At 34.3% G+C, this 72089-nt stretch overlaps 1 protein-coding gene across 1 annotated transcript; it reads left to right on the top strand.

The window, feature by feature from the left end:
* The first annotated feature begins 40116 nt into the window (after positions 1 to 40116).
* LOC131166757 (uncharacterized) lies at positions 40117 to 69571 on the top strand. Its single transcript, XM_058125328.1, has 4 exons — positions 40117 to 40205; positions 40291 to 40488; positions 42268 to 42448; positions 69266 to 69571. The coding sequence occupies exons 1-4, from the start codon at positions 40117 to 40119 to the stop codon at positions 69569 to 69571; spliced, it is 774 nt and encodes a 257-aa protein (XP_057981311.1).
* The last annotated feature ends 2518 nt before the right edge of the window (positions 69572 to 72089 follow it).

Genomic DNA, 72089 nt, shown 5'->3' with positions numbered 1-72089 from the left:
AGGATTAATTGAAAATCCTCTCAAAATTCCTAAGCCTTATTTGTTCATTCAACTCCCACACACTCTCATATTATCATTCTCTTGCTAAACCAAACCTTGTAAGTATTTATATATCATTTTACATTACTAGAAACTCTCATTACATTTGATTGATATTTAATTTTCATATTGAGAGTTAAGCAAGGATTTTTCCACTGATTTAAATTTGATAAATCTTGTGTGGGAAAAATCCTATAGCCAAGTGGGTCTATGCATTGTTATTGCAAGACTCATCTGGGCTTGTATTTTTGTGTGTGCAAAAATATTTTTACAAGCTTATTTTTAAATATCTTCCTATGCTTTAATATTGAGAAAATATTGTTTATAGATATTTAGAATATTCTTGGTAGAAATCTTTGAAACCCTAAGTTTGTGATTGAGATATATTGATACATAGTTTCAAAGATAGTTCTAGAATACACTCTTGTGCTTGATTAGATAAAGTCATTATTCTGAGTGTTGATTGCACACATACACTGAGCTTATAGTTCCTATACTGTTGGTGTGCATTGATTTGTGATTGTGCTTAGTGGTACATATTAGCTTGTGTAAGAAGCATTTCTGTGTATGTAAATTTTATATTCGTTGTATTCTAAGCATGGACCTAAAGAGGGAGACTAGTCTTGTTGAATAGTCTCGAATTGGCTTAGACCCGGTTATGAATGTTAGGTGTACCATCTTGGTAAGGTCAGCCCCGTGAATTGACCTTGGGATAACCGGTGCCGCTCCACTCGTTAAGTGAGCACTAGTGGAAGCCTTATGTTTGCGAGCTAGAGGCAGGGACGTAGGCACAGTTAACCGAACCTCGATAACATTTCATGTATCTGTTTATATTTCCGCAATTTATCTTCATGCACGTGTATGTTATAGTGTGAATGATGCACACGATTTAAATTTTCGCATATTATATTTATCTACGTATTTGGGATTGCCTAGAAAGACCCTAGGTTGTGAAAGACTGTTAATATCTAGTCAAACTTAGAGAGAAATTTTAAATACCCAATTCACACCCCCTCCCCCCCCCCTCTTGGGAATACACCAATTCCAACAATTTCTAAGTTCATCAAGTATAGTTCTTCAACCTCATATCACTACAAAGATAAAAAAAGCTTCCAAAAAAAAAAGTGCAAACTCTTAAAGAGTTGCAAAGTCTAATAAGGTTGCTAAATTATGGAAGAAAATTTCTCAAAGATTTATCCAAGTTAGAAAAAGCCAAAAAAACTCAAAAAAAATCTCAAAAAAAAATAAAAAATATATATATATATATATATATATATATATATATATATAACTAAAAAGAATACAAGTATAAAAATTGAATGGGATGACCTTGATATAGAAAGATTAAGAGATATAAAAACTCTCTTTAAACCAGATTTAAGAGTTTATTTCACAAAAGAAAGTGATTTGTTAATTCTAGAAATCAATGCTTCTTATTTATTTTGGGGATCGGTTCTAGAGGCAATACCCAAAGTATTAGAAGGGAAATAAAAATGGGCTTCTTAAAGTTATAAAAGAACAAAAAAGTTCTAAGGAGCTAGTATGTGGTATAATTCCGAAAAATTTAATTAAATGAACAAAATTATATGATATTTGAAAAAGAACTCTTAGTCATAAAAAATGAAATTAAGAGATTTCAAATTTATTAATCACATGTAAATTTCTTAATTAGAATAGATAATAAGGTAGTGAGAGACATTCTTGAAATGAAGAAAATAAATGATAATCCCAAAAGGATAAGATAGTCTAATTATATCTCTCAATATTCATATGAATTGCACAAATTAACTCTTCTAATTAGAATGTCATTGTAGATAATCTTAGCAGACATCTTGAAGAAGAAAAGGATGGCTAACAAGTCTCCAATGTTTTTCGAAAAAATTTCTTCATGGCCAAAAAAAGGCCCAAATCATAAAAAGCAAGCAACTCAAAAGGAAAGAAAATTCAAGCAACTAAACTTGGCAAGATCTTGCAAGAAAAATGGTTACCAAAAATGCTATAAACTAGAGGGGAAAAAAAAAGCCCAAGACTAAAGTTGACCCAAATGACAAATATTGGCATATGCCAATTACTACCAAGGCAATAGCTAATCAAACTATAACCTATTCTAAAGCTAACCCGACTATGACTTCTAATGAATCTAATATTTCATATTCCTATAATCCTTAAATTAGCATAATTCTCTTTGAGCCCCTCAATAGGATATGGAAAAACCATGTTCTTAAGACAAAAAGAAAAAAAAAACTAATTTTAGATTATCAATGTCTCAATTGGCTAATGAGCTAATTAAGATTGATGTCAAAAATATTGATTTTAAAATAATAAAAAAATTTATTATTACAAAAATAGATTTTGAAAAAAGAAATCTCAAAAATGCAAAAATTGATGGAAATTCTAGAGATTAATGTTAATAACCCAAATATTGAAAGGGATAACAAAATAAACTCTATGAGGAAGAAATCTTAGCAATTTCATGTTGCCCAAGATTACTTGGAGTGTTTCCCAAGTTTTCATAAATTTTGGGGCGCAAGAAATCTTTATTTGAATTTTAAAACATTTAAAAAAATTAGCAGTTAAGAGTGTTCATTAGACTAAAGTGTCGGGTTCAATCTTCTGAAGTACCTTAAAACACTGAAAAATCTAGTCTTGATACAGGATCAGACGACTGAACTGAGGGTTCAATCTTTTGAGGGTGTACTACCTCTTCTGTATTCCTTCAGGAAAAACTTCAGCAGACTGAACTTATTCTTCAGTCTTCTAAAGAAATTCTTCAGTAGACTGAAGTTAAACTTCAGTCATCTAAGGCAATACTTTAGTCTTCTGGAATATCAGTTCAGTCTTCTAGGCAGTCACTTTTCTGGTTTTCATTTTAGTTTTCAAAAATTCTTTGCTCCCTTTTTTTTATTACATATAAAACATTTTCTAGGGTTTGAAGTAAGGTCTCTAAGTCCATAATAAACCCTAAAGCGCTTTCAACATATTTTCGTAAGATATTTAAACATGAAATACTTACAACATGGTCTTAAAGCCTAAAACTCTAATCTTCAAGTCTTCCATGGTATTTGTTTTGTGTCCCTTTTGACTTAAGCTTGAGTCAACTTTAAGCCTCCACATACTCTTTACTCATGTTGGTTTTGCTTGAGCTTTCTTTGGATCTCTTTAAATTCGTGCCTTAATATTCTTTAAGCTTTATTTGATCATCTTTCGTTGGAGTATAAGTTTTCAATGATCCTTGTGAGCACTTGACCTTCGTGAGTCCTGAAATATCATCACTTAACCAAATATGTTAAGTTCCTTTAATTTTTTATCATCAAATACCTTCGTGAGTCCTGAAATATCATCACTTAACCAAATATGTTAAGTTCCTCTAATTTGTTATCATCAAAACAAGATTTTAAGTCTTGTAAGGCCAACAATCTCTCCCTTGTTTCGATGTTAACAAATGAGAGGAACTTAACATATTTGGTTAAGTGATGATATTTCAAGACTCAAAAAGGATTTTGATGATGACAAACAAGGAGCAAAAAATTAAGTAAGCCTTAAAAATACTCCCTCTTACAAGAAGCATCAACTTAACAATATTTGCAATATCAAGATCAATTTCAATATTAATTTCAATATCATGCTCATATATAACTCCGCCTGTGATGCACTTAATGTCCTAATGTTTTCACACAGAACCGGTCCCAAGCCCAGGTTAAGGAGGAGGGTTGCGTTAGGTAGCTGACAACCAGCGTAAATTTTTCAGATCACTATGATATGAATCCTTACCGAATATTTGTTGGACGTCCCCTACGAGCGACGCGTTGCACTTGAACCACCCGGGTGTAGTGAAAAGTGGGCGAGGGTGGGCTAGGTTGTCGCCCCGAAGCGACGCGCCATGTTAGCGCTTGGGTACGGTGTCAAATATGCGAGGGTTCCTGCATCATTTTGGATGTGGGCAGGTAAAGACGTTAGTTCAGGAAACTAGGATTAGATTAGCAACTTGGAATATAGGGACACTTATGGGTAAAAGCATGGAAATTGTGGATACAATGATTAGAAGAAGAATTAATATAATTTGCCTTCAAGAAACTAAGTGGATGGGGGAGAAAGCTAAAGAAATCGATAAATCGAGATTTAAACTTTGGTACACTGAAAAAGAAAAACATAAGAATGGAGTAGGCATTATTATAGACAAAAACTTAAAAGATAGCGTTATGGATGTAACTAGAGTAAGGGATAGAATTATAAAATTCAAGATGGTATTAGAACAAGAGATAATAAATATCATTAGTGCTTATGCTCCTCAAGTTGGCTTAGCAGAAAATATTAAGAGACAATTTTGCGAAGATATTAATAGTATTATACAAGGCATAATAGGGACTGAGAAAATATTTATAGGAGGAGATCTGAATGGACACGTTGGAAGAGATAGTAAAAATTATGAGAGGACACATAGAGGATATGGATATGGAGACAAAAATGAGTCTGGAGAGATGATCTTAGACTTTGCTATATCATGTGATTTTAGTATAATGAATACTTGCTTTAAGAAAAGAGAAGAACACTTAATAACCTTTACAAGTGGACAAAATAGAAGTCAAATAGATTTCTTTTTTTAATTAGGAGGGTAGATCATTTATCATGCAATGATTGTAAAGTTATTTTAGGTGAAAGCCTAAACACACAACATAGAGTCTTAGTGTTAGATATATGTATTAAAAAATGGAAGAAAAAAGATAAAATAAACCAATGTAGGAGAATTAGATGGTGGAACCTAAAAGGAGAAAATATAATAAAATTTAAAGATAAAATGATCAAAGATGGAGACTGGACCTTAGAGGATGGGATAGATACAAATACTCTTTGGAATAGATTAGCTAGCTCTATTAAAAAGATAGTAAAAGAGATTTTAGGTGAATCAAGGGGAAGATTCTTGAATAGCAAAGAGAGTTGGTAGTGGGATAAAGATGTACAAAAAATCATAAAGAAAAAAAGAATTTGGTATAAAACGTGGCAAAAATGTAGAAACAAAGATAACTTTGAAAAATATAAGGAGGCAAGAAAAGATGCAAAAAGGGCCATTAGTGAAGCTAAATATAGATCATTTAATAGTTTGTATGATAGATTAGGTACAAAAGAAGGGGAAAGAGATATATTTAAACTTGCTAAAGCTAGAGAAAGGAAGAGCAAGGACTTAGGAAATGTAAAATGTATATAGAGTGAGGATGATATTGTCTTGGTTAAGGACAAAGATATTAAAGAAAGATGGCGAAGTCACTTTAGTAAGTTATTTAACGAAAACCAAATAGAAGGCTTAAACTTAGAATTGTCAAATGAGGAAAAGACTAAAAATATAAGATTTATTCGCAAAATTAGAGTAAACGAAGTTAAGTTTGCACTAAAAAAGATGAAAAATGGGACAGCTATGGGACTAGATAACATCCCAATTGAAGTTTGGAAATGCGTGGGTGATAATAGAATTATATGGTTGACTAATTTATTTAATACAATTTTAAAAATTAAGAAAATGTCAGATGAATGGAGGAGAAGTACTTTAATACCTATATACAAAAATAAAGAAGATATTCAAAATTGTAATAACTATCGTGGAATTAAACTTATGAGTCATACGATGAAACTATGGGAAAGGGTAGTTAAACAAAGATTAAGGTTAGAAACAAATATCTCAAAAAATCAATTTGGTTTTATGCCTAGGAGATCTACCAAAGAAGCTATTTATCTTTTAAGAAGATTAAAGAAAAAGTTTAGGGAAAAGAAGAGGGACTTGCATATGATATTTATTGACCTTGAGAAAGTGTATGATAGGATACCTAGGGACGTTCTATGGTGGGTTTTAGAAAAAAAAGGTGTATATTGTAGGTATACTGATGTCATTAAGGATATGTACGATGGAGTAATGACTAGTGTAAGGACTACAGATGGAGAAACTAGAGAATTTCCAATTGCCATAGGTGTACATCAAGGATCTGCTTTGAGTCCTTATCTTTTTTCTTTAGTGATAGACCAATTGACTATGAGTATTCAAAAGGAGGTTCCATGGTGTATGTTGTTTGCAGATGATATTGTATTAATTGACGAAACTAGGGACGAAGTAGAGGCTGAGTTAGAATTATGGAGAGAAGCTTTAGAATCTAGAGGCTTTAGGATAAGTAGAAATAAAACTGAATATATAAAATGTAATTTTAGTAATGATAGGAGGAATATTGGAGACAAAGTTAAACTTGATGATGAAGAAATAAATAGCACTTGTAGATTTCGATACCTTGGGTCTATTATGCAAGTTGAAGGAGAAATTGAAGATGATGTAATGCATAGAGTTAAAGCAGGTTGGTTAAAATGGAGAAGTGCTTCAAGTGTGCTATGTGATTGTAGAATACCCTTAAAATTGAAAGGGAAGTTTTATAAGACAACTATAAGACCAGCTATGCTATATGGATCAGAATGTTAGGCGACGAAGAAACATAATATCCAAAAAGTAAAAGTTACCGAGATGAGAATGCTTAGATTGATGAGTGGCATAACATTGAAAGATAAATTAAGGAATGAATATATTCGAGGTGTAACTCCTATAGAAGATAAGATAAGGGAGGGATGACTCAGATGGTATGGACACTTGCAACGTAGGCCTTATAGTGCACCTGTGAAGAAGAGTGACTTAGTTACTGTGGGGGGCAGTAGAAGGGGTAGGGGTAGACCTAAAATAACTTTGGAGGAGATAGTGAGTAAGGATTTAATATCCTTAAATCTATCGAAAGAAATCGTCCATGATCGCATAAATTAAAGGAAAAGGATTTATATAGCCAACCCCACTTAGTGGGACCAAGGCTTGGTTTTGTTGTTGTTTGTTGTTATGCTCATATATCAAAATCACATACAATAAGCATCAATTTCACATCATTCAAGATCAAATACTCTTATAGTTGATCCAATATACATGCTTAGGTATGCAGTATCATGCTCAATTTTTGCCCAAAATTTCTTCCTCTTTTGACATCAATCAAAAAGAGTAAGATATCAAGAAAAACGTATAAATACTAAGGCAATGAGCAACCATAAGCAAAAGTATAGATCTAGTGAAGGCTCAAAACAGAAACTTTCCATTTATCATACATAATAAGATTAACAAAAAGTCTCAAAGTAGCGTGAAAAAAGATTGTATATCATGATTTTCAATGCTTTCCATAAATCATGATATCATTATTTAACAAGTCCAACTCTCCCTAAATGAAATGTATCTTATATTCAATAAATTTATACTTTCATTTGTGAATTATAAACCATGTATTCATGAAGATACCAATTGTACTTTTAAATTTATCATGTCATGCTTCAAATATTAATTTATTTCATGTAAGTGCTCATGGACACCAATATCAAGAATAATACCAATATCATATCATGCGCTGCTCATGGATATCAAGTTTTCAACTCAAATCTCTCTCTCTCTTTGTATCAACAAGAAGATAAACCGAAATAAATATTATGCAGAGGTACTAAGGACCATAACAAATTTCACATTTAGATTGCTATACAAAGGTCCATAAGCCAGCATTTATCATAACATGTTTATCCATTAATTATGCAAGAGATATATAATGTGATCCATCATTTAGCATGTAAACTGATATGGTCAAGAATTAATCTCATGCTTATATATCAATATCATATCAAGATTCAGGCTTCATAATCATGCTCAATAATTTCATACTCAAATTTACAATGTATAGTGAGCCATAAATCATCAATATGATTCAAGTCATTATCATGTCTTCGGCAATATCAAGATATCATATATGTCAACATTTTAGCATAGTCATAACTCAGTATTTAGTTCATATTATCATATCATTAGTATCTCATTACATATGCATATCAGAGTATCAGCACTTAGCATGTAAGTATGTAGCATATCAGCATATCATATAAGCATGGAGCATATTATTATCATTTGTGCATTGTGCTACAATTTTGGTCAAATTGTTCTCATGTTACTCAAGTATCTCTCATTCTCAAATATCTCTCATTTTTCTTAAATATATTTTCTTAATCAAAATACTCATGCAATAAGCTCGATTTGCTTCAGATTTTCTTTCTTTTAATTTCATATGAATTCCCAAAATTCATATTGCTTTTCAAATCTTAATATTTTCTAAGTTAAGCCTTGTACGAATCATCCTATGATTTTGGCCAACAATGTTATTTTTATTTTTATTTGATTCAATGTTATAGTTGTCAATAAGCTCTTAAACTTTTCTTTGAAGTCAGGGTTTCAAAGTATTAAATATATAGTTCTTGTGGCCTTAGAAGACTGAAGATTTAATTCAGTCTTCTGAAGATTTTTAGAATCGGGAAACTAAACAAGCAGTAGCACCTCAGTCGTCTAAGGTCCAAGCTCAGTCGTCTGAGCCTTCAGTGCTACAATGTTCAGTTGTCTGAGCTTACAAGCTCAGTAGTCTAAAGCCTATAAATTTTCAAAAATCTTTCTATTCTTATCCTGAAACCTTCCTAAATTACTTCCCTACTATGCTTTATCAAATTATTAGGCTTCAAGCATCTTTTTAGCATTGCCTTTTGAGACATATAGCTTCCTTGTTCTTTGAAGATAAGCCATGTTCAATTAAGGTTCTCTTGATTTGAGGCTACCAATGACATTTTGTGATTTATCAATTATCTCATAAGCTTTTCTTTATTTCAACTAATTCATTATCCTTGTATTGAATTGGATTAAGTGACTTTCTTAATTTCTAAAAGGGAATGACTAATCGTAATATCTTTGGAGTCCTTAGTTTGTGAACTAGGCTTTTTATCTAGGCACCCGTACTTTCTTGGGTCCGGATGGTTTAGAAGAAGTTGATTCTTTTATTCTCCAAACTTGTCTAATTTTCGCATCTTTCCTCTTTAATGGACATTAGAACTTAATGTGTCCTTTCTTCTTACATAGATACATGTAGTGTGGGTATAAGCATTAAAGGAGGTGCTAACATAGTCTTTGGAGGCTTTCGTAAAGTACCCCATATAGAGGTTCTTTTTCCTTGTATTTTCAACTTCATTGAACCCTATGCCTTCTTTATTCAAAGACATTCTTTGTGCACCAATCATTCTATCAAAGTTCTCTTTTCCTTTAGTAAAATCATAAATTATTTTAGCTTGATCCTCATTTTTCTTCTTAAGATCACTAATTTCTAAGTCTTGAGTGTTTTTACCCTTTTCTTGCAGCTTTTCTTGGTTTTGAGACATCTTGGTAATTTTATTTTCTAGTTTAGAAATATATAAGTCTTTTTCTTTATCCATAGAAGTTTTGGACTTTAGATCTTCTAGTTCTTTTATCACCTTCTCATTCTTGCTTTATAGTCTATAGATTTTTAATTCTTTTCTCTTTTAGCAAGTCTTAGAGATTCCAACTCTTTCATTACACTTTCATTCTTATTTTTCAATGATGTATATCTTTTAGTCACATTAACTAATATTTTATGCACCTTGAATAGTTCATTTTGAAGTTCTTCATAAGATGGTATACTTTCATCATTGGATTCGTCAAATGAATAATTGCAAGAATCATTAATTGATTTGGATGAATAGCTTGCCTCATCGTCCCATGCCATATAGCAAGCAACCTCTTGGTCACTTGATTCATTATCTGATTCACTTGAGCTGGTATCATCCCAAGTAGCTTTCATCGCCTTCTTTTTCTTCTTTTTGGCATCCTTTTTAAGCTGTGGACAATCGATTTTAATATGTCCAACCTTTTTACAATTGTAACAAGTAGGGGGTTCTTTTTTATTTTCCTTTTTACTAGTTTCTCCTTTTTCAGGTTTTGACACTTTAAACTTTCTAGAAAACTTTTTGTTTCTTTTAAAGAATTTTCCAAACCTCTTAGTAATGAATGCTAGTTCTTCATCATCTAAGTCACTTGTATCTTCCTCTTCTTCACTAGAGCTTTCTTTTGCTGCCTTAAGGGCTATAGATTTTTAATTTTTGTTTTCAGCATTTCTTTCATTCATAGCTATCTCATAGGTGAGAAGATATCCAATAATTTCATCTAGTGAGGTATTCTTAAGGTTCTTCCTTCCGTAATAGATGTGGCTTTAGATTCCCAAATGGGTGGAATCTAAGGATTTTACGAATCATTTCATAATTTGAGTAATTATTTCCTAAGGCATTAAGGGAGTTTATGATGTGAGTGAACCTAGTGTACATATTAGTGATGGTTTCATCCGGGTTCATCTTAAAAGCCCCATACTCGCTTGTAAGCATATCGATTCTACTATCTCTAACATCTATAGTTCCTTCATAGGTTACTTCTAGCTTGTCCCAAAATTCTTTGGCTGACTTACATGTCATGACCCTATTAAACTCATTATCATCTAAGGCACAATATAAGGCATTAATAACACTAGAGTTTACTTGTAACATCTTGTGATCAATTTTAGTCATGTCTTTTTCTTCCTTACGTACTTCTTTTCCATCTACTAGTTTTGTAGGAAATAAGTCACCATGTGTGACAACCTTCCATGCTTTTCAATCCACGGTTTGAAGGTAGATCCTCATTCTTTGTTTCCAAAATATATAGTTGAGTCCACAAAAGATGGGTGGTCTAGTTGAGGATTGACCCTTTCCAAAGGGAGCTACTCCTAGGTGTGCCATATAGATCTTTATGTAGCTACTAGTTAGGATTTGCTACAACCCCACTTTGATACCAAATGAAAGTTAAGGAGTTGCCCCAAGAGGGGAGGAGTTGTCCCAAGAGGGGCGGTGAATTGGGTTATTAAAATTTTAGTTCTTTTTATGAATTCTTTAACCTTTTGTTGATTTATCAAACACACGGAAAAAGCTTAGTTAATTATTCAATCCACAAACCAACACTTCAACACAACACAAGTAAACCAAAACTTAAACAATCAAACAACCAGTCAACAACTAATGTAATCAATCACAAAATACCCAACCAAAATATAATCTGCAGCACTTTAGCAATTTTCTACTCAAGGTATTTGGTTGTAGCCCTTTGAATATATGTAAGCCCTGTGGTTAATGAAATTTGTTTGCACTCTCTTAAATAAGATTTCTACAAACGATTAAACAACGTTCTCCCTTGTGGGTTTCCGCAAAAGTTTAATCAAAACGTACTTTCTTAAGTTTAAGAGTCTTCTTATTAATCTTGGATTTTATTTTTCTAGCAACCTACACTCATACACATCACACAATATGTATATTTATATACTGGATGTAAAAGAGTAGAGTAAGAGAGGTTTGGCTTATCCCCAGCCTACGTCCTCACCTTAGGCCAATACCACCTAAGGATTCCACTATTGCGCTCCTTTCCGAGTGGAACAAACTGTTACAAGCGATACCCCATGCTCAGTCACTCCTTCAATAAGCTAGAGCAACACCTCTCCAAGCGATACCCCATGCTCGGTACAATGATCCAATAACCTGGAATCGTCAATCACTACAAGGAAACAAGAAACAATCCTTGTGTACAATAACACTCTCATAAGAGCAGATTAGTACAACTTAAAAAACTATATACTTCAATATTCAAATATAAAATTAAAATAAGATTGAAGCTCAAGAATGAATTCACCAATTTTCTTCTCTTGATGAGAATCAGCAATAGAACTCAATGATTTAGAATTCAGAGAAGATCAGCCCTTCAGAAATTCATCAAATCAGTATTACAAGAAGTTGAGCAAGAGAGAGTAGCAAGACTTTCAGTTTATGAACAGATTTTGAATTTCTTGGTAAGTTTAATTTGCTAAAACCATTTATTTATAGGCTTTCAAAAGTAATTTCATGTTGCCCAAGATTACTTGGTTTATTTCCCAAGTTTTCATAAATTTTAGGGCACAAGAAACTTTTATTTGAATTTTTAAATATTTTAAAAAAATAGTCATTAACAATGTTCAGTAGACTGAAGTGTCGGGTTCAGTCTTCTGAAGTACCTTAAAACACTAAAAATTTAGTTTGGATATAGGGTCAGACGACTGAACTAAGGGTTCAGTCTTCTGAGGGTGTACTGCCTCTTCTGTATTCCTTCAGGAAAAACTTCAACAGATTGAAATTATTCTTCAGTCTTCTGAAGAAATTCTTTCGTAGACTGAAGTTAAACTTCAGTTGTCTGAAGCAATACTTCAGTCTTCTAGAATATCAATTCAGTCTTCTAGGCGATCACTTTTCTGGTTTTTCATTTTAGTTTTCAAAAATTCTTTGCTCCCTTTTTTTTATTACATATAAAACATTTTCTAGGGTTTGAAATAAGGTCTCTAAGTCCATAATAAACCCTAAAGCGCTTTCAACATATTTTCGTAAGATATTTAAACATGAAATACTTACAACATGGTCTTAAAGCCTAAAACTCTAATCTTCAAGTCTTCCATGGTATTTGTTTTGTGTCACTTTTGACTTAAGCTTGAGTCAACTTTAAGCCTCCACATACTCTTTACTCATGTTGGTTTTGCTTGAGCTTTCTTTGGATCTCTTTAAATTCGTGCCTTAATATTCTTTAAGCTTTATTTGATCATCTTTCGTTGGAGTATAAGTTTTCAATGATCCTTGTGAGCACTTGACCTTCGTGAGTCCTGAAATATCATCACTTAACCAAATATGTTAAGTTCCTTTAATTTTTTATCATCAAATACCTTCGTGAGTCCTGAAATATCATCACTTAACCAAATATGTTAAGTTCCTCTAATTTGTTATCATCAAAACAAGATTTTAATTCTTGTAAGGCCAACATCTATGTTGAGGAAATACGTCCCAAATCTGTCTCATATAATAATTTATAAGGCACTAGAGATTGGTGAGACCTTATCTTACGATGAAGTGCCTGTTCAGATCTTGGATCATAAATAGTAGGAATTACGCACCAGTAAAATCCCATTGGTGAAAGTACTATAAAGGAATCACGCCGTTGAGGAAGAGAAAATGCGTCAGAAGTACCCATATTTATTTAGTGGGATCCAGCATTAGCTAGGGAAAGGTAATGGTTTAGGTGAGAAATCATGTGTGTAAATAGATTTTGTGTAGGTTAATTAGTTGAATGTAATAGTTTTTTTTGTTTTGGTTGGTTTTAGGAGAGTTTTGATTTAGCTATTCTAATCTCCTAGAACCGTATATGTAACCTCGATATTCCTCCACTACAAGCGAGGGTAATTAATAAAATTTCAGCTTTTATCTTTAAAGTTGGTGCAAATGAAAGATGACAACTTTCGAGGATAAAATTTTTATAAGGAGAGGAGAATGTAGCGACCCAAAAAATAGGAATAATGAGAAAAACAAAGGAAAAGAGAAATTTGGTTTGGTATAGACCAAACCGTTTATGGTTTGGTAGGGGAGTAGAAAACCGTCAATGGTTTTATTATTACCGCAGCAGGGTAAAGGTAAAATAGTAGAAAACGGCCTGCTTAAAAGACCAAACCGTCAACGGTTCCAAGGAAACCATCGATGATTTCCCTTGCGCCAGCAAACCTATATAAATGGTTTAAATCATTTTATTTGATTTAAAAATGAAATGAGGAATAACTTCCCAAGAGGGGGGTGAATTGTATTCTTTTTAAATTTTAATGATTTTTAAGCTATTGATTTTAATTACCCAAAAAACAAGATATATAAACGATAACTACACTTAAAAATACTGAAATTTAAATTCACAAGTCAATTAATGAAATCAACGTAATTCAATCACTCAACCCAAAATATTATAGCTTTAGTTAATTTTTTTGTAAACTCTTAGTATGCACTTTATTTGATCAAGATTTCCGCAGATTAACCAACGTACTCCCTTTTTGGGTTTCCGCAAATGATTAATCAAAACGTACTTTCTAAATATCAAGTACCTTTGTTTCTTTCTCACTTAAGAATCTGCAACCTACACATTTAAATCATACCACAATAGCAAGTAAATAATATAAATTAAAGTAGAGAGAAAGACACAAGATTTTTATGAGGTTCGGTTTCAACACAACCTACGTCCTCGCCTTTGGCAAAATACCAAAGGATTTCACTATATCAGTTCTATTACCTGGTGGAACAATACCAATTTACAACCACTCCTTCAACCAGGCTAGAGCCCGCCTCTCCAAACAATAACCCCTTGTTTGGTCCAACGATTCAACAACTTTGAATCGTTTAAGAATGATGATAAAGAAATTTATGTATGAAAGAGAACTCTCATAATAGAGTAGATTAGTACAATGATCAGCTCACTTATACTACAAAGTAATTCAAATATAAGAAATTTGAAGCTCAACGCTTAGTATGAATTACCAAATGATTTTTTAAGGAAAATGAAAGATTCTGATTTTTTAAAGCTTTGCTTCAAAAATATAAATCAATATCAGATCAGAAAGTTTAAGCACAAGAAAATTTTAGATCCTTTGAGAAATTTGAATATTTGAAAATCACTTGATCTAAAAACTTTTGAAAAGTAGCTTGATCTAAAAACCTTGAAGGTTGTTTGATCTTAAACTTTGAAGATTGCTGAATCTGAAACTTTGAAGATTTCTGGATCGAAAACTTTTGAAGATTTCTGGATCTGAAACTTTTGAAGATTTATGGATCTGAAACTTTTGAGAATTGCTTAATTTCAAAAACCTTTCAATATTGCCTCTATGATCATTATTTTAAACCTTTGAAGCTTTTGACTATTAATAGATGTTTTTAGAAGCTATCCATTGCTCCCAAAAATTCCTAAAATTCATTTCCAAATATTTTGAAATAAATATGTTTAAACACATGGTGTAAAAAATCTTCTCTTCTTAAGCCCTTTTTATTTATAAAAAAAAAAAAAAAAATACTTTTTAGAGTATATATGTTTTAAAAAATATTTTTTATTTTCTATGAGCTTCAAACCACTTTATATTTGAGTTTAACTTTTGAAGTACTTACATTAAGAACATCCTAAAATATAGTTCTTTAATCTTCAATCTTGTTCTTCCATCATCTTTGTTGTTTCAATCTTTTATTTGAGCTTTTCACTAGTATAATTTTATTCCTCATGCTCTTTGTAATCCATAAGCTTTTCTTTATGTTCTTCAAGGATTCTTTGTAATCCATAAACTATACTTGTGTTCTTCAATAATTCTTTGTAATCCATAGGCTTCTTTATGCACTTGGGCTTTGTCACTTTCGTGAAAAAATTTTACTTGAAACATATTAAACATATCATTGATTTGTTATCATCAAAATAAGAATTGTAAGTCTTATTAGACCAACAATCTCCCCCTTTTTGATGATGACAAATCGAGAGCAAAAATAATAAGATTTTAATATTCATGACTCCCCCTATCAATAAGCATGATACAATTCATGTATGTAAGTCCAAAAGATAATCCATGAATAAACCATACATACACGTAAAAGATTCATCCATCCATTTAAAAGGTATTTAAAAAGTTTTACAAACCATTTTATATCATATTTTTGCACTCACTTCTCTTAAACATTTTCTCCCCCTTTGGACATCAATCAAAAAGGAAAAAGAGAGACAAAAACAAAGAAATGCTGCTAGTCAAAGTACTAGTTTTAGAAAACCAAAGATAGTCTAGCCGATAAAACTTGAATTACATAAAAACACATAAAAGTGATACGTAAAGGCACATCAGTCAGAGGCTTCCATATTTTCACTTTCATCATCTTCTTCTTCTTGTTCTTCAGATTTATGATTCCCTTCCTCTTGTTCACTGTCATCTTCTCCTTTTTCTCGTTCACTTTTATCTTCTCCTTCTTCTTGTTCTCCAGATTCATCCTCACTAGATGTAGCAGAACTGATACTCATAGGAGATTTTCCTTTAGAGGAACTAGCCAACTGTTGCTCAATCTTTTCAACTCGCTTATCAATTTGTGAACAATAAGTTTCTATGGATTTAACCTTCTCTTGCAAAGTACTGAGGCCAAATTTCATACCATCACTAAATGTCATGTAATGGTTAAAAAATGGAACAAACCATGACGGAGTATCTGGATCAGGCTGAACTAAAGGTGTGTGGATAGATGATGAAGAAGGTGGTGGTGCAGATGAGACATTCCTATATCCTTTATGGAACCACCCTTGAGGAGAATTTTTATAGCCCATCCGTTTTAGAACAGTGTCAAAAAAGATATCACAGTACGTCTTACTAGTAAAGTTGAATGATGGAGTTAAAACATTAAAATGAGCGAAAACCATATTCAACATTCCCGCATATGGTAGGACAACACAAGGAGCATCAACTTTCATGATAATCCACTGAATGATCAAACTTGGAAGATCCATCTTCTTCCTTTTGAGGATGCACCACATTACAAAACAATCTAGAAACGAAATGTGATCATGAGAACCAGATCTTGGTAAAATGTTGTTTGTAATAAGCTTGTGTAAAATTAGGGCTTTCAAACTAAGTTGCTTATAAAGTGGAGGATGACCAAAGTTTACTGGAGTGTCAGTCATAACTAGTGGCAAAAACTCTTGTGGTGTAAAACCTTGAGCCATAATTCATTGCTTCTCAATACTATGAATCTCAAAATCCCCTAGCTTAATTCGAAGAATCTTACCCAAAGATATGGGATTTAGATGGATGTCTTTTCCAAGAAAATTTGTTTTGATTCCATTATCACATCGCTCCATGTTTGCATAAAAAAAACGCACAACATTAGGATAATAGCCTTTAGCTTGGTAGGTGATAAATTTATCCCATCAAATGTTCTTGAAAAGTTCCAAGATTTCGGGAAAATCAAAATTGAAGAATGTTACGTCGAGTACCTTACCTAATATCGTTTCAGCTGAAGCAATTTGATTTTGGTAAAGGTGCTTGGTGTGTGGAGTGACCAACCATTTCTCCATCTCATCGTTATTTATTCTTGTGGAAGAGGAAGATCCTTTAACACCAACGGATTTTGATCTAGGCATGTTTGGATGAAGAAGAAAATCAAAGAAACTCTAAGTTATGCTCGGTGTTTGTGTGGAGGAAGGATTTGATACTAGGTTGCAAGATGTTTTAATCAAGATTTGTGTATGGAAAGTGATGGAGACGAAGGGTTTCAGAGAGAAAAAATCAATGGTCAGGTGCCTGGTGGGTTTTAAAATGACTTAAAATAGGGTTTTAAACTCTACCCGTCGTGAGGCAGTCGCTTGCTTCAATGTGGCAGGTGCCTGTCTTTGTGGAATTTTGAAAGACAGTAGCCAGGCAGTTGCCGAGTACCCTGGTGGCAGTCGCCTACCAACCAGAACAATTTCTAAATTACTTCACGACTGTGAAGCATGCCCAATTCTCTTCTTATAAATATGTATCTTTCTTCTGACAAAGGTTTTGTAAAAATATCTGCTAATTGATCATGTGTATTTACAAATTCTAGTACTATATCTTCATTTTGTACATGATCTCTCGAGAAATGATGTCTTATATCGATGTGTTTTGTTTTTGAGTGAGATACTGGATTTTTTGAAATATTAATAGCGCTTGTGTTATCACATTTGATAGGGATAGTTTGATATTGTATTTGAAAATATTTTCACTGTTGTTTCATATACAATGTTTGAGCACAACAACTTCCTGCAGCAATGTATTTTGCTTCTGTTGTGGATAATGTTACAGAATTTTGTTTCTTTGAAGACCATGAAACTAGAGAATGTCCTAGAAAATGACATGTTCCACTTGTGCCTTTTCTATCTATTTTACATCCAACAAAGTCTGCGTCTGAATAACTAATCATTTCAAATCCAGATTCCTTTGGATACCATAAACCTAGTTCAAGTGTACCTAGGAAATACCTAAGAATTCTTTTGACTGCTGTTTGATGTGATTCCTTTGGGGCTAACTGAAATCTTGCACACATACATACATTAAACATAATATCTGGCCTACTTGCTGTTAAATAGAGTAGGCTTCCTATCATTCCTTGATAATGCTTAGTATCAACTTGTTTCCCTTTTTCATCTTTGTCAAGACTAGTTGAAGTACTAATAGGAGTTCCTGTGGGTTTACTTTCTTCCATATCAAACTTTTTTAACATGTCTTTAATGTATTTAGTTTGATTTATAAAGATTCCATTTTTTGCTTGTTTGATTTGTAATCCAAGAAAGTAATTTAATTCTCCCATCATACTCATCTCAAACTCTTTTTGCATACATGTGGCAAATTCTTTACATAGATCTTTATTTGTAGCTCCAAATATAATATCATCCACATATATTTGAACTAATAACAAATCTTTGTTTTTAGTTTTAATGAATAAGGTACTATCAACTTTTCCTTTTGTAAATTCATTTTTAGGTAAGAATTTACTTAATCTCTCATACCAAGCTCTTAGAGCTTGTTTCAAACCATAAAGAGCTTTTGTCAATTTGAATACATGGTTTGGATTTTTAGAATTATCAAACCCTGGTGGTTGTTTGACATATATATCTTCGTTTATATATCCATTCAAAAATGCACTCTTCACATCCATTTGATATAATTTAAAATCTTTATGGGCTGCATAGGCTAAAAGCATCCTAATGGCTTCCATTCTTGCCACAGGTGCAAAAGTTTCATCGTAATCAATTCCCTCTTCTTGATTATATCCTTATGCCACTAACCTAGCTTTATTTCTCACAACAACTCCATTTTCATCCTTCTTATTTCTAAACACCCATTTTGTTCCTATAATCGATTTATCTTTGGGTTTTGGTATTAGTTCCCATACTTGACTTCTTTCGAATTGATTTAATTCCTCTTGCATAACTATAATCCAAGAGTCATCATTTAAGGCATCTTCAATATTTTTTGGTTCATGTTGGGATAAGAAAGCATAATGATTGCAAATATTTTTTAGTGAGGCTCTAGTAGTTATTGCTTTTGATGTTTCACCAAGAATTTGTTCTTTTGAGTGATTTTTGTCATATTTCCACTCTTTAGGAAGTTTTAGTTTCTCTAAAAGGTTTTCATTTAATGCATCATTATCCTTTTCTTCTTTTATTTCGAGAACTTCTTTCTTTTATGGAGTGACTTCGTTTTCATCATTCATATTTTTTATGTTATAATAATTTGATTCATCAAATGTTATATGAATTGATTCCATAATTGTAGAAGTTCTTTTATTATAAATCCTATAAGCTTTACTATTTGTAGAATAACCTAAGAAAATACCTTCATCTGACTTTGCATCAAATTTTCCTAGATCATCTTTAGTATTTAATATAAAGCATTTACAACCGAATACATGAAAGTAGGATATATTTGGTTTTCTATCTTTCCAAAGTTCATATGGTGTTTTATCTATTTTTTATCTTATTGGTACCCTATTTACAATGTAACATGCTGCATTTACAGCTTCTACCCAAAAATATTTAGGTAAACTATTTTCACTGAGCATTGTTCTTGCCATTTCTTGTAACGTTCTATTCTTCCTTTCAACAACTCCATTTTGCTGTGGAGTTCTATGTGCTGAAAAATTGTGAGTTATTCCATATTCATTACAAAATTTATCAACTTCCTTATTTTTAAACTCTCTTCCTTGGTCACTTCTAAAGCTTGTTACATTATAACCTTTCTCATTTTGTAGTTTCTTGCATAAGGTTATTAATTGATTACAAGCTTCATCTTTGTTTACTAAAAAGATTACCCAAGTAAATCTTGAAAAATCATCTACTATTACAAAAGCATATTGTTTTCCACCCAAGCTTAAGGTTCTTGTTGGACCAAACAAGTCTAAGTGTAGGAGTTCTAGGGATCTTTTGGTGGATATGAATTTTTTCTTTTTAAAACTTGTTTTTACTTGTTTTCCTTTTTGACAAGCATCACATATCTTGTCTTTTACATACTTAATATTTGGTAATCCTTTTATAAGATTTTTCTTAGATAATTTAGATAGTAGGTCCATGCTAGCATGTCCTAATTTCCTATGCCATAACCAACTTGTTTCATTCATTATTAAACAAGTTATGTTTTGATTTGTTATTTTCTCAAGATTTATACAGTAAACATTATTTATTCTATGAGCCATAAACAAGGTTTCTTTATTTTTGGGATTCTGGATGACACATTTTTCTTTCATGAACATTACTTCGAACCCTTTATCACTTAATTGACTGATACTTAAAAGATTATGTTTTAATCCTTCTACTAATAGCACATTATCTATAGTGAGTGAAGGTTCTTTACCAATTTTACCTATACCGACAATTTTACCTTTGGCATTGTCGCCGAAGGTGACGTATCCCCCATCTTTTTTTTTTTTTAAGGTAGTGAACTTGTTCTTGTCACCGGTCATATGTCTTGAGCATCCGCTATCCAAGTACCATTTTTCTGTTGTCGTTGTTGTCCTAAGGCAAACCTATAATGAGGGACACTATGTGTTAGTTTTTGGAACCCAAATTCTTTTGACTTTCATTGTTTTACTGTTAGTTCCATTATTTTTTTTCCATTCTCCTTGGACTTTAACATATTTTTTCTTTAATGGGCAATTGAACATTATATGACCTTTAGTCTTGCACATATAGCAAGTGGTGTGTTCATGTTTGTTATTTGATGAAGTGCTAGCATAAAACCTAGCTTCCTTCTTAAAGTATCCCATGTATAGCTGTTTATTCTTTTTATTTGTTTTACCGTTGTAGCCTATTCCTTCTTTGTTTCCATGAAGCTTTTGCTATCCAATCATCTTTTCAAAGTTCTCTTTACCTTTAGTAAAGTTATAGATAATCTTTTCCTTATCCTTAACTATCTTTTTGAGTTCATTTATTTCTAAATCTTTCTTATTCAAACCATCTATATGAGTTTTATCTAATTCTTGTTTTATTTCTTCTTCCAACTTCTTAATATAAGTATTTCTTTCTTCTTCAATAACTTTGAATGATTCTAGTTGCTTTACTAGTTCTTGATTCTGATCTTTCACAGTTATATTTCTTTTATACACTTTTACAAATCTATTATGTAGTGAAAATAATTCAGTTTGTAATTCCTTGTAAGAAGGCAAACTGTCACATGACTCATCACAAGACACATTTTGAGATTCTGTTGAAGAGTAATAAGAATTTACCTCTTCATCATTTGCCATGAAGCATATATTTGCCATCTCTTGTTCACTTGATTCAGTTTCAGTTTCGCTGGAGCTTGAATCGTCCCAAGTAGCTTTCATTGCTTCCTTCTTTTTCTTCTTGTCCTTCTTGAACAATGGACACTCCGGTTTAATATGTCCTGGCTTTTTGCAGTGATAACAAATTGGTAATTCATTCTTACCTTTATTTTCTTTCCTACTTGTATCTCCTTTTTCAGTTTTCTTTTTGTAGAATTTTTTAGGAAACCTTTTATTTCTTCTATAGAATTTTCCTAGTCTCTTAGTAATGAATGCCAATTCATCTTGATCTAGGTCACTTGTTTCGCTTTCTTCTTCACTAGAGCTATGGCTAGATGCCTTTAGAGCTATGGATTTTTTATGCTTTGGTTCAGGGTTTCTTTCTTTCAGTGTCATTTCATATGTAAGAAGTGAACCTATAAGTTCATCCAAAGATGTAGTCTTAAGGTTTCTACCTTCCGTGATAGCTGTGGCCTTTGGTTCCCAAATAGAGGATAGGCCTCTTAGAATTTTCCTAATCACTTCATATGTAGTATAGGTTTTTCCTACGGCACTTAAAGAGTTTATTATGTGGGTAAATATGGTGTACATGCTTGATATTGTTTCTTCAGAATCATTTTGAAGGCTTCGTATTCACTTGTTAGCATATCTATCCTATTGTCTCTAACATCGACAGTTCCTTCATAAGTTACTTTTAACTTATCCCAAATTTCCTTAGCTGTTTTGCAAGTCATGACTCGATTAAACTCATTAGCATCTAATGCACAATATAACGCATTTATGATACTTGCATTTATCTGAAGCATTTTATAGTCTAAGTCTGTCATGTCTTTCTTTTCTTTTGGAATTTGTTTTCCATCAACTAACTTAGTGGGAATAAGATTTCCATCCATAACAACTTCCCAAGCTTTCCAATCCATGTGTTGGAGATATATTTCCATTCTCTTTTTCCAAAAAGTGTAATTGTGTCCACAAAAAATTGGTGGACGAGTCGAGGATTGTCCTTCACCAAAGGGTGCTACTCCAATGTTTGCCATTAGATCTTTTTATAGTTTTTTGTTAGGAATTTCTATAACTAGGCTCTGATACCAATTGAAATGAGGAATAGCTTCCCAAGAGGGGGGTGAATTGGATTCTTTTAAAATTTTAATGATTTTTAAGCTATTGATTTTAATTACCCAGAAAACAAGATATATAAACGATAACTACACTTAAAAATACTGAAATTTAAATTCACAAGTCAATTAATGAAATCAACGTAATTCAATTACTCAACCAAAAATATTAGAACTTTAGTTGATTTTTCTGTAAACTCTTAGTATGCACTTTACTTGATCAATATTTCCGTAGATTAACCAACATACTTCCTTTTTGGGTTTCCGCAAATGATTAATCAAAACGTACTTTCTAAATATCAAGTACCTTTGTTTCTTTCTCACTTAAGAATCTGCAACCTGCACATTTAAATCATACCACAATAGCAAGTAAATAATATAAAGTAAAGTAGAGAGAAAGACACAAGATTTTTACGAGGTTCGGCTTCAACACAGCCTACGTCCTCGCCTTTGGCAAAACACCAAAGGATTTCACTATATCAGTTCTGTTACCTGGTGGAACAATACCAATTTACAACCACTCCTTCTGTCAGGCTAAAGTCCGCCTCTCCAAACAATAACCCCTTGTTTGGTCCAACGATTCAACAACTCTGAATCGTTTAAGAATGATGATAAAGAAATTTGCGTACGAAAGAGAACTCTCACAATAGAGTAGATTAGTACAATGATCAGCTCACTTATACTCCAAAGTAATTCAAATATAAGAAATTTGAAGCTCAACGCTTAGTATGAATTACCAAATGATTTTTCAAAGAAAATGAAAGATTCTGATTTTTTATAGCTTTGCTTCAAAAATATAAATCAATATCAGATCAAAAAGTTTAAGCACAAGAAAATTTTAGATCCTTTGAGAAATTTGAATATTTGAAAATCACTTGATCTAAAAACTTTTGAAAAGTAGCTTGATCTAAAAACCTTGAAAGTTGCTTGATCTTAAACTTTGAAGATTGCTAGATTTGAAACTTTGAAGATTTCTGAATCGAAAACTTTTGAAGATTTTTGGATTTGAAACTTTTGAAGATTTTTGAATCTGAAACTTTTGAGAATTGCTTAATTTCAAAAACCTTTCAATATTTCCTCTATGATCATTATTTTAAACCTTTGAAACTTTTGACTATTTATAGATGTTTTTAGAAGCTATCTGTTACTCCCAAAGATTCCTAAAATTCATTTCCAAATATTTTGAAATAAATATGTTTAAAAACATGGTTTAAAAAATCTTCTCTTCTTAAGCCCCTTTTATTTATAAAAAAAAAAAAAAATACTTTTTAGAGTATATATGTTTAAAAAAGTATTTTTGATTTTCTATGAGCTTCAAACCACTTTATATTTGAGTTTAACCTTTGAAGTACTTCCATTAAGAACATCCTAAAATATAATTCTTTAATCTTCAATCTTGTTCTTCCATCATCTTTGTTGTTTCAATCTTTTATTTGAGCTTTTCACCAGTATAATTTTATTCCTTATGCTCTTTGTATTCCATAAGCTTTTCTTTGTGTTCTTCAAGGATTTTTTATAATCCATAAACTATACTTGTGTTCTTCAAGAATTCTTTGTAATCCATAGGCTTCTTTATGCACTTGGGTTTTGTCACTTTCCTGAAAAAATTTTGCTTGAAACATATTAAACATATCATTGATTTGTTATCATCAAAATAATAATTGTAAGCCTTATTAGGCCAACAAAAAATCAAACTCTCTCTCTCTCTCTCTCCTCTTAGGGCTACAGCCAGCTCTCTCTCCTCTTAGGGCTACAACCAACTCTCTTTCTCTCTCTCTCTCTCTCTCTCTCTCTCTCTCTCTCTCTCTCTCTCTCTCTCTCTCTCTCAAACTTCATTTTCTCGCTTGATTTAATCCCGGATCGAAGAAGGGACGTCATTTCGAGATCCTAGCGATGTTCTCTTTAATTTAAATAGAGCGGTTTCATAATTCAGGCATTTCAAGCACCACTCCAAAACTAGGGTAGGGGATTTGTTTTTAAGATTAACTAGTTATTTGATTTGTGTGGACTTGGGAATGTTAGGATGTTAGGCATTCTGGGGTTGAACTGATAAAGTTAGGATTTATGGAACACACGGTTTCTTGCGACCATCGCAAGTGCTGATTTGGGATCCCTACGAGTGTTCCCTTAGGAAGTCAGGTAAAGGGAATAAGTTATGCCAAATAATTTTAGTAATTTTACCGATTAGTATAGTATCAGATTATGAGATATCAGTATAGGATTTTCTCTTTAATTTTTCAGAAATTTTGGTTGCATAAAAAACCCTATAGATGATATACTATTTTCATACACCGGGAGATATAATTTTTCTCATATTGTAATAAAATACAGTTTTCTCATACAGAATATAGTTGTTAGCCTTAGTGGCTACACTATCATTGTTTAATGTGTTTCAATGATATTAACCTATATGTTGTTCCTAGTGTTTTCCTATCTTTGCAGATAATGTTTACTATAGGTACTCGTACATGAATTATTGGATCGAAGGCAAAGATCGGATTGAGTAGACATCAAAAAGGAAAGATCAAATGGACACGTACTCAGAATGACCCAAGCACAACCAAAGGAAGCTTAATTGTAAAATTATTTGTAATAAGGGTTGTGTGAGGTAATATGTTTTGTAACTCTTGTGAGTGTGTTTCTTGCATGATTTCTAAGCAAGAGTTAAGCAAAGCACATGCATACGAGGACACATGAGTTTATAGGATTGCACTAAAGAAATAAACACAAACTCACCTTTCATGGCTTTCTAAGTTAAAACAAGAGTTTGTCAAATGAATCCTAAAACTCAAATATGTTTTCAAAGGGACAAGTTTTTAACATCCTAGTTTTAAGAACATTTTTATACTTAGTACCGATTTTGTTAAAACAAGTTTAATGTCCTAAAGTTTCAAAGAAAGTCAAGTATATTTACAAAAGGACATACTAAGCATATAAGATATCAAAATGGGTTTTCAAACGTGTTTTATTAATTAAAATATCCTATATTCAAAATGAAACTCTTTTGGACTAGTTTTAATCTTCATTAGACTTAATATATTTCATATACTTTTATCCAAGAATGTTTTGAGTCATTAAAACACTTTTTGACAAGGAAAAACAAAGCAATCGTCACTACCGTAGTGCAGCCTCAAGTCCTAAATACCTTGTGGTATTTTGGACATAACTTTTTCTATAAAAGTCCAAATGGGACGATCTTGGTGTCCCTGGAAATCTAAGAAAAAATTCCACAATTTTCATTTTATTACTTTTTCTAATTCAGAGACCACATCGACGAACACAGGGGATTCGTCGACGAGTCCAACGGGCAGAATGATGCTAACGGGGGGAAAACGGCTAGTTTGCCAAATAAAATATCTTTTCTTCCCCCCAACGGCTAGTTAATGGCTCCTAAGGCTCTTGGCTATAAAGACAAGCTATTAGACTTGTATTAACATGGTTTTGAAGGCTTTTGATCATTCTTAGTGAAAAATATTTTTTACACCAAAACCTAAGCACCTAACACTTTGCATTGTTGTTCTTCATTCACAAGTGCTCATTCTCTCTTGCTCTTTAATTGTGTTTGATTCATTACTTGAGAGATAGTGTGAGGTTTGTTTTGTATTTAATATTTTCTCATTTGAGGAGCATCATATTATATTTTTATCATCTTCTTGTAAAGTTCTTTGTGGACCATTTCGTGAACGTTCTTTGTGAACCGAAGAGGCTCTTGGTGAGCGGGTAGGAATTTGTTCCCGACTTATAAGGCTTCTCTGCTGGTGAAGCAAATTGTATAGTGGAATCCTTGAGTTGGTCTCAAGGCGTGGATGTAGGCTTGGTGCCGAACCACGTAAAAATATCGGTCTTGATTTTCTCTTCCTATACTCTTTATTATTTGTCTTGTGTATGATTTAAATTTCATATATTGTGATATAATTACTTGCATCTTGTCAAGTGTTTTATTTTGTAGAAAAAAATTTTTAATTCCACAAAAAAGTCCATTCACCCCCCCCCTTTGGACTATATACTCCCGAACTAGGACGTCTAACAATAGTATTATGAGCATTACTCAAATTGTGTGGCATGAGAAATACTAGAATTAGTCCATAATTTTGTTACAAAATTTTATATAGCTTTTACAGAACCATGATATTATAGTTATTACAGAACCATGATATTACAATTATTATTGAACAATGATATTATAGTTATTACAAAACCATGATATTACAATTATTACAGAATCATGGTATTTCATTTTATATAGAATCATGGTAAAACAGTAATATATAGAAATAGTATTATATAGTATCAGAACCCTGATGAACCAGAACAGAACACAGAGCACGGTACCGTAGCTAATAGAGTATAGATAGTGCAACCACACATCTCAGATGGAGTGTGGCAATGACAGTTAATTGTGCCTCAGTAGAGTGTAGAGGAGCTCCATAGAAGTCTAAACCAGGTTGAGCAGGCCAGTCATACTACAGAAAAGTTATAGTTTGACTTAACCTGGTAGGCCAGCCATGGTTTTGTCCAGCCCACGGGCCGCACAACCTGATCATGCAGGGTTAATTCATGATTACAGTTGTTCATCCAGGGAAATGGGTTAATTCATGATTACAGTTATCCATTTAGGGAAATTTTCACAGTTATATTTATATTTATAGATTTACAATAGCAAAAACTATGAAATTACATGTAGAAGTACATTCAAATAGAAAATGTGTATTTTAAATGGTATGGGTGTGAGTTATGATACGTATATACATTAAATTACTATCTTAGTTATAGTTTAAATTAACAGTTTTGTTATTTGTGTAGAACTCATCTGCCACATACTGGTATAACTTACTCCATCTTATTTAGAGGTGTCTCACCCTAGGAATCTTAAACATTTTAGGTAATTTAGGTAGCCACACGGAGTGAGCTCCGAGATAGTGGAGGTGTAGCTTTAGGAAGAAAGGGTATGTGTTTATTTTCAGGTCTAGAGTTATGTTCGAAAATCCTTGGGATTTCTGGTGAATTTTTGGGAAGTTTGTATAGATATTTTAGAGACTCTAGCACTCTAGTATTGTATATAAAGTTTAGAAGTGTTATGTTTTCCGCTGCATAGTTAGGATGTGAATATGGACAAGAGTATCACTGGTACCTCAATTTGAGCCTTGGTTGACTTTAGTATCGTTATTGCCACTGTATCAAAGATATAGAGTTAAAAATATGGAAATATATATATATATATAATAAAATATAGCCATAATTTTTGGGGTGTTACAGGAGTCCTCCTTTACAACACTCTTTCAATAGGATGGAGCCCTCCTCTCCAAGCGATACCCCACACTTGGTCTGGTTCTGTACCCGAACCATAAACCACTCCTTATAGGGTAGAGTCCCCCTCTTCAAGTGATGTACCCTCACTTGGCATGGTTCACAGCCCGAACCGCGAAGAGCTTGCTTGAAAAAGTTTTCGTAGAATCAAAGAGTTTATGTGTTCAATTTGAAAAACTATATACACTCTCAAATGATATTAAAAATGAAGCTTGGTAGAGTATATGATTATCCTCTCAAAGATATTTTCCAAGTAAAAGTGAGAGTTGGGAAAATGATTTTCCTCAAGTGATTGATCTTTGTAAAACCAAAAAAGAGTATCCTTTCAAGCAATAATATATGAGTGAATATATTGCTCAAAGTTTTCTTGATTTACTCAAAGATTTTTTCCACAAACAATATTCACGATGAAGTGTATAGGAGAATTTGATCTTTGAGAATAACACAAGATAAAAGAAAAGGCTCTCAAGCTAGATATATGAAATGAACATAAGCTCAAACCTTTTTCAAGAACCCTCAAAAAGTTTTCTCCAAGAAAGTATTTTCAAAATGAAAGTTGAAGAAATAACAATTTGATCTTTGAAATCTCAAGAGCAATAAGCTTCTCAAACAAGATATATAACTTGAATAAATGCTCAAAGCTTACTTGTATAACCCCAAGATTTTCCCAAAATGATTTTTCAAAAGAAAGTGTTGGAGAAAATGAATTTGATATTTGAAATAGGGTATAAAAGATGAGAAAGGATCAAAGAATAATCAATAAAGTTTTTAATATGTTTCTCTAACATTTTCGAAGTGTTTGGGCCATGTGTTTATAGGCATTTTCAAAATATGGCCATTAGGTGACCATTGGGAAATAAAATAATATTATATTTTGAATTTTTTCCATTTTAGCGAGAAACGACATGTTGGGCACTATGATCCGGTTCACTGGGCTTCATACATTTAAAGGTTGGTCGACTCAGCTTCATATGTTTTAAAGTGGCCAGTCTTCCTGGCCATTGATAATTGCATTTGTGGCCTTTTGCACACGCTGGTCGACCAGCCCAAATAGACTTATGGGAGGCTAGTTGAGTGGGCCCTCTATAAATTGCCCAAGTGGTCAATTCGGTCAACTGGGCTTGAACGGCCAGTCGACTAGGCCTTTGTAAAAACCTCATTTTTAGCCTTAAGAGCACTCCGGTCGACTGGGCTTTAGAGGTTGGTCGACTCGCTTTAACAAAAATGAGTTTTTGGCCTTATCTTTTGAGAGGAATGGTGTAATCCCAAAGGGGGGGGGGGGGGAGCGAATTGGAGATTTTAAAATTCTTCCTAAGTTAAATCAGATAACAACAGTATTACTCAGCCTAGAGTTTTTCTAATCAATTATTAATTCAGCAGATATATGAAAGCTTAAATAATTTTGCACAAGTATAACAGTTCCAGTATTTCCCAATCAAACACAAATGAAGGTTCAAGCAATAATATTAACAAGTTGATATAAACATGCAAATAATTGAATGCAAAGGGTGTAAGGGAAAGAGTGACAGAGGATATGTATTTGAGGTTCGGCAACCGTGCCTACATCCCCGCCTCATGCAAAACCTACTTAGAGGATTCACTACCTTTGCTCACTTACCGAGGGGAGCGACACCGTTTAAACCCTCTCCTTATAGGGCGAGGAATACCCCGGCTCAATTAACCTGGGCTGAGTTCAACCAATACAACCTCTCCTTATGGGGTAAGGAATACCCCAGCTCACATTACAGGGCTGAGCCCAACCTATAGAACCACACCTTACAGGACGATGCTCCTAGTTCTTCTAATCGGGTGTCTGAACCAATCCGGTGCACCTTATAGGTACTGCCTTCCTATTTCGATGGTGTACAGATAAAGTGCTTCTACATTAAGCAAACGTGTACAACAATGAAGCTCAAATGCACTCTATATGATAGGAAATAAAGCTCAATAGAGATTTTGCAGATTATATGTCAACTCTTAAAAATATGTGTTTGTGTGTGTGTGTGTGTGTGTGTGTGTGTGTGCGTGTGTGTGTGTGAGAGAGAGAGTAAGATCTTTGATTCGTAGTAAAATAATCACTAAATGTATTATCAAAAGATCTTTAAGACCCTAAACAAATATCTCAAAAGTTGTTCTTCAAATATGAAGTGAAGGAGATATTAGGGTTTTATCTTGCCCAAAATATTTTTCAATAAACACAATACAAGCCTTTGAATATTGCAATGAAGATACAAAGATTCACAAGCTATAGAGAGTCTTCCCAAAAATATCTATGAATGAAATACAATTGGAAGAACTCAAGCTTACTCTCTAAAAATCAATTTTCAACAATGCAAGAATAAAGAGAGTATAAGCTTTGAAATTAAAAATGTAATGCTCACAATAATGAATACTCAACCTAGTTTCAAGTAGCAATCAATGTGCAAATGAAGAAGATGAGTATTATGCTCTCTTTAAACAAAAATATGTAAACAAATAAATGTGTGAAAGAGAGTGAAATATAAGCTTGTATGTGATTGTATACCAAGAATAGCACAAAATGTTTTGAGAGAATTTTTCTTGCTAATCAAGGTGCTGATCAAGACTTATGATGGGATATATATAGAATTCCCAAAAATTATGACTGTTAGGGACATGGTGGGAATTTCCTAATTTGTTAATTAAAAATTAACCCCTTTTAAATGTTGAAATATTACCAAACTCGAGAGGTTTGGTCGTCTAGTGCCACCTCACATAGAAAATTTGAATTTCTCTATGGGTTTGATCGGTTGTGTTAGGTGTCGGTCAACTAAGACAAAGGCAATTTTCGAACCTTCGTAGGATCTGTAGGCTAGAGCTGAAATCTGGTCTACCGGTCTTGGTGATCGGTCGGCTAAGGACCTTTTGTGCTTAGTTGGTCAGTCGGCCAAGCATTGAAGAATAGGCAGAATAGGATAAGTCGGTTGGCTAGGCATTTTAGTTCATTTTAGGGTCGATCGGTTGAGCTTGACCAAAATTACAATATTGTCATCAAGGCATGGTTTGTTGGCTGAGGTGTTTAAAACGTGAATAGGTCAGTCAACCAAGGTCAATAAAAATCCAAGTTTTTGCCCTAATTTTGACCTTAAAATATTCACCCCTATATGTATGAATATGGTCATTTTAGTTAGGGAATTTTTCATAAAAAAAGATTTGGGACCTAAGGTCAGTCTATGGTCTTGAGTTTGAGCTTTTAATTCCCATCATGCATGAATGCATTATTACAGACCAAAAATTGAATAAAATACAATTACAAATAAATATCATGTCTTCTTTCTTCTTTGCTCTTCAGTTCTTCATGGAGAATGCCAAAATAAGGTGGTCACTAAGTCCCTTATGGCTTCGATTCCCCTTATCCTTATGTGTGAGCTAGAGTATGAACTTGATCACATGCTGAGTACACACATAAGAGACTTATGCTTTGTCAGCATCAAGACAGGGATCGAACTCAAAAATTCAACATCTTTGATTTCAAAAATATTTCAAACCTTTTGTAGAAGTTAATCTTTAAGTATAAAAGGTTTTCATTACTTTCTTGGGTCCCTAAGGTCAATCTAGGATAAGGTTGAGCTTCAATTAAAATCATATGAGCATGCATGTACAAATAAACCCTATTTACTATTACAACTCAAAAATCAAAGTTTTCAAGTTCTACTCCCCTGATGTTCATGGAATATGATATTTTAGGTGCTTTTCAAGGCTTCCATATTGCAACATCATATGTGCTTCTAGAAAGGTAAACTTGCCTGTTCATTCACTTAGCACATAGATGAGATGTTGTGTTTTGTCATAATCAAAATAGGGATCGGACTCAAAAAGTCAACAATCTTCTCCTTTTTTATGACGAAAAATACAGGAGTGAAATTTGATTTAGCTTGAAAAGACTCCCCCTAAGAATATGCATAATTTAAAAAATATTCAATAAAGTTCAAGCATATGCACATTGAAGACTTTAGAATTTTTAAGTTTAGCATTTAAGTTCAATTTGGTTTAAATGTGCAGTTTCATAAAGTTACATGTTACAAAAATGGTTTTATTTTAGCAAAAATATCATGTCTGTCATTTCCCCAATTGTGAAAAGCAAGAGGCAGCCACTCATTAATTTCAAGAACTATTGCCGCTGCTATCTACTCAAAAACCTTCTCCCCCTTTTGCAAGAAAAGAGTTAAAGAATTTGTTAGAGAATTTTTCTCAAAACCCTTCTCCCCCTTTATCATCAGCAAAAGGGCTAAAAAAAATTTTTTTCCTAGTTTAAGAAGATCATTTAAAACAATTAGAGCCCTTAAATTTTAGAAATATCATGACAATGAATTTTAAATACCAAATAGCGCATATCATGAGTGCATTTTAAAAAGATATCCCTTTTTGATATTATCAGTAAAAATACTGGGAACTAAGTTTGCTAAAAATGAAACTTTAAAAAAATATTCAAGCAAACTTAAATCTTTTCTGGTGAATATTTAAATATTTCATACTTCAACCAAAAAAGCCAACCACTTAAGATTTACTGTGAGCAACAAGAATTTTTACTTTAAACAGGTATGCCACAGCAACCTTCTAAGCTAAGCTAAAATGTGGGTGAGCGTATAAATGGAACTTAACTTTAAAAGGCTCCCCCTTTTAATTTGAGTACTAGCTTAAATGCATTTTAGTGCTAAAATGTGTCAACCAGTGCATATAACCGGTTTTGAATTTTTAATCTAATTTTATTGGATAATATGAAGGCATTTTATCCAACTAATAAAAATATTTGCATGGAACACAGATGCACTATAAAATTTATAGTAAATTCCTACAAGGTGTTCACAAATCCCAAGAACAATCCATATCAAATTAAATTCAATAAAACATGATATGATCAAAACAGCTTTAGGACTCAAAAACAAAAATAATAAACATACGATGCATATAAGTCCATAAGAATGATTAGATGAAGCTCAGCTCCCCTATTTATGCTCATGCACATACAAATGTGTTTTAAGGATGAAGTTCAATCTTCATTTATCATTCAGTCATCCTTTCAAAAAATATTTTAGCATGCATCATATCATTTAGGCACATGATTGATGGACTTTGATCATTTTAGGAAAAATCAATTCTAACAAAATTTTGACAACATGCCATTAGTAAATAGAGCATTTTTCTATCTTACAGATCACTAAAGCATGCATCAAATAGCCTAGTAGTTTCTACAGCATGCATTTCACAATACTGCATCAATCATGCAGTTGGCACTCAGATTAAATAGCATGCAATCCATCAGTTCTTATTATAAACAAAAATAAACCATCCATCAAATATAAACAGTAAGTAAAAAAGGATAGTTTGTGTAGTGTTGTGCTTCAACAAACAAAGGATAAAAATATAAACAAGAAAAGAAATATCCAGTGTTTAAAAATACAAATCAAGTATAAACGTGTTTAAACAGCCCAAAAATTTAAAACATGTCCAGCAAATATCAGAAATTGCTCCCCCCTGGGAGGTAGCCTAGGCCTCTCCATCGTGTGCTCCACCATGTGATCCTGCCTCATCGCCGCTAATGTCCATATGATGCTTTCCATCCTCATCATCACTGTCATCCAATTCATTGAAGTTGTCATTGATCTCAGTGAAGTTTTCCTGCATGATGTTCTCTAGTTCAATGTAGTTATTCTGAATATCAATGAACCCGTTTTCTGAAGAAACTATAAGCTCCTTAACTTCTCTCTACAAGGAGGTGAGGTGAGAACCTATAGACTCTAAGGATTTAGCTATGGATTCCATAAACCTCACTAAGGACTCTATGAACTCACTGAAGGACATGGAGAGTCTCTCAATAGCAGCCATGATTTCTGTATTCTTTGGCTGTGGAGGCTGATCCTAAGGAGCTCCTAACTGATTCTTGTTCTCCTAGGAGCCTGGGATAACCACATATTACCAACTAGCTCATACCCCATTTGCTTGAATGTGGTAGAGGATAATTGGTCTATGTTCTTCCTCTTCTTAAGCAGTGAATAATTAGTCTTTGTGACCCCCAATCTCAAAAAAAACCTTGTTAAGTATGCCTTCATACGGCATGATTATCCTATTCCCCATGGTCTTTATGAGCATTCCTTTTATGATCAAACTGGATGGGTCTACCTTCTTCCTCGTGAAGAGACGCTGCATAATGAAGCAGTCTAGGAATGATACATACACCCTAGACCCACTCTTTGGAAAAATATTATATAAGATCAAGTGGTGTACAACTTTCGCTTCTAGGGTGAAGGAGTTGTAGGCCGGGTTGAGGTTTTGGTTGACTATTGGGTGTACCATGACCAGGTTAACAAAAGCTTCAATAGATAAATCTTGTTCATTTATCCAAGTGCTTCTAGGGTCAAGACAGGTAAATTCTCCCTGCTAAATCTCAAAAGTTTCGGCTAGGTAGTTGGCATCAAATTTGATAGGCATTTCCAGGACCCTAGAATAATATCCCCTATCATCACGTCCTAGGTTTGAGTAGAAAAGCCTGACAAGGGTGGGGTACACTCCTCTAGACTGATAGGCTATGAATGGGTACCACCCTTGGTACCTGAACATCTCTAAAACATTTTCAAAATGTTGCTCCATAAAAGAGATGTCAAGTATCTTACCCATAATTGCTTCTTTGGGTCGGAAGTCCCTCTCATATTTTATCTTCTCATTCCTGGAAATGAACCAACTCCCCGAGGTATCTCCAATTTCTTGGACATCTTTGCATTTATCAACCCTTGACATGATGATTGAAGGATTGGGTGATGAATTTTAGAGCTAAAACACAAAAATGGAGGAGGGAGGATTTTTTTCTTTTAGAATGGAAATGAAAAATAAGGCTCTTGGCGCTAAAATATATATATATATATATATATATATAGCATGGAGGTTCGGTCGACTGGGGAATGTCCTGGTCGACTAACGAGCATTAAAACATGTCATTTTTATCTCTAGTCAGTTGACTGGGCACAGGGACCAGTCGACTAGGGCTCAAATAGAAACATCGGGTTTCTAGTTCGGTCGACTATGGGGAAACTAGAGGGGTCCAGTTGATTGGGCAGTTGACTAGGGTTGTAATATAACTGGCCCTGGGAAAGTCGGGTCAACTGGCCTATATGGACTGGTCGACTAGGGCTTACCAAATTTTAAATTTTAGCCTCTTTTCACCCCTTATCGCATATAACTCTTTATGCCAAGAGATTTAGATCTTCAATAAGTAAAAAATGGCTTTTTATGTTTAGACCATATCAACCAAAATATTTAAATAAAATCCCTTCAATAAAATAAATTTATTTTCATTATGTGAAGGGTTCGATTGAGTTCTTAAACCTAAGATTTAAGGTGGGAACAATGGGACTTGCTTTGGTACCCATTTCTCTATGAGTTTTGGCGGGTTAGAACCAGACGATTCTTTGACTCTCCACATTTGTTTAGGTTTTACACCCTTTCTTTTAAATAGGCAATCAAATTTGATATGACCCTTATTTTTACACAAGAAGCAAGTGGTGTGAGCATATGGACCGGAGGAGGTGCTAGCATAGTATTTAGATGCTCTTACAAAGTACCCCATTTATAGGTTATTTTTCTTCCTATTTTCAATGCCATTAAAACCTATACCTTTCTTATCTAAGGTCATCTTTTCAAAACCTAAGAGCTCATCAAAATTTTCTTTACCCCTAGTAAATGTGTTAATAATCTTAGCTTGGTCCTCTATTTTTATTTCTTGGTCTTGAATTTTAAAATCCTTTAAGCCCTTACAAACAACTTATAATTTTACAATTTCTTTGGTCATCTTGTTTGCTTTACACTCAAGTTTAGAAATTTGAAGATCATTTTCATTTTCAATGGAAATCTAGGATCTTAAATCTTTCAACACTTTTTCCAACATTACATTTTTGTTATCTAATCTTATGATTTTCAAATCCTTTTCTTTTACAACAAGAATTTGTTATTCTAATTCTTTTAGAGATGCCTTATTCTTGTTTTTCAAAGCAATATATCGTTTTTTTTTTTAACCTGAGACTTATGAGTTCTAATATATTCTATTTGTAATTCCTCATAAGAAAGCATGTTATCATCTTCAGATTCAGTACATGATTCACTAACAAATAGATTACAAGATATAGCACATGAATCAATACATGAATCAGCAATTGATATAGAAGGTGAGGAATGTATCTCTTCATCGATTAAAACGATTAAACATTGATCTACTCCTTTTTGAACATTTGAGCTCGAAGCATGTGGAGTAGTGGACTCCTTTTTCTTGGTCTCTCCATATCTCTTTTCAAGTTCCTCCCAAATATCCTTAGCATTTTGAGAAGCTATGATTTCTTTAAAAACATCAAAATCTAAAGCACAATAGAGCATGTTCATAGCACTAGAATTAATTTGCAATAAATTATAATCATGCTTATTCATTTTGCTTTCTATCTTGGGAAACTCTACATTTTGAATAACTTTCATTAGGATATAATCCCCTTGATCGATTACTTTCCAAGCCCTCCAATCAATAGTTTGAATAAAAATAGTTATTTTTTGTTTCCAAACATTGTAATTTTTACCACAAGACATTGGAGGCCTTGAACAAGATCGACCCTTACTAAACATAGATACACCATTCTGAGCAATCGCGATCTTTATGCAAATGCGGTTAAAATTAATGCAATCGGGCTTCAATACCAATTGAAGGGAATGGTGAGATCCCAAGAGGGGGATGAATTAGAATTTTAAAAACTTTCACTGAATAATTAATTCGACTTACCAAGCAACATCCCAATCAAAATTATATGTGTGTATGTAAGGCAATCACAATAGTAAATAATTAAACATGCGCTTGCGGATATTAAATGAAATAAAAAGAGAGAGAGAGAGAGAGAGAGAGAGAGAGAGAGAGAGAGAGAGAGAGAGAGAGAATATGACACAGAGATTTTTAACGAGGTTCGGAAAATCCCGCCTACGTCCTCACCTTGGGCAAACCCCTCAAGGATTTCACTAACTTGCTCCCTTAACTAGGCGGAGCAAAACCATTACACACTCCTTATAGGATGGAGCCCTCCTTTACAACACTCTTCAGTAGGATGGAGCCCTCCTCTCCAAGCGATACCCCACGCTTGGTCTGGTTCTGTGCCTGAACCATAAACGACTCCTTACAAGGTAGAGTCCCCCTCTTCAAGTGATGTACCCTCACTTGGCACGGCTCACAGCTAGAACCGAGAAGGGCTTGTTTGAAAAAAATTTTGAACAATCAAAGAGTTGATGTGTACAATTTGAAAAACTATATGCACTCTCAAATGATATTAAAAATGAAGCTTGGTAGAGCATATGATTATCCTCTCAAAGATATGTTCCCAGTAAAAGTGAGAGTTGGGAAAAAGATTTCCCTCAAGTGATTGACCTTTGCAAAATCAAAAGAGAGTATCTTTTCAAGCAAGAATATATGAGTGAATATATTGCTCAAGGCTCTCTTGATTTACTTAAATATTTTCTCCACAAACAATATTCATGATGAAGTGTATAGGAGAATTTGATCTTTGAGAATAACACAAGATAATAATAAAAAAAAAAAAAAAAACGGCTCTCAAGCTAGATATATGAAATGAATATAAGCTCAAACCTTTTTCAAGAACCTTTAAAAAGTTTTCTGCAAGAAAGTATTTTCAAGATGAAAGTTGGAGAAATAACAATTTGATCTTTGAAATCTCAAGAAGAAGAAGCTTCTCAAGCAAGATATATAACTTGAATAAATGCTCAAAGCTTACTTGTATAACCCTATGATTTTCCCAAAAAGATTTTTCAAAAGAAAGAGTACGAGAAAATGAATTTGATCTTTGAAATAGGATATAAAAGATGAGAAAGAATCAAAGAATAATCAATAAAGGTTTCAATATGTTTCTCTAATATTTTAAAAGTGTTTAGGCCAAGTATTTATATTCATTTTCAAAATATGGCTATTAGGTGACCGTTGGACTATAAAATAATATTATATTTTAAATTTCCTGACCGTTGGAGCTCAATCTATTCTAAACCTGAGAGGTCTGGTTGACTGGCCTTGTAAAGACTCAAAAATTTTAAATAATAAGAAAAAAAAATGGAAGATTGTTTGGTGTAGACCAAACCGTCGATGGTTTGGTGGGAGATTAGAAAACTGTCAACGATTTTGTGTAATCATAGCCCAGTAACGGTAAAACAGTGAAAAATGGAAGGGTTAATGTCCCAAACCATCGACAATTTGGAAAAACTATTGACGGTTTCGTTTGGCAGTTCTGAATAAAAGGAAATCCTACAGCCTTGTTTTAATTTAAACAAAAATAGATCTCTATCTCTCTTTCTCTAAACCTACGGAAACCCTCTCCCTTCTCTCTTCAATTTCTCTCCGATTTTAGCCTAATTCGACAATCAGACATCACTACGGGGTCTTAGGAGCGACCCTTAGCAAGTTAATCGGAGCAGTTTTATGTTTTGGAGATTCCAAGCACCACTCCAAAGTTGAGGTAAGGATGATGAATGTGTTAACTATTTAGAATTTAACTTATTAAATGGAGTGTATGGGCCTAGGGATGTTTAAATGATTATTAGTCTGGGATTAAAGCAATGTTTGTGAATACAGGGGTTGTGTGAACGCCGCGGGCGTCAATCTAGGATACTTGTAGGCACACTCTCAGTAAACGTGTAAGGGGAATAAGTTATACCAGTTAGTTTTAGAATTTTTTTTCAGGTTAAAGTATAGTATAAGATTATGAAATATCAGTATATGATTTTCTAGATATTATAGGATATGAAATTATGGGCATGGAAATTTATGATTTTTCAAATGATATGCATATTCAAGAAAATTCAGAAATTTGGGTTGCATGAAAAACCCTATAGATGATATATTATTTTCATACAGTAGAAAATATAATTTTCCTATACAGTAGTAAAATACAGTTTTCCCATACAAAATATAGTATTATGAGCACTACTCAAATTGTGTGCCATGAGAAATACTAGTTTTAGTATAGAAATTTGATACAGAATTTTACATAGCTTTTACAGAACCATGACATTAAAGCTTTTATAGAACCATGATAACAAAGCTTTACAGAACCATGATATTACAGATATTACATAACCATGATATTTCATTTATTACAAAATCATGACATTACAGTTATTATAGAATCATGGTATTACAGTTATTACACAATCATGGTATTACAGTTATTACAAAATTATGGTAAAAAAGTAATATATAGAAATAGTATTATACAGTATCAAAACCCTGATGGACCAGAACAGAACACAGAGCACGGTACCGTAGCTAATACAGTATAGATAGTGCAACCACACATCTCAAATAGAGTCTGGTAATGGCAGTCAATTGTGCCTCAGTGAAAAGTAGAGGAGCTCTCTGATAGTTCGGACCAGGTTGAGCAGGCCAATCATACTACAGACGAGTTATAGTTTGACTTAACCTGGTAGGCCAATCATGGTTAAGTCCGGCCCACGGACCGCACAACACGATTATGCGGGGTTAATTCATGATTACAGTTATCCATCCAAGGAAATTTTCACAGTTATATACAAATACGTAGATTTATAGAAATAAAAACTATGACTTACAACTAGAAGTACATTCAAATAGAAAACGTGTATTCTAAATGGTATAAGCGTGAGTTATGATAACTGTTATCTTAGTTACAATTTTAATTAACAGTTATGTTATTTATGTAAAACTCATCTGCCACACACCAGTGTCAACTTATTCCACACCCCAAGAATCTTAAACATTTCAGGAAATCAGGACAGACAAGCATAAAGAGCTCTGAGATAGTAGAGTTGAAACTTCAGGATTACAGGGTGTGTGTTTTTACTGGGAGACTGGGGTTAAGTTTTTTTAATGCTGGGGATTTTTGATGGATTTTTGGGAAGTATGTATGTATATTTTGGAGACTCTGGCACTCTGGTATTGTATATAAAGTTTAGGTGTGTTATGTTTTCCGCTGCATAGATAAAATGTGAATATGAACAGGAGTATCCCTAGTACTTCACCTTGGGTCCGGGTTAACTTTATTATTATTTTTTTTTTATTTTTTTTTATTTTTTTTATTTTTATTTTTATTTTTATTATTTTTATTATTATTATTATTATTATTATTATTATTATTATTATAATTATGGTATCAGAGATATATTAAAAAAAATGGTAGAAATTTTTTGTTCGTTACAAGTTTGGTATCAGAGCCTAGGTTACTAGGTTCTGCAGACTTTAGCGGAATACAATATCAAGGTATAAGAATGAATCTTGATGAGAATAGGAGATGGGTAGACGAGGACATAAGTCAGTCATTCTTGGAGGATAAGATTGAAATTTAGGGTTCTGTCTTGCAGCTTGGAGGTAGGAAATTTCGTGATAGTTTCTGTGATTTTTCTGAGGTGATGATTTTAGGAAAGCCATGGTAAACTGTTTCCGGTTCTTGCTTCTAAGTTGTAAGACTAAATCTTAAATTGGGAAATATGAGGACGTTAAGATGAATGGATATAGGAGAATATCTTATGGTTCTTAGTCTGATGAGTGTATTAGTTGTGTTATGATGATAGAATTCTAAGACTGTTTTGTTCTATTTTCACGATGGACCTTGGAAATAACTATGCTCATGCTAGAGGTAGTGATGATGCAGAGCCTTCTAATATGGGCAGCAGAAATTTTGATACAGTCTTGTTGCATAGTGTTGCTTAGTGGGTGATGGCAAAAATAGCCTGGAATTCTAAAGCTATTACCAGCTAATCAGGGTTGTTTGATCAGACAGCTTACCCATATGAATCCTCCAACCCTTTCAGGAAGTGCAGATCCGATTAAGGCAGAAAACTGGCTGCAGGAAATTAAGAAAATCTTGACAGTACTGCATTGCATCGACGAACAGAGAGTGTTGTATGCCACTTTCAAGTTGACAGGGGTGGAAAAATGGTGGTGGTCAGTGGTGAAGCTCTTGGAGGAGCAGAGGTCAGCACTAGTAGCACTGTCTTGGGGGAGGTTTAAGGAGTTCTTTTACGACTGCTATTTTCCCACCTTTGTTAGAGATGCCAAGATAGAGGAATTCTTAAATTTGACTCAGGGTCAATTGGCAATGCCACAATACGCTATAAAATTTATAGAGCTGTCTTGTTTTGCTCCCTTCATGATCCCAGACGAGTTTAGGAAGGTATAAAGATTTGAGAGGGGGCTGATACAAGAGGTGTATGAGTAGGTGGTGGTTCTGCAGATACGACATTTTTCTGAGTTGGTGGATAAAGCCACCGTAGCCGAGACCACTCGATAGAGAGGCATAAAGGGGCAGAGTCAAAGGAAGAATCCTATGCCTATTGGGTTTCAGGAGGGATCTAGTCAAGGTCCGAGAAGGAGGAACAGTGGGGGACAGAGATAGGAGATAGGAAGGCGGGTGTATCAGGGGACTCAGACCTACCCGATTTGTCCCAGATGTAATAGGAGGCACGTGGGGAATGTCGTGTGGGAGAGAATGTTTTTTATCATTACGGGAGACCCAAACATATTGTTAGATATTGCTGAGCACAGCCAGTTAATCCACCAGCTCCTAGATATTCTGGGGAAACAATCAAACACCCAGAGGAAATCAGTAGAGGAACACCGCCCCAGCACGGGTCTATGCTCTGACACCAGGAGACACTGAGGCAGCGGGTAATGTCGTGACATGTATTATCCCTATTTTTTCGTATAAAACTATTGTTTTATTTGATTCAGGGGCGACTCTCTCCTTCATAACCTAGGAATTCATCAAGATATGTGATTTAGAAACTCGGCCACTAGATGTTAGTTTATCAGTGGCTACACCGACCGGGACCATAGTGTTGTGTAGGAAGGTACTCAAAAACTGTCCAATTAGTATTCAAGGGAGGTCGTTGCCTGCTAATTTGGTAGTCTTAGATATATATGGTTTTGAGATAATTCTGGGAATGGACTGGCTAGCTGCCCACAATGCCAACATTGACTACTATCAGAAAGAGGTAGTATTCAGACCTCTAGGAGAGTAGGAGTACAGATTTGTGGGGACATGTGTGCGCACCCCACCACATATATTATCAGCCATTCAGGAAAGGAAGTTGCTATTGGAGGGATGTCAGGGGAACCTAGCCTGTGTGAAAGAAGTGCTAGAAGGGGAATTAAAGTTGAAAGATATCCCAATAGTGAGCGATTTTCCTTATGTGTTTTCATAGGATTTGTCGGGACTACCTCCTAATCGTGAGATAGAGTTTGCTATTGATTTGTCTCCGGGATCAATGCCGATTTCTAAAGCGACGTAAAGAATGGCATTGGCAGAATTAAAAGAGTTGAAGGAACAACTACAAGAATTGTTAGACAAGGGGTTTATCAGACCAAGCATGTCACCCAAGGGAGCGTCGGTATTGTTTGTAAAAAGAAATATAGGTTGATGAGAATATGCATCGACTACATAGAAATCAATAAAGTGGCCATTAATAATAAATACCCGCTTCCCCATATTAATGACTTATTTGACCAACTTCAAGAGACACAAACTTTCTCCAAGATTAATCTTAGATCCGGGTACCATCAAGTGAAGGTCAGGGTGGAGGATATTCCAAAGATAGCGTTTCGGACTTGGTATGGCCATTATGAGTTCCTGGTTATACCGTTTGAACTGACGAATGCTCCTACTGTATTTATGGATCTGATGAATAGGGTGTTCCATCAATACCTATATCAGTTTTTTGTAGTCTTTATTGATGACATTTTGGTATATTCAAGGAGCTCCGAGGAGCATGAGGATCATCTGAAGACAGTTCTACAGATACTAAGAGAAAGAAAGTTGTATGAAAAATTCAAGAAGTGCAAATTCTGGTTGAAGCAAGTCACTTTCCTTGGACATGTGGTATCTAGGGGTGGCATCACTGTGGATCCGAGTAAGATTGAGACGGTAGTAGACTGGGTATGTAACGCCTCAAACTTGAAACCAGGGCCCATAGTGTTATTTGAAAAACACCTCTAATACCACCTTGTGACACCTCAAACCCGTCAAGTGGGGCTCGGGTGCCACATGTTCATTTCATATGTATCTGATAACATAATCGCAATCACACGGCAAAAATAACAACAATTCTTAAAAAATATACCAGAGTTTCTAGATCTATATACAATCTCAAAAGGTATCCTCCAAACGACTAGTATTCATAAACATATATGCATCTCTGAAAACATAAACAAACCCAAAAATAATATACACATCCAAAAGTTTATACCCTCTATCTTAAAACACTACAACAGCCCCGAGCTCTCTAAGTACGATCCCGCGGAGGTCTTGAAAAGATGAAATTCAACTATTGGGTGAGACACATCTCAGTAAGGATGGAATACATTAAATCAGTGTGTGACAATCATGAGATTTAAGTACAATATATATATATATATATATATATATATTCATTAATTTTAAATGAAACCACAATTATGAAATCATTCTCTGTTCCTACTCAAACACATGTAAAGTATTTTACCAAACAGAGTTCCCAAGGATAGGGGTGATTCCCCGCCCATACAAGTAGCACCCCTCTGCTCTAAAACCTTGAGCAACCTACGGTCACAACTGAAGCATATCAGGGCACTTACCTTACTCAATAAGTCCTCAAGTGGTTAGTTTATCTCGTACACACACATTCACACAAAGGTAACTGGTAGAAGTTCTCAAGAATAGGTAATATTACCCGCCCATACAAGTAGCTTCCCTCTGCTCTAATACGTTATGCAGCCTAATATAGCTACATCTGATACCTATCAGGGCACTCACCTTTCTCAGCAAACCCTTAGGCAGAGTGTATACTTCACCTCTGTTGACCCTATGGGTCATACCCTATTTTGATTATGACAAATACTCAGGTATTTAATGACTGCCGAGTTGATGTGCAGGATTATCTTGGTAGTATCCTATGATGGCACTCAGAGACTCGGAGGAAAATGAAGACTTTGAAGACCCTAAATATAATTTATTTGTTGTAATTTATATTCGGGTCTGTAATATTTAAGTCGGAAAGGTCTGTAATAGTAAATAAGGATTGGTTTGTAATAAGCTCACACATCACATGTATGATTTATTACGTAAGCTCAAACAAACTGTGAATGAAAAATGACCTTAAAAAGACCTTAGGGTTTACCCTTCGGTTAACCGACGCCAAACTTTTCCGGTGTCTTCGAATTGGACTCCAAGTGATCCCTAGGACACACTCATTTACACATTTGTTTGTTAGGTACTTGAATAGGACTTGTATGTTTCGAAATGGGACCAAAATGCACACATGGTGCACTTTCGGTCGACCAGCCAAATTAGTTCAAAAAGCCCTGGTCGACCGAAACCTCCCTGGGTCAAAAGTTTGACCATCTGGTCGACCGAACCAGGTAGTTCAAAAGGCCCTGGTCGACCGAAACCTCCCTAGGTCAAAGTTTGACCATCTGGTCGACCGAACCAGGTAGTTCAAAAGGCCCTGGTCGACCGAAACCTCCCTGGGTCAAAAGTTTGACCACCTGGTCGATCGAAAGAGGTTGTTCAAAGAGACCTAGTAGACCGAAACCCTCCATGGTCAACATTTGACCATCTGGTCGACCGAAAACTTTTGTTCTCCAACTACCTGGTCGACCGGAGGGTCCTCAAGAGAATTCCCAGCAGTCTGGTCGACCAAACCAGCCAGTTCAAAATGGCCTGGTCGACCGAACCTCAAAAAATTGGGAAATCTCCTTCTCCTGGTCAACCGAGACCTCAGTTCAAAAGTTCCCTGGTCGACCAAACCATATGAGACTTAGTCGACCGAACCTATTCTGGTCGACCGGACCTCTCGGGTTGCCCTGATTTTTTACTGCAGTTAATATTTTTTAAACAGGGTTAAAATGCTTTAAACATCATTAAACTTTCCTAAGAATACCCAATAGGTCCCCAACGGTCATATTTTCTCTCATGCCTATATATATGAGTTCATTTGAGAAAATTAATAAGGGATTAGCAATCTTTGATTAGGAGAAATTCTCTAAAAATTCCAAAGCTTATAATACTCATCCTCCAACACTTACTCTTACCAAATCTTCTACTCAAACATTTTTGTAAGTGTGATTTAAGTGTTGTTGCCTTCTAGGGTTGCTCTCCCATGTGTGGTAATTGTTTTTGACAATTTTAATTGAGAGCTAACCCAAGTATTCTTAGGGGACTTGTTAATAAGTCTCTCCTAAGAATACTTATATTAAACTTCCAAGTATTGCACATTTATTGCAACACCTTGTGAAGTTTGTATTTGGTGTGGATTGCAAAAACCATCTCAAAATACTTTCAAATATCGAGTGTGCTTTGTCTTGATAAATCTTTAAAGAGATATTGTTTTTGTGAGCAAAATCTTTGTTGCAATATTCATTGATTTATATCTATAGTTGAATACAAAGATTAAACTCTTTTTGCAAACCAAACTTATACATTGCTAGAGCTTTATATACATATATGTATTGAGAAAACTTGTTGATTGAAATATATGAAGTGTGGCTAATATCTTTGCTTGAGCATTTATATTGAATATCTAGTGATACAAAGATCATATAGGTTTGCACTCTCACGCATGAATTACATCAATAGTAAATCTATTTGAGAGTAGACATCTTAAGACCACATTGAGCTTACTTATTATATCATTTGTGGTGTATGTGATTGCGCGTAACTGGGTACATATCTGCTTTACTTGAAAGAATTTTCATTGTACCATTTCATTGTATTTCAAATACTGTTGTGTATCCAGGCACGGGCCTGAAGAGGGATACTAGCCCTGGAATAGTCCCGGATTGGTTAAGACCAGGTTAGGAAAGCTAGGTGCGTCATCCTATTAAGGGGTGTAGGTTGAGGTCAGCCCTGTGTTAATTTGACCTGGTTAAGGTTAAGGTCAGTCCTGTGTTAATTTGACCTAGTTGTAAACGGTACCGCTCCACCCTTAAGTGAGCTATTAGTGGAATCCTCTGGCTTGCAAGTTAGAGGCGGGGATGTAAGCACAGTTGGCCAAACCTCGATAACATATCGTGTGCCTTGTTTATATTTCGACACTTTATATTTACCGCACATGTATGTTATGGTGTGAATGATGCGTATGATTTAAATTTTCCCCATATTATATTTATTGGCGCATTTGGAACTGCATAGGAAGACCCTAGGTTGTATTATACGGCTATCTCATTTAACCTAGGAGATAAAAGTTTAAAATTCCAATTCACCCCCCCCCTCTTGGGAATACACAAATTATAACAACCTCAAATACATTCTATAATACAATATATAATACATTTCTTTCTTTACTCTGTATCAATTATCTCTGTATTATTCATATTTCACTTTTCACATTCATATTCTACATTTCTCATTCGTATATTCATGCATGCTTTCACATATTCTGTTTTCATATCATTCTCGTCTGCTGTTCTTGTATCCATTGTTCCCATATCTGCTATTCCATGTCTATTGTTCTCATATTATCCATGGTTAAAATAACAATTATGCATTTAGAACTCTCTATACCGGTGAAAAATCATAGTTATGCTTCCGCCCCATGATGGGTTGTGTAGCCGGAAGGTTGGACCTAATCCTGGTTGGCCCTCTAGAGTTAAATCAACCACATTCTACAGTTTGTAGGTCCGATTGGCTATTCCCATACTGGTCTAGACTCCAGGGGGGACACTACCCTTCCCAGCACAATCAATAATCTCGTCTCCACACTCTCTAAGACGTGTGGGTGCACCAGTGCTTCCATATATATCCGCAACAGTATTGTGCCCTTTTATGGTCCACCAGAGTTCTCAAACCATACATTTTAATTTAACATTATCAAAACACATGTAGAATAAATCATATCACATTTAATTCTCAATGCATTTCCAATATTTCCTGCATCTCACACATATATCATAGTTTAACACAAAACTTCATTTTACTCATGCCACACAATTTTACAACATATTTCATACGTTTCCTGTAAAATAATCCAACCCACAATCATCATTCATATACTGAAAATATACATTTAATTCCTTACACAATTATCCAGAAAATCTATCGTTTTAACTTTCTATTTTCACAAATAATATCTAGTAGCACAACCCTAGGCTTAGAAATTCATAATTCAATGGTTGGCATTTCGGAACTCACCAGAAAATCATATACATATATACATAAAATTTTCATTTTTCACTAATTATTTCCTCAAAAATCCTGATTTAATATATTCCCCTTACCTGATTTCTTGAACTACGCCAGTAGAAACCCCAAAATGATGCCTACGGCGCTCACCCGAACCTTGATTCAAAAACCCTAGTTTAATCAAATAAACCTTAAATAACCTACTATTTCAACATTTTCTCAATCCATAAACCTCAAATACGCATTTAAAACCCCAAAAACTAGGAATCCTAACCCTTACCTCAACTTTGGAGCGATGCTTAGAAAGCCTAGTTTAGAAATCTACTTTGCTAGATGTGTAGAGAATCTCCTCTAAAACACCATAGCAGTTTCCATTTGTTGATTCAAGCTGAATCCAGGCTAGAATCTTAGAGAGAAGGCAGACAGAGGCATTTTTAGAGAGAGAGAAAACGAAGATTTTGAGTTTGCTTAATGAATAAGAAATGAAAATTTCAATTTATACTCGGTGACTCTCGTCAATGAGATGACGTCTTCATCGACGAGCCACTGAAGCACATTCGTCGACAAAATAAGGACTTCATCGACGAACCCAAATTCTGAAGTTTCCGTCGTTCGGGATCTCTTCGTCGACAAGGGACTAAACTTCATCAACGATCTCTAGAGAGACACTCGTCGACGAAGACAGAAGATTCATCAACAAGGTCTGCTGTCTTTTCCTTTAAAATCTTCCCTTTTCCATATTATTTATTTATCTATTCTATTTATTATCTTTCCTAATAGTTATTATTTTCTTAGTCTCTACAGGGTATGACCGAAAAATGTGTAAGAGATCAAGAGTTTCTTGGGAGTAGCAGGATACTATAGCCGGTTTGTAGAGGGATTCTCTAAATTGTCAGACCCTTTGACCAAATTTACCAAGAAGAATGTAAGGTTTGAATGGATAGATGAGTACGAACCGAGCTTTCAGGAATTAAAGCAGTGACTCATCACTGCACTGGTTCTAACAATTCCTTCGGGAGAAGAGGGTTTTGTAATTTACAGCGATGCATCACACAAAGGGCTCGGGTGTGTTTTGATGCAGCGGGGGAGAGTTATAGCTTATGCTTCATGGAAACTCAAAGAATATAAAAACATTACCCTACCCATGAGCTAGAGTTAGCAGTGGTGGTTTATGCCTTAAAAATTTGGAGACATTATTTGTATGGGGTTAGGTGTGAGATTTTCACAGACCACAAAAGTTTGAAGTATTTCTTCACACAAAAAGAATTAAATATGAGATAGAGAAGGTGACTAGAGCTGATTAAAGATTATTACTACACCATCAATTACCACCCACGAAAAGCTAATGTGGTAGTTGATGCTTTGAGTAGGAAATCAGAGGGTTCATCAGTATCAACAATGATGACTCAGCATCCGATCCAAATGGATTTAGAAAGGCTTGGTGTAGAGTTAGTAAAGGGAATTCGTCAGACCCTCATTGTTATTCTGGTATTTCACCCCCACCTTACAAGAAAGAATTAAAGATGCCTAAATGAAATATATGAAATCATTAACGATTATGGATAAAGTGCAAAATAGTCAGGGAGCATAGTTTAATATCTCTAAGAATGGAGCTTTCAGGTTCCGTACCAGACTTTGCATACCTGTTGATGCTGAGATCAGGAGAATTATTCTGGAGGAAACAAATCAATCCCTTTATACAGTGCACCCGGGAAGTACTAAGATGTACAGCTGGTGGAGTAATATGAAGAAAAAAATCTTTGCATTTGTAGAGTAGTGTTTGACATGTTAGAAGGTAAAAATTGAGCATCAAATACTGGCGGGAACGTTGCAGCCACTCCACATTCTCGAATGGAAGTGAGAACACATTTCGATGGACTTTGTCACAAGGTTACTGCCGGCATTGCATGGACAGGACGCCAAATGGGTAGTCATTGACCGATTAATGAAGACTGCCCATTTCCTTCCAATCAGAGTTAACAACTCCATAAGTAGATTGACATAATTGTATATACGGGAGATAGTTAGATTGCATGGCATACCAATGTCCATAGTATCATATCAAGAACCACGGTTCACATCTCGTTTCTAAAGGAGTTTGCAAGGAGCCATGGGTTCTCAATTGACATTACGCACAACATTTCATCCTCAGACTAATGGACAAACAAAGAGGACCATACAGATACTGGAGGATATGTTACGAGCTTGTGTGCTAGACTTCAGAGGTAGTTGGATACGATTTTTTCCATTGGTTGAATTTTCTTATATTAATAGCTACCAGGCCAGTATCGGGATGGCACCATATGAAGCATTGTATGGTTGGAGGTGCCGATCTCCATTATATTGGGATGAAATTGGTAAAATACAAGTATTGGGGCCAGATATTGTTCAACAAACCTCCAAGAAAGTTAGACTTATCCGAGACAGGATCAAAACAGCTCAGAGTTAACATAAAAGTTATGCTGACACCCGTCGACGAGAGTTGGAGTTTAGTGCGGAGGATCATGTATTCTTGAAAGTTGCATCAATGAAATGAGTTATGAGGTTTGGGAAAAAGGGTAAGCTGAGCCCTAGGTTTATTATACCATTTAAGATATTGGAAAGAGTGGGTCTAGTTGCCTACTAGTTAGTGTTACCACCGGTGTTGTCCAAAATCCATGATGTATTCCATGTATCTATGTTGAGGAAGTACGTCCCAAATCCTTCACACATAATCAGTTATGAGGCACCAGAGCTTAGAGATATCCTGTCATACGCAGAAGTATAAGTGCAGATTTTGGATTGGAAGGAGCAGGAACTACGCACTAAAAAATCGCACTAGTAAAAGTACTTTGGCTTAATCACACAATTGAAGAAGCTTCATGGGAATTGGAGGATAAGATGTGCCAGAGCTATCCACGCCTATTCAGGGGAGCCCAGGGTAGAGCTAGTAAAAGTAAAAGTAAATGACAATGTATGTTTATTGACTTGTATAGTGTAGAATAGTTAGTATTTTAAGTTTTGGTTATGAATGGTTTTGGGAGAGTTTTCTTATTATGTGAATGATTGTAATCTCGTAGAACCCTCCCTTGTAATCACGGTATTCCTCCACCATAAGTGAGGGTAATTAATAAGATTTTGGAGCTTTTCCTTAAGGTTGGTAAATGTGATAAATAGCAAATTTTGAGGACGAAAATTGTAAGAAAGGGAGGATGTAGAGACCTAGAAAATTTAAATAATAAGAAAAACAAAGAAAATATGGAAGTTGGTTTGGTGTAAACCAAATTGTCGACGGTTTGGTAGGAGGTCTAAAAAATTATCGATGATTTTGTGTAACCGCGGCCCAGTAATAGTTAAACAGTGAAAAACAGAAGGGTTAAAATCCCAAACCATCGACAGTTTCGTCTAACAGTGCTGAATAAAAGGGAATCTTGCAGCCTTGTTTTAGTTTAAACAAAAATAAATCTCTCTCTCTCTCTCTCTCTCTCTCTCTCTCTCTCTCTCTCTCTCTCTCTCTCTCTCTCTCTCTCTCTCTCTCTCTCTCTCTCTCTCTCTCTCTCTCTCTAAACCTACGAAAACCCTCTCCCTTCTCTCTTCGATTTCTCTCCGATTTCAACCTGATTCAACATTCAAACATTACTACGAGGTCCTAGGAGTCACCCTTAGCAAGTTAATTGAAGCAATTTTATGTTTTGGGGTTTCCAAGTACCACTCCAAAGTTGAGGTCAGGATGATGAATGTGTTAACTATTTAGAATTTAACTAATTGAATGGAGTGTATGGGCTTGGGGATGTTTAAATGATTATTATTCTAGGGTTGAACTAATTAAGGTAGGGTTTGTTAATACATGGATTGTGCGAACGCCGCAAGCGTCGGTCTAGGATACTTGTAGGCATGCTCTCAGTAAACATGTACAGGGAATAAGTTATATCAGTTATTTTTAGAATTTTTTTCAAGTTAAAGTATAGTATAAGATTATGAAATATCAGTATATGATTTTCTGGATATTACAAGATATGAAATTATGGGCATGAAAATTTATGATTTTTCAAATGATATGCATATTTGGGAAAATTCAAAAATTTGGGTTGCATGAAAAACCCTATAGATGATATATTATTTTCATACAATAAAAAATATATTTTTTTCCATATAGTAGTAAAATACAGTTTTCCCATACAGAATATAGTATTATGAGCATTACTCAAATTGTGTGCCATGAGAAATACTAGTTTTAGTACAGAAATTTGATACAGAATTTTACATAGTTTTTACAGAATCATAATATTAAAGCTTTTACAGAACCATGATATTATAGATATTATAGAACCATGATATTTTAGTTATCACAAAATCATGGTATTACAATTATTATAGAATCATGGTATTATAGTTATTACAGAATCATGGTAAAACAGTAATATATTGGAATAGTATTATACAGTATCAGAACTCTGATGGACCAGAATAGAACACAGAGCACAATGTCGTAGCTAATATATTATAGATAGTGCAACCACATATCTCAGATAGAGTGTGGTAATGGCAGTCGATTGTGCCTCAGTGAAGAGTAGAGGAGCTCCTTGGCAGGCTGGACTAGGTTGAGCAGGCCAATCGTACTACAGATGAATTATAGTTTGTCTTAACCTAGTAGGCCAGCCATGGTTAAGTCCGACCCATGGGCCGCACAACCCGATCATGCGGGGTTAATTCATGATTACAATTATCCATCCAAGGAAATTTTCACAATTATATACATATACGTAGATTTACAGAAATAGAAACTATGACTTATAGCTAGAAGTACATTCAAGTAGAAAACGTGTATTCTAAATGGTATAGGCATGAGTTATGATATGTATTTACATTTAAATGCTATCTTAGTTATTGTTTAAATTAACAGTTATGTTATTTGTGTAAAACTCATCTGTCATACACTGATGTTAACTTATTCCGTCTTACTGAGGGGTGTCTCACCGCAAGAATCTTAAATATTTCAGGAAATCAAGACAGCCAAGCAGAGAGAGCTCCAAGATAGTAGAGTTGTAGCTTCAGGATTACAAGGTATGTGTTTTTGTTGGGAGACTGGGGTTATGTTTTGTTTTCCACTGCATAGATAGAATGTGAATATGAACAGGAGTATCCTCGATACTCCACCTTAGGTACGGGTTGACTTTATTATTATTATTATTATTATTATTATTATTATTATTATTATTATTATTATTATTATTATTATTATTATTATTATCATGGTATCAGAGATATATATAGAAAAAAAATGGTAGAAATTTTTGGGTCGTTACAAGCCTTAGGGCGATTTCCATTTTCGCGAAAACAACATGTTGGGCACTATGATCCAGTTGATTGAGCTTCATATGTTTTAAAACGGCTGGTCTACCGGGGCATTGATAATTGCATTTGTGGCCTTTTGCACACGTCGGTTGCTTGCCCAAATCGACTTGTGGGAGGCCGGTCGACTAGGCCCTTTGTAAACTGCCTAAGTGGTCAGTCTGGTCGACTGGGCTTGAACAACCAGTCGAGTGGGCCTTTGTAAAAACCTTATTTTTAGCCTTAAGAGCACTCTAGTCGACTAGGCCTTAGAGGTTGGTTGACTGGCCTTAACGAAAATGCATTTTTGACCTTATCTTTAATTAAAAAAATATTTCAAACCTTTTATAGAAATTAATATTTAAGTATAGAAGATTTTCATTACTTTCTTGGGTTCCTAAGGTATATCTAAGTCAAGGTTGAGCTTCAATTAAAAACATATGAGCATGCATGCACAAATAAACCCTAATGACTATTACAACTCAAAAATCAAAGTCTTCAAACTCTACTACCCCTGATGTTCATGGAATACGTCATGGAATATGATCTTTTAGGTGGCTTCCATATTGCAGCATCATTTGTGCTTCTAGAAAGGTAAACATATCCATTCACTCAACACACAGATGAGATAATGTGGTTTGTCCTAATCAAAATAGGGATCAGATTCAAAAAGTCAACACGTACCATACTCCTAGATGGGTTCTAGGGATAGGAAGGATAGGTTCTTCCTAGGAAATTAAATGGGGGACCTCACTCTCGGCGTATCCATGTGCCTATTTTTTAAATTCTAAGTATACTAAAAATAGGTCTCTCTCTTTATATATCTAATATTAATGAATGTAGCACAAATTCCTCATATGTTTAACATCTGAAAAAAGTGCCTGGACATGTAGAGGGAGAGATCCCTTGTATAATCTTTAGTTCTCCCCCTATGTTTGCCTAACTTGGCTTACAAGAACTAAATTGAAATTTGATTATGTCCTTTTTATTATTATTTTTATTTATTTAATTCAACTAAAAATGGATGCAGGTTTTGTCCAGATTTATATTCTAATCAATGATAACAAAAACATGTCAATGGATTGGTTCGAATCGAGTTAGGTTAGAGCTAATCCATTTATAAATGGATGACTAAAACATAAATTCAAATTCACCTAATTAATTAACAAGTTATAAATGAATAGGCATTAATAAATATAATGAATTTATTTCAAATTTTCTCTTAATATTTCAAAAAATATGAGTAATTTTTTTAAAGTATCTATTTATTGCTTTTTCTCTTTCTTATATAAATAACTATGAGTTAATTTTTTTAAAAAAAAATAGTATTTATCTTGACTGTGCATTATTTTTCTCTTTGATATTTCAACAAGTAGGAATTTTTTAAAAAAATACACTTGTGAGGTATGGATTATGGTCTATAGTTGTGCATCATATTCATAAGAGTAAAATATAACAACACCCACTGAGTTTTTTAAATATGACACTCAATCCCACGAGTTTCTAAAAACCATCATAAAACACCTTGAAATTTAATTTATGAATAAAATAAGAAACTTCCATTAATCAATCGTTAGTCGATAGTTAAACACATCAGAAAAAAATGTTATCCTTAATAAAATGATAATTTTACCCTTTTGTTCAATTGTGATAAGGTAAATTAGGAAAAATGAAATCATTTAATAAATTAAGCTGAGAAAATTGGTCACTTAAGTACAATATTTTGAAAATTATTTGTGAAATATGAAAATTAATCCCTAATCAGGAAAGCAAGCCGGATCTCAGTTTGACTTCAAACTTACCAATCCAGCCAAACCTATTTATAATATGACTACCACATGTGTTATTCATTTGACCTACATTTGATTTACATTTTTAGGAGTTAAAAGTGCATTTTTTTTATTGTAAAATTGTGTAATACCACTCATTTGATTGGTTAAAAAATTTCTTAGAAAATTTCAATTTGAGCATAAATCCATGAATTAATATCTAATGATATCAATAAATAATATATAGATGCATATCTAAATTGTCCATAAAATAGTAATTAAAGTTTCATAATTTTTATGCATATAACTATCGTACTGAAATGATCATATAATTAAAGTTTCTTTTCAGCTTGAGTTGAACACTATATTTAACAATAAAGCAAAGAATAAAATCAGGAAAAATCAATAAATTGGCTCTAGCAAAGGTTAAATAGTTATTGTAAATTTGAGTTAATTTTTGTTTATTTACCATTCATATTTTACACATAGAAGAGTCAACATTCAACTTGATAATTTTAATATATGAAATATAGAATTTGAACTTTTAGTTTACGCTTTCTAACTTTATGATCTATTTAAAAATATCCAACTATACTATGTTTTTTATTTTATGATGTATTTAGTCATTTAATTTATATAAAAATTGCATATAGCAAACATTTTATAGTATTGTAATTATACTAGGCATTTGAATGATTTATTAGTATTTTTTTTTTTTAAGTAAAAGACACTAACATCCCTCAAAGTTTGACAAAAAAACATGAACCTCTTTTGAGATTTCAAAAATCCTAGACCTTCCTTAAGATCTCAAAATTTTCACAGATTCTTCCTAAGATTTGCCACAAAGACACAGATCTCCCTTTATATTTGACAAAAAGACTTGCTTTTAAGGCATTAGTACCCCAAAAATTAAATATCAGGATAGGTTGGGAGATTTTTTAAATCTTAGGGAAGATTTTTGGGATTTTTGAAATCTTAGGGGTAGTCCTCGTCTTTTTGTCAAACCTCAAGGGAGGTTAATGTCTTTTGTCCTAATTAATCTTTTATATATTTTTGGACAACATACATTCACCTCTCATGAGGCTTAAAAGAAAAGACAAAGACCTCCCCTCAAGTTTGAATCTATGGACATCCACACCCCCTCATGTCAACTTTATATTAATACTCAAATTTAAGTTAAGGAAATAAATTATTTTTTCAATTATGCCCTCAATCCTCAGCACTTGCTAGTTTCCTACACATGAATTTATTTTCCAATTATACCCTCAACCCATATCTATTATTTGAAATATAGTTTACATATTTTGTTTTGATCATAGGGAAAATAGTAGGAAATTTGATGAGAGTTGTAAATATTAAAGCAATGAGAATAAAAAATTTACTATTTTTGTTTCATTTTGATATGGATGTAAAATTGAAAGTTGATTTCCATTTGATAGAAATGTTTAGAGTATATAATTAAGGGTAAAATAAAGAAAAAATTACTTTTAAAAGAACTCTGTAAATAAGAGCAAAAAATAAAAAAAAAACTTCAGTCACATCACATGTAGGAAGCTAGTAGCTCTTGAGCTATAAGGGCATAATTGAAAATAAAATTATTTTTTAAACTTTCGTTTGAATGTTAACAGAAAGTTGACATGAAGAGATATGAGTATCCCTAGATTCAAACTTGAGGAGAGGTTTGTGGAATTTTAAAAACCTCAGAGAAGGTGAATGTCTGTTGTCCTATATTATACAATTTTTTTTAAAAAAATAATTTGAAATAATAATAGAACTATACTATTATGTTGATGTCAATTGGTTGATCCAAACTTATCAAATTGGTCTGACCAATAAACCTAAGAACTGATTGGATTTTCAATTTGCTTATTCGATTTTTAATACATTATGCTTGATTAACTTTTTTTTTTAATTTAATTTATTAAATTAATGTCATTCTCCTATCATAATTGATTGAAAGGGTTAAAAAAATTATTTTATTAAAAATAAAAATTTAGTTATTTTCACAGACTTAACGGTTGACTAATGATTTACTAATATAAGCTTCATTTTATCAACAATACTTCAAGTAAAACAATTGTTTGTAACTGGAATGTGATACATTAAAATAACCCTTGGTCTAGATCGGACGGTCCAAATCTATAGACTTGTTGTTGGGTTGGGTCCAGCGGCTTTGTAAAATTAGGATACTAAACTAAGCCATATTTGGGTTGTATCAAGATATTGAATTGGGTCCTTTTTTAGTTTAAATTAAATTAAATTAGTTTTAACCTTGGAGGGATGATAAAGCTATCGTGTGACCTATAGTTTACAAATTTAAGGCATAAAAATATTCTTTTACGAAAAAATAAAGTAAGGGCATGTCTATAGATCCACTGTGGGCCACCCTTTTCCTCGACCCCCCTCCCCCGCGCATACATAAAAGTTTTGTACACCAAACTATTTTTTTTTAAATAATAATAATAATAATTTTGAAACTATATTTTCAATCTCAAAATCAAATCAACTAAAATGGTCACTCTAAAATTCAAAAATAATTTTCAATCGGAACAAGTTCTATAGCAAATGTTAAACTTAAAGTAAATCAATCAATTTGAAAATTTAGAGCCTAAATGACAAGTTCAAATTTATTTGAAAAACAATCTCAATACCATAAGTAAATTGGGATCATAAAAAAATATAGCAATTTGATTAGCTTTGATATTGAAATTGATTTTTAAAACAATTATTTAAGTGATCTAAAAATTAAACACAAACTGCAAATCTTTCATTCAAATTTATTTGGATAAACAACTGTCAATTTTTAGCCAAAAATTATTTAGAAATTTTATATAACCAAATCACAAGCATGAAAGGAAGAGAGATCTTGCATAAGATAAACACGCTGGTTAAGTTAAGCGGCGTCTATTACTTTTTTATTTAAGAATACACAAATGGATCATCATGCTTTTCACTTTCTTCTTTTACTTTTTTGGATTACGCATCGGGTTTCCACGTATCCATTTTACGATCCACGTAACTAATCCCGCGCCCCTTGAAACTGACCCCACAACTCCAAAAGGAGGTAAATTCAGGAATTCATAGACGAAAATGAATCCGGGAGGATTTGAACATCTGACTTCGTGAGAGGCACTCCCGCAGCCCGCACTACCACCTGAACCACACCCTGGGGGTAACTTTCTTCTTCTACTCGTAGTACTAGAGGGTGGTCATATCTCTAGTAGGAGTGATAGAAGACGGTGGGTATTGGATTCTTAGGGAGATTATTGATGCAAGCCCTTTTTATCATCTGGTTAAAGCTTATGTGCTTTTTCCTCTTCAGAGATGTATAATGCTGAAGTCCCCTCTAAGACAAAGGCATCCGCTTGGTGGACCTTAATAAATTGAAAGCCAACAATCTGCTGCTGAGGAAGATAGATGCCTTCTTAGTTCTGTCTCTAAATATGTGCTTTGGTGTATGAGTAGATCGAAGAATGCTCCCCACTTCTTTCTACAATCTTTATTTTCTTGGGGTTTGTGGAATAGATTATTCGGTGTTTTAGGTGAAATCTGGATTTACAGAGTTGATGTAGGACAGGAGGAGCTTTTAAATATTTCTTTTGTTGACTTTGGGAATGGTGAGGATGCTCCAAGCTTAATGTTGTTTGTGGCTCTATACTTGGTTTTTATAAGCAAAGAAAGTAGAGGAAAAAATATGAATGGACAGCACAGCAGAGCTTGTCGACGAAAGCTTTGTATTCGTTGATGAGTGGACAGCAATGAGTCATCGACGAAGGTTCTGAAATCGTCGACAAGAAAGTACCGAAAGCAGGAAATTTCAGAGTTTTGGATTCATTGATGAAAGCCTGTTCTTGTCGACGAACTGTCTTCTATGGATCGTCGATGAAGCCTTGTACTCGTCGACAAAAGGCGCCTGGGCTGCGAGCAGTTTTTCTGAATTTTGAATTTTTGAACGTTAGGTGGTTGGGTAAACAGAGTTAAACCTCCAAGGAACTTATATATATGTTATTTTGGACATATATTGAAGAGAGAGTGATTGTTTTGAGAAGTGTATTGTGTATATTGTGATTTCCATAGTAAAATTTGTGTGTCATTACTTCCGTGGACGTAGGCTTTGCCGAACCACGTAAATTTTTGTGTTGTTCTTGTTCTAGTTGTGTGCTATTTACTTGTTATTTATTTGGCTGTGCATCTTCATTATTCGATCCATATCACAACACTTACGGAGGTGTGCTCTTTTGCTGTTGGAATTCAGTAACAATATTTAGTTCTTTGAATATGAATATCCACCCTTAGAGTTTTTGAAAATTATCAAAACCTCGAAAGATTTAGTTTTATTCACTTTAGTTAACCGCTAGTCAACCGTTAAGTACATATAAATTTTACCCATAATAAAGTGATATTTTAAAACAACGACAATTCAATAAATTAAATTGAGAAAATTGGTTAACATAATCTCTTGAAAACTGACTAAATGAATTGAAAACCTAACCAATTTTCGAATTGATCGGTCTAGTTAGTTCAACAACTTTCGTTCAACTAATTAACATTAGCATAACTAAAAAAATTCTATAACTATTTCAAAGTTCTAAGAAATATATATATATGAAAAAAGATAAAATGTACTAATAAATCATAAAAAAAATACCTAGCAATTATAACAATACAAAATGTATGTTAGATGTAATTCTTGTAAAAATTTAATAACTGAACATACAAACAAAACATAGTTTAATATTTCTAAATTTTAGTAACCTATCAAACAAGGTGTAAAAAAAAAATAAAATAAAATAAAATTTCAAATCATACTTAATAAATTAAAATTATTAAATTGAATTCAATTATTCCATGTGTAAAATATGAATACTAAATTGATTTTAAAAATTCAAATTTATATTAATTGATTGACTTTTGTTCAAGAAAATTTACTAATTTTTCTTGATTTTAATTTAAGTTGTTATGTTACTAAATATAGTATTCAATCAGACCTAGAAACAAGCCACAATTTAGTCAATCTGTCTATTCGAGCTGATTTTTAAACTATTTTTTTTTTTTTGGATTATGCACCGGGTATCCACGCATCCGTTTTACAATTCATGTGACTAATCCTGCGCCCCTTGAAGTTGACCCTACAACTCCAAAGGGAGGGTAAATTCAGGAGTCCAGGGGCGGAAACGAGTCCGGGAGGGTTTGAACACCTGACCTCGTGAGAGGCACTCCCGCAGCCCGCACTACCACCTGAACCACACCCTGGGGGTGATTTTTAAACTATATTGAACATAGTTATTAAGCCTAAGGTTTCATTAATCTAATTTTAATGATAACAAACTATTTTGGACTAACGACTTTTGTGTTTAAGGTAGTAATTCAACATATTCAAGCCATTAAGAATTGAAAAGTTGATAGAATTTGAAGTTGTTATTTCTTAATTACTCAAATTTCTCTTATGAATGTGATGTGTTTTATATTGTATACTGTAAGAATATTCAAGTCATGCTACTTAAGGACTAAAAATTAAAAATTGCTAACAAAATAGGAAACTATTTTTGTGATATCCTATGGAAGAAAGGCTTAAAAAAGATTTGATGTTACTATCCATATCAATAAGGTGTATCTTTCTTTTCGAAAGTCTTCCCACAAAAACTCCACGGTTAAGCGTGCTTGGATTGGAGTAATCTTGAGATGGGTGACCTTCAGGGAAGTTTTCTTAGGAAGTGTATGAGTGAGGACAAAACACACTAAAAAGGACATGTGTTGGTCTATGAGGTCAATCATTAGTCTGATAAGGATCGCCCCCTGTTGTATGGTCCACGTGGAGGAGGAAAGACGCAATGTTCCCTGACAGATTCAGGTTGGGGTGTTACAATTTTGGGTTGCTACAATGGTGGTCCTAGGTGGTCAACCATCCCATGGTGGCAGGTCAACCATCCTAGACAGAAAGCTCGAACGGTCAACCAATCCAAGTGAACAATTGATCGATTCAATTTTTCAAAGGCTCTAACTATTAATTTTGTACTCTAACAACTAGTTCTTGGTTAACCAAGTTTGAGAGAAGTTGACCATTCTAAGCCAAAAAATTATTCTAATTAATATAAAATAACTAATTTGTTCCAAACTCTATAAATATGCCCTATTAAGCCCAAAAAGTATAAGAGAGCATTTCTATATTGTTTTATCAAGTGTCAGACTCTCTTGTCTCTCTTAAATAACTCTTGTAATCAAACTTACTCATCTTAAGAGAACTCTACAAACTCTTATGTCAATCTTTCGAATATTCCCTAAGAGTTAGTTTTGTGCTTCAAAATTGTTAATCTTACCTTGAGAGGATTTCTCTATTGTAATTCAAAATCTCATTATAATTGGTGACCTTATGTTAGCTTTACCGTGAACCCAAGAGGGGGGTGAATTGGTATTTTCAAAAACTAATGTCCTAAGTTAATCTCCTAACAACAGTATTACACAACCTTATGGTCAATCTAATGCAGATAAATTAAATCAATTTAAATATGCAGGGGAAATTAAATTGTACAATAAAATTAACCAAGTATGCACCAGAAAGCGGTAAATAAAAGATGACACCCAGAAATGTTATCGAGATTCGGCAAAGTACCTACGTCCCCGCCTTGACTAACAAGTACAAGGATTACCAATATAAAGCTTACTTAACAGGTGGAGCAGCACCTAAACAACCAAGTCAATTAGCACAGGACTAACATCAACCTTTACAACCAATCTTTACCGAACTAGATTACCGCCCCCTTAAGCCACGCTTGGAATACAACAGTATTTTCACAATATAACCGGTACAGTGATTATGCTTCTTAGTAAAGCATATATGTACCAAATGTAATCAATCACATGCACATCAACAGTATAAAATATATAAGCTCAGTGATGTGAATATTTGTGCAAACAACACTCAACAAGATGTGATCACTATAATGTTCAAAAGTGTTCTAAACAAACAATATCTTTGAAACAAGTTATATCAAATCTCAAAAACAAATCAAGGTTTCAAAGATGCTAATCAGATAATCAAACTATCTCAAAAGATTTCCTTTAATGAAATGAGCACAAGAGTAGTTTGAAAATATTGTAGCTTGTAAAAAATATTTTGCACAACAAAATCAAGCTATAAGAATCTTGCAATGATAATACAAAATCCTCAAGCCTATGAGTTTATCCCAACACAAGATTTAATATATTCAAATCTGTGGAATAAACTTGGCTAAACTCCCCAAAATAATATCAAACAATCAAGCCAAGCAAATGGAAGTATAAGCAATCTATACTAATCAATAAACTCACACAAAGTTAAGATATATCAAGAGAATGAAGATTTAAGAGTGTTTTGAAGTAAAATGGGGAAATAGAGAGGATTTTTCCTAATGATTTTTACTAATCTCTTTCTAATCCTCACAAATGAGCTCATATATATAGAAAAATGCCTAATTATGACCGTTTAGGACATGTAGGACATTATTAGATTTGTTTTAAATCAATTTGGAAAAATTAACCATGTTTAACCCTTTTAAACATGGTAAAATATTAAGTAACCCGAGATGATTCGGGTGGCTGAACTATGGTTCGGTAGCCCGAATAGACTCAACTCTAAAAGGCATTTTAAAAGGTTTGGTAGCCCGAGTCTAGGTTCAGGTGGCTGAACAAAAGTTAGAAACTTTGTGTTAGAGGTTCGGGTGCCCGAAGCTAAGTTTGGTTAATTGAACTCAAGTGTTCGGTCGCCCAGGGCCTATTTTGAACTAAAATCTTTGGTGGCCCGAGTTAGTGAAAAGATCCCTTTTAGGGGTTCGGTTGCCTGTGGATGGTAGGTTTACTTCTGATTTGGTAGCCTGAATGCAGGTCAAACCGCTGACTTCCCAGTAGTTCGGGCGCCCGAGGTGTTTTGAACACCTGGGGTTCAGTCGCCCGATCTCTTACAAATATTGCCTATTCTATTCAATTTCATTTCAAGTTGATCCCCTGATTGTGAATGTGAATGGGGACTTATTTGTGCACAAGTGTTGAGTCATAAGGTCTCACTAAGTTCTTACTGAGCTTACCATATATCATATATGCATGATATGCAGATAATTATTACAGACCTTTTCTCCTAATTACTATTACAGACCCTTATTGAATTAAAATGAATTACAATCATGAAAGTAGTCTTCAAGGTCTTCATGTTTTGCTTCAAGTGTCATTTCTTGATATGCTAATAAAAGCCTGCACATACACTTGATAGCCATCAAATACTAGAGTATTTGTCATTATTGAAACCGAGTGCGACCTATAAGGTCAACATTCTCCCCCTTTTTTATGATAACAAATACATCGTGCAAAAAATGGGTATAGTCTTAGAAGGCTCCCCCTAACAATATGCATAATGTAAAAATTTATCAATGCAAATAATTTTTCATTTAAGTTCAATTCAACTCAATTTTTACCCTCTCTTATGCATCTCCCCCTTTTGGCAATAGGTAAAAGGGCTATGAAATTAATAGCCTTAGGCATTGGGTATAGAACATTAGTACACAAGAGAAGTTTGGGAATTTTAAAAATTTCAATAGCATGTCATTTGAAAATAAGACATTTCCCAAAAATTCCTGTATAAAAATTACATGTTTTGAGTTTTAAGATCTAACAGTTTATCCACAACTACTCAACTTAAACAGTTCTAGTATGATCAAGACATAAAATATAAATAGAATCATTATCATGCAATAGATATGAGAATTGTGCATTGCAAAACATAACCAATTTTATAAAGTCAAAGCCAATGAAAGATACCAACTGTTATATTAATTTTTAGACTTTGAACTTATTAGACAGCTCCCCCTAAGTTTAAGCAAACTATGAAATATCTAGGAAGCATCTCCACTATGCATGAGACCTAGTTCACGTCTAATTTGTATGAACCTATCTTCTGGAAGTGGCTTAGTGAAAATGTCAGTCCATTGTTTATTTGTGCATACAAACTCAAGTGCCACATCCCCTTTCTGCACATGATCACGAAGGAAATGATGTCTAATCTCAATGTGTTTAGTTCGTGAATGTGAGATAGGATTCTTTGAAGTGTTGATTGCATTAGTATTGTCACATTTAATCGGTATTGTATCGTAGTGCAACTCAAAATGCATAAGTTGTTGTTTCATATAAAGAGTGTGAGCACAACAACTTCCAACAGCGATATATTCTGCTTCAGCTATAGATAGAGCAACTGAGTTTTGTTTCTTAGAGAACCAAGAAATGAGAGATTGTCTTAAATAGTGACAAGTGCTGCTAGTACTCTTCTTATCAACCTTACTATCAGCAAAGTCAGCATCAGTATAACTAACAATCTCAAAGGTCGTATGCTTAGGATACCATAATCCTAACTCTATAGTTCCAACTAGATACCTAAGGATTCATTTTACTGCCAATAGATGAGATTCCTTAGGAGCGGCCTGAAACTTAACACACATGCACACACTAAACATAATATCAAGCCTACTAGCTGTAAGATATAAAAGACTCCCAATCATGCCACAATACAATTTCACATCAACAAGGATTCTTTACTTATCTTTATCAAGTTTGATGGAAGAACTCATAGGAGTACCAACAATTTTACTATCTTCCATATTAAATTTCTTTAGCAAGTCCCTGACATATTTAGATTGGCATATAAAATTTCCATATTTAACTTGTGTAATTTGCAGCCCTAAAAAAAAATTAAGTTCACCCATCCTACTCATTTCAAATTCACTTTGCATGCATTTGACAAACTCAGTACACAATTCATCATTAGTGGCTCCAAAAATGATATCATCAACATAAATTTGAACGATAAGCATATCATAATTTTTGGATTTGATGAAAATTGTAGTGTCAATCTTGCCACGTGTAAACCCATTTTCTAGTAGAAACCCACTAAGCCTCTCATACCAAGCTCTAGGAGCTTGCTTCAATCCATACAAGGCTTTAGACAACCGGTATACATGATCTGGACATTTATGATTTTAAAAATCAGGTGGTTGTTCTACATACACTTTTTCATTAATATAGCCATTAAGAAAAGTGTTTTTAACATCCATTTGAAACAATTTAGAATTTTTAAAAACGGCATAAGCAAGTAGCATATGAATAGATTCCATCCTAGCAACAGGAGCATAGGTTTCATCACAATCAATTTCCTCTTCCTAATTATAACCCTAGGCAACTAGTCTAGCCTTATTCCTAGTTACTACCTCATTCTCATCTTTCTTATTTCTATACACCCATTTGGTTCCAATAATTGTATGATCACTTGGCCTAGGAACTAGGGTCCACACTTTGCTTCTTTCAAATTGATTAAGTTCTTCTTGCATGGACATCACCCAAGACTCGTCCCCTATAGTTCCTTTAATATTTTTAGGTTCTTCTTGGGACAAAAAGGCGGAATGACTCACTAGGTTTTTCAAGGAGAATCTTGTGGCTACACCACAGGAAGGTTCACCTATGATTTGATCTAGAGGATGATTTCTAATAAATTTCCAATCTCTAGGAAACTCCTGAACTTCATTTTCATCATCATTATCTTCAGATGATTTATCATTTGTTTCTAAATTTTCACTTGCATTGTTTTCAACAGACAACTTCTCTAAGCATTTTCTAATGTCAATGTCATCTTCATCATCTTTCTTAGAAAATGGATTAGATTCATCAAATACAATATGGATATATTCAATGACAGTCAATGTTCTTTTATTGAAAACTCTATATGTTTTACTATTAAGAGCATAACCTAAGAAAATGCCTTCATCAGATTTAGAATCAAATTTTCCTAAATGCTCATTATCCCTAAGTACAAAGCATTTACAACCAAAAACATGAAAATAAGAAATATTAGGTTTATGGTTGTTCCATAATTCATAAGAGGTTTTATTAAGTGACGGCCTAATCAACACCCTATTCATGACATGACATGCAGTATTTATGGCCTCAACCCAAAAATATTTAGGTAGTTTATGTTCATTCAACATGGTTCTACACAATAACATATTCTTTCTTTCTACCACACCATTTTGTTGAGGGGTCCTAGGTGCAAAAAAATTGTGTGATATACCTTGTAAGTCACAATAATCTTCTATGCCTTCATTTTTAAATTTAGTCCCTCTATCACTTCTTATGGGAGTTATCTTATAGCCTTTTTCATTTTGAATTCTCCTGCAAAGCTTAGTAAACTGTTCACATGATTCATTTTTATGTGAGAGAAATAGCACCCATGTGAACCTAGAAAAGTCATCAACAATGAAAAAAACATATGATTTACCACCAAGACTTTGCACAAAATTAGGACCAAACAAATCCAAATGAAGCATTTCAAGTGGTCTAGTGATACATATAAATTTCTTTTTCTTAAAGCTATATTTTTTTTTTGTTTACCCGTTTGACATGCATCACAGATTTTATCTTTCACAAATGGTGTTTTAGGTAAGCCTTTTGCTAGATCTTTTCTTACTAGTTTTGACAATAAACCATGCTAGTGTGTCCGAGTCCTAGTCGCTTATGCCATAACCAACAAGCTTCATTTATTGCAGAAAAACAAGTTACTTGTTGTGAAGCTAAATTGTCAAAAGTAGTAGTATATACATTTTCATGTCAATCTATAGTGAAAAGAATTTTATGATCTAATTTATTTTCAACTATGCATTTGTCATTTTCAAATGAAACCTTATATCCTTTATCACACAGTTGACTAATGCTCAACAAATTATGCTTCAAGCCATCAACTAATAGAACATTATCAATAATTAGAGAAGGATCCTTACCGACCTTACCTACACCAATGATTCTTCCCTTTGCATTGTTGCCAAACGTCATGTACCCTCCATCCTTGGGAGTGATTGAAGCGAATTTTGCTTTATCGTCGGTCATGTACCGTGAGCACCCGCTATCCAAGTACCACCTGTCCTTGGAGGAGGACGATCTCAAATACACCTGCAAGATAGACTAAATAACTGACGCTGGTCCCCAAATTCTATTGGGTCCATGGGGGTTAGTGACTGAATCACCCTTAACTACCCACACCTTTCTAATTTTTACACGTCTATTTCTAAGTGGGCAATCAAATTGAATGTGATGGATTTGTTTGCATTTAAAACATTTCATTCTAAACTTAAGATCTTTAGGTTGGATTTGAGATTTTGATTCACGAGTGAAATTTCCCAAGAAAAAATTAGGTCGTCTAACATTCTCAACGTCATTAAAACCAAGATCCTCTTTACTAAAAGGATTTCTTTGGGTTCCAAGTAGTTTTTCAAAATTACGTCGGCCCTCAGGGAATTTAAAAAAAAAATTGGAGCTATCCTCCAATTTTCTCTCAAGCTTAGCAATAGTCAAATCTTTTTCTTTCAAAATCAAAGCATGAGAGGTTTTTGTAATTCCAAACAATTTTGACCAATTTTTGTATTTCTTTTCCAAGTCATCATTTTCTTTTGTCATTCTATTCAACAGTTTAGAGACACGAATATATTCAAATTGAAATTCTCTAAAAGTAGGCATGCTATTATATTCACAATCATCAGAAGAATAATATGAAGATAAAGAGCAAAAAGACGATACCTCATCATCATGTGCCATCAAGCACAAATTAGCAACCTTTAAGTCGCTGTTGTAGTGACCTAGGGAATTATGGTATTTAAATAATGAAAGAACGAGAAAAGGAAATTGTATTTGAAATACTTAATAGGACCTCGTCAATGAACACAGGGAGTTCATCGATGAGTACACATGAGGGGCTCATCGTCGGGGACGTGTCTTGTCGACGAGAAAATACCAAGAGGCTATTTTCCCATCTTTGAATTTCGTCGACGAGAATAAACGTTCGTCGACGAACTTCCTTTATGACCTCGTCAACGAAGACCAGTGTATAAATAGTCCTAATCCAGATTTCAGTGCAGATTTTTAACCCAAAACAAATTCTCTCTCTCTCCTCTTCAATTTCCACTCCTTCCCTTTAAGTTTCTGGTCCAAATTTTCGTTGGTTCGATGATCTAAGGCCACCACGACACTCTTGGGAGAGTTCTCTTCAAATCTGCTGGAGTGGATCGTTGGTGGGGTTAGCTTGAATTCCATCCCAGATTCGGGGTAAGGCTTTATATTCAGTATTTGACTTTTTTTGCAGTTGTAGAAAATGTAGTAGTTGAAGAAATACTGAAGTTTTCTTCTAGGAGATGTTGATTTTAGGGTGTTGAACAGGAAACCTTACGGGTGCAGGATTGATATACTTTAAGAGCTTTTTAGGAATCAGGTAAGGGAATAAACTAAGCTAATTGTTTTTATGAAAATATATGTATAATCTTACAGCATTTAATTTTAGGAAAATAAATATTTATTAGCATCATGTTTAGGGAAATACTGCTGTAAATGATGATATGTTTTAAATATGTGTAATACCCATTTTGTGTGGCATGATTATAATTTATTATGATTTATTGTTTTCTGGGAAAATGTTAAATGATATAAAGTTTTATATGATATACCGGCGTATGGGCCAAGAGTTTTATATGATATATCAGCGTACGGGTCGAGAGTTTTTATATTAATATATCGGTGTACGGGGCGAGGGTTTTCTTATATGATATGCCGGCTTACATGCTGAGCCTTTTCTATGATATGTTGGCGTATAGGCCGAGGATTTTATCTAATATGTGATACGGCGTACGAGCCGTGATAATAAAATACGAAATATTGGCGTAAGGGCTGAAGATTTTCATATTATGCTATGAAATGTGATATGATGATATTGATTTGACAATTATTATTATGGAATAGCAATGTATCATAATTTGAAATATGTTATATGTTATCAAAACCTGGTTGGCTTGGTTTAGGCTTACACGAGCATGGTATCGTAGCTATGTGATCATGATCACTATAATGATAGTGTCACCACTATCGTACAGGGCAACGGGAGGATGGATAGTCGATGTGGTTTATTGTAGTGTTGGTACCCCTAGTGTACAAATCAGGTCTAGCAGACCCATCGTACTTACAGACTTTTGCTTTTGACTTGGCAGTGGTCGGCCAGCCATTGTTATGTCCTGCCTTCAGGCCACACAACCCAATCATGTGGGGGTAAGACATGACACCAGCCAGCTAACCTTCCAGGATTGTTTTTGTATTATTATTATTATATGAGATGAATAATGTTTATGGAAATCCAGTATGTTCTATTATGATATGATTGTATACATGTTTTTCCCAAATATGATACATATAGTTTCACAAAATATGTTTATATACAGTTATATGTATAACACAGAAATACTTATGTTGCCACACACTAGTATTAGTTTATCTTCCCTTACTGAGAGGTGTCTCACCCCAAATTATATGAACATTTCAGGAGCCCTAGATAGGAGAGCGAATAAAGCTCTACAGTGCTAGAGTTCGTTGGTCCTACCCTATCTGAAGGGTAAGTACTTGTTAGGGTTAGACGGATTTTGGGTGGCGACCCTAGGACTATTTTGGATACTTTTGAGATGTGTGTATCTATATGATGGTTGTAGTAAACTCTGGTATTGTGTTGAATGGTAATATGAGATGTATATGATTTTATGTTTCATGCTGCTTAGGCTTCCGTGTTGTATTTCTGATGTATCCCTGGTACCCATAGGTTCAAGTTGGGTATGATCGGCTAGGTTTATTATATCGATTTTTATTATCATGGAAAAAAAATGGTAAAATAAGCAGGTCTTTACCTTTTGGTATCAGAACCTAGGTTGCTAGGTTCTATAGACTTTAGAGTGCAGCGAAAATGATACCAGAGTACAGGAAAATGATTTAAGGTTTTGTTCTACAGTCTAGAAGTAGGACTTTCGTGGTGGTTTCTATTTTTTTCCTAGGGTGATGCTTTCGGGAAAACCATAGTAAACTATTGTCGGGTTGTGTTCCTAGAATGTAGGACTGGAGTTAGGAATGAGTTGAGGAAGTTAAGATAAGGAACTATGTTAGGTGTGTAAATTATAAGTATAGGGTTCCTAAGTTATGTTTATTGTTTTTCAAGATGGATCCAAGAGGAGGTAGTGCCCATGCGAGTGGCAGTGATGGAGCAGGGCCCTTGAGTGCAGGCAGGATTGATTCTAATGCAGTACTACGCAGTGTGGCTCAGAAGGTTATGGCTAAGATCACTAGGAGCTCTAGAGAGCAAGGAGGTCTGTCTACAGGTCATGAGTGCACGATAGAGAACTTTACTAAGATGAATTCTTCGGATTTTTTAGGAGGGGTTGATCCTCCAATTGCCTAGAATTGGATGCATGAGATCGAGAAAGTCCTGGTTGTATTACAGTGTACGGAGGAACAAAGAGTTCTCTTCGCCACCTATAAACTGATAGGGGAGGCCGAGAGGTAGTGGACTACTGTGAGACTTCTAGAGCAATAGAGGACGACGTCGATAGCGATGACTTGGGACCTATTTAAAGAATTATTCTTTGACAGATATTTTCTAGCTACTATCAGGGAAGCTAAAGTGGAAGAGTTTCTGAGTCTGAAGCAGGGACAATTGTCGGTCCAGCAATATGCGGCGCGGTTTATAGAGCTCTTTCGCTTTGCTTCGTATATTGTTGATGAGATAAAGAAGGCGAGACAGTTTGAAAGAGGATTGAGGAGAGGCATATACAAGCATGTGGTGGTACTAAAGATTCAAGATTTTGCTGAGTTAGTCGATAGAGGAGCCTTGCCAGAGGTTGGTAAGCGTATGAATGCAGAGGAACAGGGACAGAAGAAAAGATCTGCATCTTCAGACTACCGGCAGGGTCATAGGCAGGGTCAGTGGAGGAGAGGAAACTATGGTAGAGGGTGAAGATAGGAAACTAGGGATCGTGAGGTTTAGACAGTGCAGAATCCTCTTGTCTGTTAGACTTATGGGAGGAGGCACTGGGGAGAGTGTCGGATGGGACGAGCTATCTGCTATCGTTGTGGTAGATAAGGACATCTGGTCCGAGACTGTCCTTTACCACCAAATATCACTCCTACTCCTAGATCGTATCGGGGAGGCTATCAAGCGCCACGTGGAGACCAGCAGAGAAATATGACTCCAACCAGAGTTTTTGCTTTGACGCCGGGTGATGGTGAGATAGCTAGCGACATGGTGATAGGTATGGTTAGCATGCTTTCCTTTAAAGTTATTGTATTATTTGATTCAGGAGCCATACACTCGTTTGTGTCTCTAGAGTGCACTAGAGTATATGGGGTAGAAACACAGTTGTTAGACACTGAACTGTTGGTGTCTACACTGATCGGGTCAGCAGTGAGGTGTAATAGGGTGCTCCGGGGTTGTTCAGTTGATATTCAGGGAAAAATTTTGTCTACTGATTTAATAGTGCTGGACATGCATGGGTTTGATATAATATTTGGTATGGATTGGCTAGCAGCTAATTTTTCCAATATAGATTGCCATTCACGAGAAGTTCTATTCAAACCTCCCGGAAGAGCGGAATTCAGGTTTGTAGGGTCACGAGTGCAATCCCCACCTCAGTTAGCTTCAGTTATTCAGGCGAGAAGACTATTACTGAGTGGTTGTCAGGGATTCATAGCCTTTGTGAAGGAAATCTCAGGGAATGAATTGAAACTCGCTAGTACGCTAGTAGTAAAGGAGTTTACGGATGTTTTTCCAAATGAGTTACCAGACTTGCCACCTGATCGAGAGATAGATTTTTCTATTGATCTGCTTCCAGGTACAGCGCCGATTTCTAAAGCACCTTATTGAATGGCACCTACAGAGTTGGCAGAATTAAAGAATTAGTTGCAAGATTTTCTTGATAAGGGTTTTATACGACCTAGTGTATCTCCTTGGAGAGCTCCAATTCTATTTGTGAAAAAGAAAGATGGAACTATGAGGATGTGTATAGATTATAGGGAGATTAATAAAGTGACAATCAAGAACAAGAATCCTCTACCCCGTATAGATGATTTATTTGACCAGCTCCAGGGTACACGGGTGTATTTTAAGATTGACCTTAGATCAGGCTATCATCAGCTGAAAGTGAAAGCAGATGATGCATCGAAGACAGCCTTCAGGACCAGATATGGGCATTATGAATTCCTCATTATGCCTTTTGGTCTGACGAATGCTCCTGCTGTATTTATGGATCTGATGAATAGAGTTTTTCACCAATATTTAGACCAGTTTGTTGTTGTTTTTATTGATGATGTATTGGTATATTCGAGGAACTATGAGGAGCATGAAACGCATTTGAGGCAGGTTCTATAGATGCTTAAGGAAAAGAAGTTGTATGCTAAGTTCAGTAAATGTGAACTTTGGCTTAAGAAGGTTGTGTTTTTTGGGCATGTCATTTCAAGAGATTGTATTTCTGTGGATCCTAGTAAAATTAAGGCGGTAGTGAATCAGGCTAGATCGAGGAACGTCTAGGAGATTAGGAGTTTCCTGGGGTTAGTTGGGTATTACCGTCATTTCGTTAAAGGATTCTCAGTGTTATCAGGGCCTCTGACATAACTAACTAGGAAGAATGTCAAGTTTGAGTGGGACGACAGTTATGAGCAGAGTTTTCAGGAATTGAAGTAAAGACTTGCCAAAGCACCAGTGTTGATTATACCGTCAGGGGGTGAGGATTATGTTATCTACAGTGATACGTCCTTGAAGGGACTTGGTTATGTACTGATACAGCATAGTAGGGTGGTAGCGTATGCTTCTAGGAAATTTAAAGAGTATGAAAAGAACTACCCTACCCATGATCTTGAATTGCAGTAGTATATGCATCGAAAATTTGGAAGCATTACCTGTATGGTGAACGGTATGAAATCTTCTTCGACCACAAGATTTTTAAGTACTTTTTCACTTAGAAGGAACTGAATATGAGGTAGAGAAGGTGGTTGGAGCTTATTAAATATTTTGACTGCAGTATCAGTTACCACCCAAGGAAGGTGAACATGGTAGCTGATGCTTTGAGCAGGAAGTCTGTGGGATCAGTATTGGTAGCTATGGAGATCCAGTATCCGATCATTATGGATCTGGAGATACTTTACATAGAGTTGGTTGAGAGTGGTCCTCAAGCATGTATTTTCAATCTAGTGGTGCAGCCTACTCTGCAGGAAAGGATTAAAGCTGTTCAGAAAGACGATTCGGAATTAATAGAGGTACTAATCAGAGTGCAGAATGGTCAGGGGGAAGAACTTTGTATTACAGATGACGGAGCGTTGCAATTCCATTCCAGATTATGTGCTCCTGCCGATGCTGACATTAGGAAGATCATCCTAGAGGAGGCTTATAGATCTTTGTACACAGTTCATCCTAGCAGTACGAAGATGTATAGAGATCTACGCGAGTCTTTTTGGTAAAGTAGTATGAAGAAAGAAATTGC

This window comes from Malania oleifera, chromosome 10 (assembly GCF_029873635.1).
Source record: "Malania oleifera isolate guangnan ecotype guangnan chromosome 10, ASM2987363v1, whole genome shotgun sequence".
NCBI lineage: Eukaryota > Viridiplantae > Streptophyta > Magnoliopsida > Santalales > Ximeniaceae > Malania > Malania oleifera.
Note: the sequence above shows the minus strand (reverse complement) of the source record. Positions and strands in the feature narration are given on the sequence as shown.

What these genes read in the sequence shown, in the direction of transcription:
- LOC131166757 (XM_058125328.1), top strand. Translation starts at nt 40,117, where the DNA reads ATGGACCTTGGAAATAACTATGCTCATGCTAGAGGTAGTGATGATGCA. An exon ending in AAGCTCTTGGAGGAGCAGAG is followed by an intron (nt 40,489 to 42,267) that starts GTCAGCACTAGT and finishes GGTATATTCAAG; the next exon opens with GAGCTCCGAGGAGCATGAGG. An exon ending in TTGAGACGGTAGTAGACTGG is followed by an intron (nt 42,449 to 69,265) that starts GTATGTAACGCC and finishes AGTCTGAAGCAG; the next exon opens with GGACAATTGTCGGTCCAGCA.